Here is a 72,089-nt window from a genome sequence, read left to right as displayed (position 1 = left end):
CAGTGCTTACAAAACAAAGATCACAAACAATGGAAGAGGTAGAAAAACTGTTGTTGATTTGGGTAAATGAAAAACAGTTAGCTGGTGATAGCATTTCTGAGACCATCATTTGTGAGAAAGCAAAGCAGTTGCATGCTGACCTTCTGGAAAACACCCCTGGAACGAGTGCTGATACAAGTGATGCCTTTAAGGCTAGTAGGCGGTGGTTTGAAACATTTAGAAAGAGAAGTGACACACATAGTGTGGTGAGACATGGGGAGGGTGCCAGGCAGAAACAAACCTCATTAGACAAGTTTTTATGAGAAAAAGGTCCAGTGAGTCTCAAGCAGGTTGTAGCGGTGCAAAGAGACAGAAAAGAGAAAGAACCCCAGAAGGAGAGTTACCTGATGTATTTATGGAAGGTGACTCTCCTTCCAAACAATAATAACCCTCCTACTCTCCACGTTCCTCACCACCTTTCACTTTCACCATCAGCTCTCCTCAGCACAGGTAATGTGCAGTTAAATTTTCATTTATTGTTTTTTTTTTTATTGTTTATAATTTTTGTGGTTGTCTTTATGCATGTAAGTATTATTACACAGGTATAAATAAGCAATATTTTTACTTAAAATGCTTCATAATGCGTAATTTTTGGAAGCCTGTAACGGATTAATTTAATTTACAGTATTTCTTATGGGAAAAATTGATTCGGTTTTCGAACAGCCTTCTGGAACGGATTACGTTCGAGAACCGAGATACCACTGTATCTTAAATACCAGGTTTCTCTAAAGTTACATAAGAAAAGTCACATAGTCATTTTATTGACGTTTTCTTCTTTGGAGGAGAGGGGAATGTGTTTATGCACATAAAATACTGATGTTATTTTCTTCAACGAAGAAAACCTACAACAACAGTTGATACCAACATTTGTGTACTCCATGATTAAGATTGGTATACTCTTTTATTTTGTTTGTTTATTTTGGATTTCGCGCAAAGCTACACGAGGGTTACATGCGCTAGCCGTCCCTACTTTAGCAGTGTAAGACTGGATAGAAGGCAGCTAGTCATTACCACTCTGACCGCCAACTCTCTAGCTACTCTTTTACCAACAAGTAGTGGGATTGACCGTCATATTATAACGTCCCCACGGCTAAGTTTAGTGTGAAGAGGATTCGATCCCGCGACCCTCAGATTACGAGTCGAATGCCTTAACCATCTGACCATGGCGTGGTTGTTATTTTATATTCTTACCTAAATTTCCTATGCTATAAAATATTAAGGGGTTTACGACTGAAAATGTCAAGAATACCCAACCTATAAAACAATGCATCCTCATATTTTTAAGCAACAAAGTATGAGAAGTGTTTAATTATGTACGCTCAGAACAGGTTTATTTGTAGTGTCGCTCTAAGTTTGTAGCTTGTCCTGAGCAGAAGCTAATACTGATTTGTAATGACAACTTATCTTTCTTGTTTCAGTTACTAATGTATTTCTATAACTCTCTTATTATTGCCAAATACGTAACATATGTTGCACCTCAAGTAGTGTGCTCCAATATTATCATAGTAACCCCGGTGTTTGTACAATCACATGTCCACAGTAATAGCTAAAGCCTAAAATTCCGACATTGTTAAATTGTACTCCACTGATTTCAATGATTTTCTTTCATATTTTTAACGAGTAGCTTAAATTAGGCTTAGCAAGTTAAACTCTACTGTCTCTCATTACTACAGTGAGCTCATGATGTTTAACCAAAATGATAATATTTAAATATTACAAATGCTTACAACAGAAATGTTTATATACATATATTGAGCATGTGAGTCAAATTCATTTAAACACTACAGATAAAATCTTCCTGTTGTTCTGCAGCCATCTTGTCAAAACTGGTTACATGATCGTGAAGTCTACTGCATAAGTCAAGCTTGTAATAAAACAGATTAACCTTGAAAATAAACAGTTACCTGTAAATATAATCTCAATACGTCTAGTATGGGTATTAAAACTTTGATTAAAATGAAGTAGAGAACAACGTTTCGACCTTCTTAGGTAATCTTCAAGTTAACATAGATTTTGCAATTAACCGTTGCTGTGAGAATTCCTTATGGGTCAGAGTGTGAACAGGTTCGAGATTTTAGGAAGCGTTACAGTTAGATGTTATGTTATTAATTAAATAGGTTTAAAGATGTTCCGTATATGTTTACTGAACTGTGCTAACCGTCCTAGGCTAATTTTCAATGCATTTCTCTAACTCAGGGGTTCCCAACCGGTGGGTCGCGACCCCACAGGGGGTCGCAAAGCCTTGACAGGGGAGTTGCGTAGCCTTGTTAGAAGTAGCTTGGGAATAACATTAATTTTATTTCATCAATTACATTTTCAAGTCGTGAGTGCCAAAAGGTTGGGAACCCCTGCTCTAACTGAACTGTGGGATTTCAAAGCTTCTCTTTTATTAACTTACCTACGATTCCAAAGTACAGAAAGTGATTTTTTATTGTTGTTGTTTTTACGATAAAAGTACAAACCAGAGAATCTTATATTTACATTTTCGGCGCGCTAACCTCTTGGTCGCGTTTGGACAAAATAAATACGCTAATTACCACATTATAGGAATTTCAATTTACACCACAGGTATCGAAACCCAACTTGGACGTATACTTGAAAACACAATTGTTGGTTATGATTACACGCTAGAGATGTTTTTACCAAGGTTTTTCCTCCATTCGAATATGGGGTTCCTTGCAGACTTTTAAGCTTACGCTGTTAGCCTTTAAGACTAAAGCCAACATAGACTTGCCTACGTATCTCGTAACGAAGCCCTTTCAACAATTAATGTTAAATGATACTCTGTTATCAGGATCCAATTCCAGTGAAGAAAAGTTGTTGTTGTTGTTTTCGGGCTATCTGCTGAGCCCACCGAGGGGAATCGAACCCCTGATTTTAGCGTTGTAAATCCATAGACTTACCGCTGGACTAGCGGGGGGCTAGTGAAGTAAACAAAACACGAATTATAAAGATAATGCCCACTTTAACTAACTAAGCAAAACGATCTCTGTTTTGCAGATCGTGTCCGTGACTTTTTATTGCCTATCAAATATCCAGTCAATAAATAATAGAAGTAATTCATGATTGCTAATTACTTATCTGCGTAGGCAGGGGCGCAGTAGCCGCGATTTCACTCTATGAATTTCACCTATATATGTATAAATCATAGTTAGAATGGACATAAAAGAGCTTCATTTAACAAAAAAAATTATTATTCTCAGTACAAGTTTGTAAGAAACCCAGGCGTTGTGCCCCCACACTTGGATTTCCCCATATTCCCACAATCCACAAAAAATATAAACCTATTTATATATGTATGCCTAGCCTCTCAATGGTTACGTCACAGCAGATAGGCTACTCCTATTTCACACACAAAAAAACAACTTAATGTTTCCGTTTTAGTGATGAAATATTAAGAATAACGTATCGTAGAGCTGTCATGAGTAACAGAATTCATTTTGATTTATCCAGTACATGAGGTATTAACATTTTCTGAGAAGAAGGTCAGTGCTGTCTCTATGTAAAATAAAAATAAATGTTATGCAGAAGAAAAATAAACAAATGCGAAGGTTAAAGATTATTTAAAGTTTACCATTTATCTATAATTAACCTCTGCAATTCATTGGTTTCTAAATAATGAACTTTATTACCCTGTTGAAAGTGTGGTTTCTAAACCCCCCCCCTATCAATCACGCACGTTTCTAAAAAGAAAGGGGGGAATAAATTCAGGATAAAAGGAGAAACATTTTGTTCGTAAGTTAGGATCACATCTAGGGTTTAAACCGGCTGTCTCCATCGCGGACAGACATCAGTCGTTTTTTTATGTTGAGGTATTTGAGTGGTGGCAAGTGATTATACAAACATTGTAGAATGGGGAGCTTCTGGCTGTCTATCATAGCTCGAGTCCCTTCCCTACTGGGAACAATGAAAAAAATTACAGTACAATTCATTCTAATATTATACATCACTGTTAAACATATACTGTATTAAGGCAGATAGGACCTTCAACGGTAAGTTATTGTCTACCCCCTGTGTTGTAATGAAGCGCCCTCCTGCTGCTCGCTCTTTATCAAACAAATTTTCTAGAGAGAGTGAAAAACAACACTTAATGAGATTTTAATAACAGGAGTAGAGTGGAACCACTTCACTTAGCACTGAAGCCATTTCTGAGACTGACAGTCGCTTTCAAAGATAGCTTCAAAAGCGTATAAAAAGTTAAACAGCTAATAATTTAGTGTACATATGACTTGTGTTTATAACCTTTAAACATATAAGTTATAGGCTTTCAAAGTACAATATTTCAATTTCACCAACAAAGATTGGCTGAAAATACAGCAGACAGATGATATCTAGTAAATGTTGTTTGTTTTGATTTTATTATTGTTCTTTTATTACAGAAAGGAAAGTGAGGGTTTGAAAATAATCAGCCAGAACTATCTTAAATAGACAAATGAAACAATGGGTGTATCCTTTGGGTTCTGGACACGACTTGAATGTTAGCATGCTAAGACTTTAAAACATATTACTCCGTTTACAGTTCTATTGTTCGATCAAAGAATTGAACTGGTTTATGTTGTCTTGTTGTCTTTTTTTCTACTTTATCAATTTAAAAATTATGGACGACTATGCACAGATAACCTATGAGTAGATTCGCGTGTAAATTTAAATTTAAAATAAGGCAATCGAATCTCAAAGTTTTAACCCGTGCAATACGTCAACATTTATCATAGCTTTCTAACACTAATTTTCCAGCTCTAAGGTTAAGTCAAAACTGATAACTTGTTTGTTGAATACATTCAGCTGTCACAGGCGTCTATTGTCGCTTTCTTAGTTTGTTTAAAAAATGGCTGAAAAACAAGATATTAGAAGAAAAAGAAAAGAAGTCGAAAGCATGTCTCAACTTGTTACTATCAAACTAGTCATTTAATTAACTTGTATTGTTATTTCACTTAACTTGAGTTACTGCACACTTATTCAACCAATGGAGTCCATTTTCTTTACATTTTCTTTCCTCAATGTTTTTTTTAATTTTAGGTCCGATGAGTATTGTGTCTGCATGAGTGTGGGCATATTAAGAATGGATTATGAAAACAATGAAGTAGTTAGTAATGAAATACTTGTTTTTTTCTCAGAAATTATAGTAAGTCTTAATCGTGTGAGAAATATAACATTCACTTATCTACTTGCTGATAAGTAATTATTTTCAGTCTCATATATAAGGCACAGTTCAATAGTAAAACATTGACTTTTCCTAAACACTTTTCAACTATCGCAAACAATCGACGAAAAACAAGCAGACATAAGTTATTAGGAGATTTGTTACAAATGCCTCGTAAGGAAGAGAAACTTTCAATGTATCATAAAGTGCACAGGAAAATATAAGGTTGTATGTTAAAAGAAATTAATATAAATTTCCACCAAATTTTGTTCGCCCCGTTGTTTTCAATTAATACGATTAAATATAAATTATAGCCCCAAATTCATGTCACTTATTACAAGTGTCTGTGTTTTCAAAACTGAATTGTCATGAGATCATTTCGTTTGTGATATACCAGCAAAAATAAATAAATTTGATTTAATGCATTGAGCTACTCTATGGTATGTAGCGTCATCTATCGGCATCAGTATTAAATTATGTCCCAATCAATAGCACATTAGCCTAATTATATACAGTGGTACCTCGGTTCTCGAATTTAATCCGTTCCAGAAGGCTGTTCGAAAACCGAATCAATTTTTCCCATAAGAAATACTGTAAATTAAATTAATCCGTTACAGACCTCCAAAAATTACGCATTATGAAGCATTTTAAGTAAAAATATTGCTTATTTATACCTGTATAATAATACTTACATGCATAAAGACAACCACAAAAACTATAAACACAATAAAATAAACAATAAATGAAAATTTAACTGCACTTTACCTGTGCTGAGGAGAGCTGATGGTGTAAGTAAAAGGTGGTGAGGAACGTGGAAAGTAGAAGGGTTATTATTGTTTGGAAAAGGAGTCACCTTCCATTAAAACGTCATGTAACTCTCCTTCTGGGGTTCATTCTCTTTTCTGTCTCTTTACACCGCTACAACCTGCTTGAGACTCACTGGACCTATTTCTCACTAAATACTTGTCTAATAAGGTTTGTTTCTGCCTGCATTTTAAAATGGTTCTGAAGTAAGACATGGCATAGTCATTGAAAAGGTTTATGCTGCGGTTTGCCACAGCTTTGTCAGGGTGAAATTTTTCCACAAAACTTTGTAACTCTCCCAATTTTCCACACATTTCCTTGATTAGTGAACTAGAAACATCATCCCTTCCCTCCTTCTCATCTGAAGACACTTCCTCAGTTGCCTTCTGAAGGTATTTGAGTTCTTCCGTAGTGAGCTCAGTGTTGTGGTCTTCCACCAACTCCTCCATATCATCGCCACTTACATTCAAGCCCATACACACAGCCTAGTGAGACAATATCCTCGACAACAGGCTCAGCCTCAAAACCTTCAAAGTCTCTATCTGCTACTGAGTCTGTCCACAATTTCTTACAGACTGAGTTCATGGTCCTTAAAGACACTTCCCTCCAGGATTTGTCTATGATTCTCAAGCCATGGAGGATATTAAAGTGATTTTTCCAGAACTCTCTGAGGATTAACTCTGTGGTCACTTCAAAGCACCTTTGAAACAGTGCTTTGGTGTAGAGGTTTTTAAAGTTCGATATGACCTGCTGGTCCATGGGCTGAATGAGAGGAGTCGTGTTAGGGGGCAAGAGCTTCACTGTAATGAAACTGTACTCCTCCAACAATCCGTTCTCCAAGCCTGTTGGGTGAACAGGTGCATTGTCCATCACAAGAAGGGTCTTGAGTGGTAACTGTTTTCTCCGTGAGGTAATTCTTTACACTTGGGACAAACACTTCATGGACCCACTCCATAAAAAATTGCCTGGTTACCCATGCTTTACTATTAGCCCTCCACATGACATTTAGTTAACTTTTCAGGACATTATTTTTCTTAAAAATCCTCGGGTTTTCAGAATGGTACACAAGCAAAGGCTTAAGTTTTAAGTCATTACATACATTACTGCATAACAATAGAGTTAGCCTGTCCTTCATTGGCTTGTGTCCTAGCAGTAACTTCTCCTCCTTGGTCATGTAGGTCCTCTTTGTCATTTTCTTCCAAAAGAGGCCTGTCTCATCACAGTTGAACACTTGTTGGGGATTAAAACCCTCAGCTTCTACATAGTCCTTAAATTCTCTAACAAATTTATCAGCAGCGTCTTTGTTAGAACTGGCACCTCCCATGTCTCACCACACTATGTATGCCACTTCTCTTCCAAAATTTTTCAAACCACCCCTACTAGCCTTAAAGGCATCACTTGTATCAGCACTCGTTCCAGGGGTGTTTTCCAGGAGGTCAGCATGCAACTGCTTTGCTTTCTCACAAATGATGGTCTCAGGAATGCTATCACCAGCTAACTGTTTTTCGTTTACCCAAATTAACAACAGTTTTTCTACCTCTTCCATTGTTTGTGATCTTTGTTTTGTAAGCACTGTCACTCCTTTTGCAACATCAGCACCTTTGATGACCTACTTTTTTTTCAGTATGGTGCAGACTGTAGACTTCACCATACCAAACTGTGTAGCAAGATCAGACACACGAACACCACTCTCATACTTCACTATGAGATTTTTTTCACTTCTATTGTGGCTCTAACAACTTTTCTTTTTGGTTTGCTGTTTTCATTATCCTTCTTTGACCCCATGGTAGCTTATTTAATCAGAATATTTAGAAATAAAACAAAAAGAAAAACGAGAACGTTCACAGCAGATTTTAGCGGGGATGTGGACTGAGCGACAGGTGCGGGTAAAATGTTTTGGGCAAGTTTGGCGAGGGCCGAAAATGGTCGAAGGGTCGTTCGGGTCATCAGTCGGGGTTTGGGCCACCACAGCTTGGTTTGGGAACCGAGTTTATATTCGACAACTGAGACATTTTTTTCTCAAACAATATGTTCGAAAACCGAATTGTTCGAGAAGGGAGTCGTTCGAGAACGGAGGTACCACTGTATATGAATATATATATATATTCACAGATTCGTATTTAAAGTAGGCCTGAAAAGAATTTGATACTTATATTATTATCTGTAACAATAATTAAGAGTATAGAGAGCAACTAAGTTATCTATTACAGCTGATTTAGTTGCCATCTGAGCTCTTAATTATTATTACACTTAAAAATATAAGTATCAAATTATTTTTTCAGGCCTACTTTAAATATGAATCTGCGAATATATATATATATTTGTATATTTCAATATAAAACGTTAAGTTTTCAGTATCAAAAATATTGTGTTCATACTAAAAGGAATCGACAAAAAGTAAAACTAAAACACTTAAATAGTGCCATCCTTCCTCAAACTTTAAATAAATTATAACTTCAACAAATTACAAAAATATTATTTGAATGACCTCTTAAGCTAGTGATCTGTATTATTTGAACACATGTAGCTCTATTCAGCGTTAGTTGTCAAGCAACATAGAACTTTTAAGAAACGTAACTTTACCGACTTTGAAAAAGTACAGTTGTAAAACCTGATAATAGGTGCTTTAGTGACCCAAATTGTACAACTTTTACACCAAAGAAACAGTATTAAGTGTTATTTCAGCATGTCGGTTATCACTTAAGTTTAATTAAGTATATAAAACAGTAGGTGGAAGACCACGTGCTTTATGTCTAACGATTTTCTCAGGGAAAGGAACTTAATTCTTCTGCATATATTTCAGGAACTTACCAATATCCTTCTATAAATACATGAAGAGTTCTAACAACCATAGGGTGTTTCTAGTTTTTGTCGTGTATTTAAATGATAGATAGATAAGTGGGTGGATGAATGAATGGATGGATATTTTTCTTGGTCAGTTATTTTCTGGTCAATCATTTAATCAAATTTAATCCTAGTGTAACTTAACTGAGTTACACAGATGCGAGTGTGAAATGTCCCACCCATATGATTTTGACGCTACATGTAGTCATCACAAATGAGTAAACCAAATCTGGTAACTAACGCAATTGGCTATCTTCATGCAGCCCAGAATTAACAGAATAATCAATGAATATAGTCTTCATCATATAACTGGTGCGTCCATACAAACTACAAACGAATCTTTAATCATTTGGTCAGCATTGGCGGATTTAAGGTTGTGTGTGCCCTAGATCCAGGCTTACCATAATTTCCAAGCCTCAAACCGGAACAGTTGTCAATTTTTATTATAGGTACTGGCACTGGTACAATAAAGAAGTGCTTTCATAACCTAACTCCCCTTAAGCTTCAATGCTGCCACATAAAGAAAAAAGGAATACTGGTAGTTTATATCTCTAACATTTATTTAAATTCAGCAAGGTAAAGAACATCAAAATTTCATTAATTTTTCACTGAACACTTTTTGTGACCATTCATATTTTGCATTTGAATGAACTTCTCTCAGAAAATCTTTATTAGTTTTTATTTTTTCAAAAAACTCACTGTAACTCAAGTCAGTATTGAGTTTACAATGCAACAGTCCTTTTATTGTTGATTCATTCATTAGATCTCTTTCTTGAGACCAAATGCTATTCATCACTAAAAATACTCTTTCAACAGGGGCAGAAGTGGTTGGTAAACAAAAAATGTACTCCATAACTTGTATGAGATTAGGTACAGAAATATTTTGATCTTTGAAGTGGTTGAAAAGTTCTACACATTTTTCTTCACGACCTACTTTTTTTGCTTTCCACTCGTCACATTTTGATGATTTAACAAGAACAACTTCATCAATCAGATCATCAACATTGATGGCAACATTTCCAAGTGTTTCATTAATTTTTTCAGCAGCTGCTTCTATGTTACTATGTTTTTTATCCAAACAAAGTATTCCCCACCACCAAAACTGTTTTCCAACAGCTCAATATAAGACAGGCAGCAATCATAAAAACTGGTAAATTCCTTCCTAATCAAGTCTACCTGGCATCATCTCTCTTCCTCTAGCATACTGAGTTTTTTTTTTTTTTTTGCACCAAATGGAATAAAGTTATTATCTCATCTTTATTTCAGGTTTGTTTTCAACTTATTAAGTTCTGCAACAATATCACTTGCAGTTGCTTTTGTTTTCTCCATGGATAAAATCACTTTGTTGAACAAGCCTAGTTGTCCATGAACAAACCATAGATACATTTTTCCACATTTACTCTCATAAAAGCTTTTTATCAACAATGGGCACTGTTCTTGTGAATAAAATTATGACTTCAGTCCTTCAAGAATCTGGAGAATTCTCTCAACAACTGGTAACATAGACAGAAATTGTGTATTTCCATATTCTAGAACCTTCCTGTACTCAGTTTCTACAAACCCAGATAATTCTCTTAGATGTGTAACACGCACAGTGTAAATATAGAAATACTTGTAAATTTTGACCACCAAGCTTTCCACTTCAACAGGAAGGACATCAATTGCAGTTTGGAGACAGTTATGTACAGTATGAGCACAACAACCCACAAGTTCCTTCTTCAATCGACTACACACATTGTTTTTTCCCTTTCTCTTTACACCTCCAAAATTTGTATTTCAGTTGTCACCACAATAAGCAACATTGTTTTTATATAAATCATGTTTTTTTTTAAATGGATCTCAAGCAATTCGTCAAAACTTCTGATGTCACTCCAGAAACCGACTGAAAATCTAAAAGTTTTACTTTCACTCTTTCTTCTGGCAAAAAAATATCGCACCATGACAGGTATAATTTTGACATCTTTTCGGTTTGAAGCATCTGCTGTAAGTGAAACGAAATGGACCTCTATTAAGTCTCTATTCAATTCCTCTGCTACTAAAGTAACAATTTCATTCAAAATAATAGCCTCATTCTTCATTCTGGTAGAACTGAGCTTTGTTTCAAATAACTTTGCTACCAGTTTGGAAGAGCAATCAGCTGTTTTAAAGCTTTTGTTATGGACAGCACTGTGATAAGTAAAGGTTGCTTCTTTGGCAGCTATTAACAAGTCACTCTCTTCAGGCACAGTGTTTTTGAAGAGCACATCAACTCTTGAACTTTCAGCAGCTAGTCTTTCAGTAGCTGCTCAAAGTTCAAAAGTTGATTTTATTTTAAAACTTAATCCTAGTCATAATGTTCAAAGCTGGTAAAAGAAAGTACACATTCAACAATGAACTACAAAAAGAACGAAAATAATTCAACATGTACCGTATGATTAATATAATAAATACTGTAATATAATATACACTTAATAAATACTTGCTGCCGCCCGCCGCTTGTGCAGCTGCCTTTACGCGTTGTCCCAACATGGCCAGATGGGTTAAGGCGTTCGACTCGTAATCTGAGGGTGGCGGGTTCGAATCCCGGTCGCACCAAACATGCTCGCCATTTCAGCCGTGGGGACGTTATAATGTTACGGTCAATCCCACTATTCGTTGGTAAAAGAGTATTCCAAGATTTGAAGGTGGGTAGTGATGACTAGCTGCCTTCCCTCTAGTCTTACACTGCTAAATTAGGGACGGCTACACAGATAGCCCTCGAGTAGCTTTACGCGAAATTCAAAAAACAAAGCCTTTACGCGCGTACATGTACAGCATCAGCCGTCTGTGAATTTCGTCTGATGCAATACCTTTGAAAATTTGCATGCTACAGCACTATGGCTCCCTCTACCCATCAACTAATAAAATGAACACTTAAAAATTATTTTTTGTCTACACAAAGATAGGACTCTATGCATATTTTAACATTTTCTTTTTTTTTTCTGTTTGAAGTTTATGCCTTTTCATCAAAAACCGGGACATTCCGAGACAATTCAGTGTCAATTGGGAAATATTAATAAATCGGACAGGACACGGGGACGGACCCCTCAAACCGGAACGTATGATAAGCCTACCTAGATCACATTTAATTTCACATGGAATAAAATTACCAATGGGCCCTGGGGCTAAGCCCCCGCTAGCTCCTACTTAACACGTCTCTGTTGGTCAGAGTCACTCTGATTTGTTAGTAACCTTGACAAAGTCAGTATGGTTTCATAGTGACGTCTTTCTTTTATCCCTAACAAGTTTTTTTTATACATTTATTATCAAGACGATTCATAATGCAATATTTTTATACAGTGAAATTGTTTTTGTTAGCACAGATTTTATTGTTATTTTACGGCCAAAGATGTATGAATACGTAGTTTTCCTATTTCAGTTCTTTCAAAACTGTTTCTGACGCGTATGTGTTTTCTTGTAACAAATCCACATCAGGCTATCTGCTGAGTCCACCGAGGAGAAATTTCTAACGCTTTCACTACATTCAAATTTACACTTTTGAAATTGTTGAAGAAACAATTTAATAAATCCAATTTTCTATGTTAAGAGTGTTTAAAATTATACTTTTTATTGTTGTTATGAAGCGATTTTTCATAGTTAAGACAATATGTTCTTCGTAGTCAGTATTTTTCGCAGTCAAAACAATATACAATAAGATTGTTTTAGTTCAACGTTACGGTTTAAACACAAAAAGACGGCGTAGCGTCAAAACCCAATAGGCCTAAAAATTGTCGTAAAACTCATGCACATTGCTTTTAATTTTATTATTAGTTACTATTATGTAATGTTTTAGTTTATAATTAAGACTATGCGTATATATATATTATAACTATTTAAATTCCAGTTTTATTATTATTACACAATTTTTTTGTATTTTTTCAGTCAATATGTACTTCTCAACATATCAGTGTACTTAATATTGGATATTTATAAAAATATTTAAACTCTACCGAACCGTTTATTGTATACGAATTCGTGAGAATAAAGATAAACACATCTTTAATATTCACTGTTTTACTCCAACTATTATTTAATAAATTTTATAACGTATTACAATGGTAATTCATCAAAAATCATGTCTGGCCCTTACTGTATAGAAGGTGAAATTCTGCGTTAGAGTAGAAGTTATTCTATTTCTAGACACGCCTAACTTAGTGTGTGTGTGTTTTCTTACAGCAAAGCCACATCGGGCTATCTGCTGGGCCCACCGAGGGGAATCGAACCCCTGATTTTAGCGTTGTAAATCCGTAGGCTTACCGCTGTATTAGCGGGGAGACTTAACTCAGTTCATAACTAATTATCCTTTTTTGCTTTTAGCCTGAACATTTCAAAATAGATTTAAGAAATAATCAGACCTGTTATGGAAAGTTTGTTTGTTTTGGAATTTCGCACAAAGCTACTTGAGGACTATCTGTGCTAGCCGTCCCTAATTTAGCAGTGTAAGATTAGAGGGAAGGCAGCTAGTCATCACCACCCACTGCCAACTCTTGGGCAACTCTTTTACCAACGAATAGTGGGATTGACCGTAACATTATACACCCCCACGGCTGGGAGGGCGAGCATGTTTAGCGCGACGCGGGCGCGAACCCGCGACCCTCGGATTACGAGTCGCACGCCTTACGCGCTTGGCCATGCCAGGCCCTATTATGGAAAGTCAGTAAGTTAAAATAGAGCTGAATTATATTAGCAATTCCTTTTCCACAGTTTTTTCTTTCTCTCAGAAAGTTCACTGTCAGGTCATCATAGAGGAACAAGAATTTCAGGTTTCAGTGGTTAAGAACCTGGCGAAAAATAAGTATTATCTTTCCAAACATCGTTCAAACTCGCCCACGAACGAGTGCAAATAAACTTTTCGATAAAGTTCTTAAAAATATATAAAAAATCAGACGACCGATTAAAGAGGAAAAAATTCGTCGTTAAAAGTATTAAAATTTCTTATAAGGCCACAAAATGAAGACTAATATACACATGGGTTGGGTAGTGTAATAAAAAATACTGTTTCACAATTACTTCTAGCCCCAGAAGTGATGGTTCTCAAACTGTGGAGTGTCACACTCGGAATTTTCTTCCTTTCTAGATTCAAATACTTAAGCAATGCACACATTTTCTACATCCAAATTGCGACTTTGATGGCAAATAACAGTTAGAAAGTTTCACATTTGAAAGGAAAAAAAAAAAAAAGAAGTTTCATCTAAATATCAAAAATAGTTTTCTAAGAAAATTGAGTTAATCTTTAGTTTTAGTTTCTTAAATGACGCTAAGGCCTGCCATGGCCAAGTGGTTAACGAACTCGACTCGTAATCCGAGGGTCGTGGGTTCGAATCCCCATCCCACTAATCATGCTCGCCCTTCCACCCGTGGGGGCGTTATAACGGGAGGCCAATCCCACTATTCGTTAGGGAGAGAGTAGCCCAACAGTTGGTGGTGGTGGGTGGTGATGACTAGTTGCCTTCCTTCTAGTCTTACACAGCTAAATTAAGAACGGCTAGCGCAGATAGACATACTGTAGCTTTGCGCGAAATTCAAAAATTAAACTAGGTTTGACAGAGTGACCAAAAAATGCAGTTTTGAAAAATACATACTAACTATCGCACCCATGAGTCTATCAGCCCACACTTACGTGCAAATTTAATTCCTTTAACTAAAACATGAAAGGTAATTAGTTTTATTGTTTGTTTCATTGGAATTGTTAAGCAAAAAGTTACACAATAGGCTATCTGTGATCTGTCCACCACGGGTATCGAAACTGGTATTTAACGGTGTGAAACTGCAGACATACCGCTGTGCCACTGGGGATCGGTAATTAGTAGACCTATTTAACTGGATGCTCTAATGTAATTCAATGCTAAATTTGGGGCCCGCTTTCGGGAAATCTTTGTAAAAGCCTTTTCGCGAAAGGCTTGGGTTTCCTAAGTGTTTGGGTGCAATTTTTCACCTTTGTGCAAATCTTGGAACCGAGATGGTTCGTTTTGAATTGCGCGCAAAGCTACACGAGGGCTATTTAAACTACCCTTCCTGATTTGGAATCATAAGCCTAGAGGGAAGGCCGCTAGTCATCACCACCCACCGTCATATCTTGAGCTATTCTTCTACCAACGGACAGTAGGATTGCCTTCAAATTATAGCACCCCCACGGCTGAAAGCGCAAACATGTTTGGAGTGAGGGGGAGGGACATTTTGTTTGGCAACGGTTAGAAGTCGGTGTGACTAGCAGTTTTGGGACATATACACACAAACAGCATAACCAGAAAAAACTTGCAAAACAGAAACTAAACATCAACAAAGTACTTATATTGTTTTCAATACAGGTCAAGCTTCAGTTCCATAAGACGAAAAATATACCCTGTGAAAAAAAACAATTTCTATACCATTACAGAATATTTTGGTTGATTCGAGATGAAGAGAACTGTAGGATGGGTTGCCTATGCTCTTCCCACCACTGGTATCGAAACCCGGTTTCTAGCTTTGTTGGTCCGCAGACGAACATGTTTATTAGCTTAAGGTTTCATCTTTTCATAATTAGTTTAGAATATATCTTTATTTAAATATATTCTGATACTTTTTCTATATTTATATGTAATTCTGCATGTTATCATGATATTATTTTAAAGCTGGATGTCGAAAGATCGTAAATTATAATTAGCTCTTTTACACAGGTATAAGTTACTAACGAATGTTACGTATTATGATTTAAAACAGTCGAAAATTTGAATTTGTTTAGAACTTAATTAAATGTTGATATCTATTAAATTCATCATATTCGTCAACAAGATTCATACACAATTGTCTTTCTTAACACCAATCTATTTTGTAACGAATTTAATATTATCGTGATATCTATCTTTGTTTTAGTTTAATATATATTTAGAAATGCATGTAACTTATATTGTTAATTGTGTATTGCCCAGTTCCCGCCTGTTCTCTTGTTTTGTAGAAGATTCTCGAATCAACAACATATGTTTTACGAAAGCACCAGCGTATCTTCGAATATTGTTGGGCTAACTGAACTTTCTAGAACTTCACCTAAATATTATAAATCGACGCGCCAAAAGACACTTTTACAATATTGTTTGGTTGCTACTTTTAAAATATTGTTTGGTTGCTACAGTCAGTATAGTGCAAGCCTCGGAAGCTATAATTGTGACAAACACATATTAATCGGAAAAATACAGATATTTGACCACGAACGTTTATAGATTTCGAACATTGCGAACAGTTCAACTTCAGAAGTTAGTATTTCTACGAAGGCATTAGATATTTCAGTCGGGGTAGGAGAGAAACTCTTGTGTGAGGAATAGAACTAGCTACCATTCCCGTCAAGTGATGTGTATCAAGATAAAAATAATTTGCGCCTCGTAAACCATCGACAAAATATACATTCACAGACCAGATAGAAAACTCGGTATGGTTTGTAAAACTTCTGTATATAAATCATTATTTGTAATAACTGTTTGCAATAACCATTATTGGAAATTGTATTACTGTTTGTATACTAAAATACATTTGTGTTAAGATATAAAACTGTGTGTCATCAATCTTGTTGGCAAATATCATAAATTTGATACATATTAACATTCAATTAACATCTAAATTCAAATTTCCGGTTACTTGAAATCGTAACAGGTAACACAATAAACCGGAAATTCGTTCATGATAAATTATAATAAGTAACAATTTTAATATGCTCTTATGTTTTACATTTGGTTGTCGGCTTTTTTTATGTTGTACACTAATTATTGGCTTTCTCTTGTTTTAAACACGGTTATTGGCTTTTTCTAATTAAAAAGTTAACAGTCAGGTTCACTTACAAAAATTGTAATGGCTTTCGGAAAAAGAACAGTGGACTATTCTAAAACGTTCGAGTTTTGGGTCTCATTTAAAAACTATCATTGGCTTTCTCTTGTGCTTAATACTATATTATTTTTTAAACTTATAAATGATGACTTACACAAGGGAAGAACAAGACAACCTCAAAAGAAGCTCTCTTAAAGTAACATGTTCCTCGAAACACAGTAAAGTCATTGCTCAACGCCATCTACTGTCGATGACTGCTAAACATTTGAGTGCCTTCATAAATGGCCAAAATAATTTAATATTATACGTCGGGATTGAAATGGGTATAAATTTCATCATACCATAATTACTTTAGAACATGTGTTTAGTCAAATGTATTCTCATATTGTCCTTCATGCAGTTATACATATAGTCGTATAAGAAAAAAGTGAGATATTCTCACAGTTCCGAATATTGAATCTTACCTCTTGTCTTTGTCCTATAAAAATGTTTTAAAAAATCCTCTCCAGCTAGAAACGGCAGTTTGAGAACAAATAATTTTTTGTCAAAAAGCTATATAGTAGGTTATTTGTGCTTTTCCTAGTACGAGTATTAAAACTAGTTTGTTTAGCATTATAACCCAACAGACTTACCGTTATGCCATTCGAGTAAGAAATCGGTCAGTTATTGTTAATTTATGTTTTTCTTTGCCGTCTTTGCTTTATTTATTCCTTGCATAACATTTCCGAAAACTGCGTTTTGCGATTACGTAAAAATCATCCCTCAATTTTCAATGTGCCTAAATACCACGCCTTTAAATAAACTAGTTGTAATGTTGTTTTTTTCACAACTTAATTTTCTTTGCTTTCGACTTTGATAAATATCCTCCGACAGACAATTTTTAGTAAATAAGAACAACTGTCAGGCTTTCCTCGGAAAGCTTGTTTGTTTGTTTTTTGAATTTGGTGGAAAGCTACATGAGGGTTATCTGCGTTACCCGTCCCTAATTTAGCAATGTAAGACTAGAGGGAAGGCAGCTAGTTATCACAATCCACGGTCAACGTTTGGGCTATTTTTTTACCAACGAATAGTGAGTTTGATCGTCACATTATACCGCCCCCACGCCTGAAAGGGCGAGCATGTTTGGTGCGACGGGGATTCGAACCTGCGACCCTAAAATTAGGAGTCGAACGCCTTAACCCACCTGGCCCTGTTACGCCACTTGGAAAATAGTCGTTTTCTTTTACACTAGTGCCATGAGTAAAGACTTAATATTTTTTGTACCAATACTGGTGAATTAAAATGTAACAATGTCGTTGTGCTTCTAATGGCATTGCTTTGTAAAATTATCTTAAATTTGTAGTACAAATTTCTCATAGACGACCGGTCTTAACCCTGTGCGGTATACATCGTTGCGTTGTTTTCAGTCTGTTTAGAATTTGAAAGCTGGTTCGCCCCAGAACACTCTTACACGTACTGGCCTACATTAGCAGACGTTACTGTTACTGAATGCACTTTCGAAAATCCGTTCACATGTTCCTACTTCCCTGAAAAGAATTAAAAGGTCCACACGCGGAAACAAAGTAGTTCTAATATATATTTATGTGCTGCTGACTAGATACATAACTTCAAGATAGGCGTTTGTTGTTGTTTTAATTACCGAATACCGGGGTAGGCCATCACTTTGTATCTTGCTTACAGCCCTGCAGTGTACATTGCCAGCAGCACGATCTACATTCAGTTTATTACTAACTTTCAGAAGCTAACATGTGGTTGCAAAGTCGTTGTGAGAACAAACGAACGTATGACAACAAAAACATGGGACAGGTATCATGAAAAATTACTACTGAACTTTTAGTAAAGCGTACGTGATAGTCCAGCAGTATAGATAGATCTGTTGAAGTTTACACAAAGCTATTCAAGGGCTATCTGCAGGGCCGGTCCTAGAGTACAGGACACGCGGGTGCAAAATATAACGTACATGAAACTAAATATATTAATGGTCAGATCTTTTTTAGTTTATTAAACATACTTCACTAAAATATGATTTTATGTATTTGAATGACTTATAATGTTTACTGAAAGTGTGCCAAGTTTTAATTTATATGCAAAAACGGCTCGTTTGGGCTGAGAAAACACTTTTACATAGAAGAGCGAACAACGTTTCGACCTTCTTCGGTCATCGTTTTTTGCATATAAATTTTCTCAACAAGTGGGTTTCTCGTCATCACTGATTATGTGCCAAGTTTTGTGAAAATATGCATACTACATTGAAAGTTAGTGGAATCAAACCTACAAAGACTTCTAACAAAAGCAAAAAGGTTACATGGTCAGTCAAATTGACCGAATCCGTTTTGAGAGGCAAAAGGTAATAATAAAGTCAAGACTAAGCAAGATTAATCAAATTGAAAATTTAGTTTCAATCTTCTACTTAGCTCTGTGTTCTTTTCAATTTTTGTAAAATTAAAAAAGCATTGTATAACGTGTACATTTAATAGCCAGGTTATAAAAATAAAATTAATCCCAAGGTAAGCAAATATCATTACTGATTTTCCTTGAATAATACCAATAACATCTGGATAAGCTTTCAACATAACCATTATGTTATCAGCTGGATTTGGTTATGGATGCAATATTTATGAACTCAATATTAATTTAAGTTATTCTGACAGTAAACACACCTGTAACAATTTAAAACTCTGTCTAAAGCAGATAAAATTATGTTGCCAAATTTTTTATACCATTTTTGATTAGCCTTCAAGAGGTTAGACATCTCAGAAATGTTTTGCATTTGTAGTATCTTCATTATATCAGGCAAATGTTCACAGAATCATCCCAAATTGAACTCCTCTTAAAATTTAATTCATCATTGACACTAAAAAAAACAAACTATTGTTTGCTTTATCTTCAAGTTTTCATTGACACATTTGTTATACTTTCATCATGTGCTAGAACAGGTTGCAATATTAGCACCAGCTTTTCACCTTTTTATTATTAAAAAAATATAATTCAAACACTCTTAAAAGTACATTTGCAGCCATTCTTTATTGGCTATCTCTATATAGAATTGAAAAAACCTTTTAACAAAGAATACAGAAGAAATATAATCAGAAACCAGAATATCATGTGACTGTATGAAACAAGAGTTTGTTTTTATTACATACTATTTTAAGATAAAAAATATTTCATTTGGAAATGTATAAAACTTTGAATATGATCCATAAATTAACCCTTTAATTCATTGTAGCTACTTTTCAAATAAAAAGATTTAAACATTTTGTTAAAACTTGTTATAATCACAGGTTTACAAACATGTAATATTATTACACATGTTTAAGTTTTACTATTTAAAAACTAATTATAGATTGCATACTTATTATGAAAGATATAAGTCATCAGAAACTTTGGTTTGTTTGCAGTTTTCTAAAAATGAATAAATGTATTAAACTTTTTTCTCTAGATAATGAAGTGCATAATATTGATAAGTTAGGTAAAATGTTTCAAAGTTATATTTTCACAGTGAGAAATAAACTAATTTGTCATAAGCAATATTTTATGATAAAATGTTGAGTTCCAAGAACCTTATGGTGCAATAAGCAAGTCCTTCAGTCAAATGCAATAGTTTTGTAACATTCTGTGTTGTAGTTATAGTGAAAAACAAAGATTTTAATTAAACCAATCTCATATTTTCATTTTATTTTATGGAAAAATAGTAACAATGGTAGCACACTCGACAGGAAAATGTAGCTAGCCGAGAGCAATTTCATCAGTTCACACCATAACGTTCCATAAGTTGATTAGCCTTTGTGATGTAGGCTTCCTTTGCAGAGTCCTGAGATATTCCTACGAGTTCACGTGATATAATTTTTATATTACTTTCAACCTCTTAAGAGAAAGAAATGAAACATATAGACAAAAATAAAAGTTTAAATTTTCCTGTAGTTGCACTTTCAAAATTAGATTTTGGTTCACTAAAAACATCCTCTTAATATCCTACATTTCTTCAAGTTATGAAATGGAAGGAAAAACAATAACCAAACAGAAATTGAAAGAAAAACAGAATAAACTGACATGCACCAAAATTTCCACATATTTCACTAACATGCTCAACTATCAATATTCGAAACATTCTGTCCTGGTGGTAGAAATGAATATTCAAATTTAACAAAAACCATATAATGGCTTTTAGTATATCTCAGTGTCTGATTAACAACCATCCTCCAAATTAAATAAAAAAAAGTAAACATGTGATAAGTTAATTGTTAGACATTCTGGGAAAGCATTTCAATTTACAAGTATAAAGAACTTGTAACAAAGTTCAATACAAACTAACATTGAGTTTAAGATTAAAAACTGTTAAATAGACATTAAACCAAATTATATAAACCAAGTTCTTACACATAACTACACTTTAAAGCATCAAGAATGTTTACACATCATTAAACATACCTTTTTTGGAATTCCACGAGTCCCACTTTGCTTTTCCTTTGAGTTCTAATACACCAGGTCGTTCTGAAAGACAAAAATATATTTACTTCACCTCATCAGTAAATACTTGAAACTATTCTTTGTACACATCTTATCAAAAATTAATTAAAAAAATATATATATACAAACAATATAATAACATAAATTCACTAATACCTGTGCAAATAAAACTTAAGTTTTTCTTCACCTTATGCAATATCATAAAGACAATACACATCGTACAGGCTTACCTATGTTTCAAACACTTTAACCTGATGGTTAATGATGTTATTATCATTTAAATAAACATTGTATGGAAGTAAATTGTTAAATTTACTAAAGTTACACATAATTTTGACCACCACAGCTGTTGGCATGTTATAAAAGTGACAGTTAATTTCATTATTTGGTTCAAAGAGCTAGACAAGACCCTCATACCATTAGATACTGCAGGTCAATCTCCCTTTGCCAAGTAGTTCAAAATAAGGAATGGCTATACTCGAGTTATTGGGGGTATCTTGCCCATCTGTTTAACCCACATACACAATGTCATTAAAAGTTAAGAAGTTGAACTTCTAATATTCAGTCTGTCACATTGAATTATTACTGAATATAATAACAAGAGAATATCTTTAATGCTGTACAATAATACTACACAGAAATCATTTCTTACATAATACAATTAACATAAATGAGAACATAGTTGCCATCAAAATAAAACCATCATTACTGATGGCTTTTTTTTTTTTTTAAATCACTGTTTCAACAGCCCATAAGCTCTGAACATCTTTAGGGCAAGAAATATTACAGTTGTTTTAAAACACAATTGTAGCAACACTGTAGACTAAGTTGCAATATTTGGAGTTTGGCCAACCACATAGAAATAATATTCATGAATATTTCTTACATTATTGTAGTTAACCTTTCATAAATTTTATTTCATTGTCTAATTAGTTTTAGACTTTTGTAGTATTTCTATGCTGACTCTCAACTTTTATACAAGTAATTCAGAAGCAGTGCTTCTGTAATTAAAATTTATTTCTCAAATAAGTAACAGAACCTAAATCTTCATTTAATACAGTTTATGAAACATGTCAGTGATTCACATTTAATTTAGCTCCAAAGCTGTTTGCAATACCAGCAGTGTCTTTCTTTTCACATTTCTCGGTCAACTCCATTCAGTGACTGTGGCTACAAATGGCCATGAGGTTAAAGTTCAGACCTTGGTTAATTTTTGAAATTAAAAATGCCATTTACTATTTAGTCCACAACAATATTAAAAAGGCAAATAATGTACAATTATGATCCTACAAGCTGGTTGGTATTTGAATGTTGGGTAAATTTTCACACTTTAAATTAACGTTGTCTTATATTTAATATTTCATGCATGACTTTTCAAATGACATAAGAAATTTCTTTCTAACTATCACCTTATTACTTTGTACAGTTTGAAAATATTCTCTCTGCATTAAAGCAGCATAACTTATTAAGCTATATATTAAGTATTATATACAAAATAGACAAATTAGAAATGGATGAGAGGGTATCCTAAAAACGAATTAATATAAAATTCACATTTAGAATATTAAAAAAAAAAACTTACATTAACATAAGTAGTATAGCATTTGTATCATCACATATTATGAGAGAATGAAAATCACAGTTTCTTAGAAATAACTTTACCTGTGTTGCAGTCCCCAATGGTTGATTGCTTGTATAACGCATACAGTTCCAGTAATTCTTCGTCTGTAGGCCTACTCTTCAACTTATTCACGTCTTCAGCAGCTTTATTAAATTTCTGTAAAAGTCTCAAGTCAATCAATCTGGGATAAAAGTTCTTCATTGAAATAAAATAACATTATTAAATCAAACTGTGCAGGCAGACCGACAAAAAGACACCTATGAAATGATTCCTCCTTATATCCAAACATATTAAGAACCGAAACTTCACGCTTAAAGTGTAGAAAGTATTTTGGTTGCGTTTCTCAATATTGCATCTACAGATATAAACCCATTATTTAACATGCGATTTTTTTATGTATTTATACATAAATGAACGTATTTACGACTGTACAAATGATATACATTATAACGTTATATTTCAATGTTATTATATGTATTCAATTCTTTTTATTGCACAACTGTCGATAAAAACATGCAACATATGATCACTACTATACTGTATTATGATACCATTAAATCATTTTGAAATTTGCTAACAAAAATGATATGCAAATTGTTTCAAGTTATTTGTTAAGGTACACTTACACCTCACTCAACCGCTAAATTCATTTGTCAAGGTACACTTACACCTCACTCAACCGCTATATTCACTAAAATATTTACTTCTTTTCCTATCTGAAGTACAATAACCAATATAATAACCACAATTAAGCAATTTGTCGAAAATCAAGCAATTTGTCGAAAATATCACCTTTCCACGTTTTTAACTTACTAGTACTTCTATACATAGCACAATATTACGTATCCTGAAGAGTAATACCTCTCTTAACTCGCTCTATTTCGATTATCAATTTAATAATCCCATCATAAATTTACTCTATAAATACTTTCCAAACCCCAATACATAGCTTTATCGGTCACTTATATCTCAACCAAAATACTTAAATTTCGTTTTTCCCACCAGGTGTTTAATGCAGCAGTCATACAACTTGGTGATGCAGACATTTTTACTATCATTACTACATACAATGCGGCCAAAACACTCAGCAAAGTAACTACTGTAAAGCCTAAAATGACGATTTTAAGTAATATAAAGTATCTTAATGTATTTTGTATAACACTTACGTATTATTATTTTCATAATGTTAATCCTTTAAATTACGCCACCAATAAAGACAAATTCTTTTCTAAATTATAGGAAAAAATATTATTACTGACTAACAACTGAACTGCCACATGGGAACGTTTCGACTTTTAGAAATATTCAATAATGACTGTCAAATTTACTACTCACGTAAGCTCCTACTCCACAAACATGTAAGAATGAAACGACAAAGCTACTCTTACTTAATTATTATGGACGAGCTTTGGTGTTTTGTCGTGAAGGCACATAAACAATTACGACCGATAAAGGTAAATGCGTACTACTACTAGCACGCTATTTCTTACGGTAAACGGACCAAGTTCTTAATAACAGTAATACATGAAAATTTAAGTATAATTTTCCTGTTCAAGTAAAATATATACATTTCCGCAAACTGGTCTGTGAAACTTATACTCACAATAAAGAAAAATTTCCAACTCTTACCTCGTCAAGAGACATTTTCCTAAACGTACGTAAAACCACTTGTATATCCCAACTCACTCCTCAGCGAGATTCCTTTTATCGAGATACGTCCCTCAACATCGAATATATATTTGTGGCGTCATCTATAGACTTGTAATTCTAACAATTTGTAGAATTATTTCTTTTTTATACACGTTTTTGTTCGTTAAGTTTCGTACCACTACCAGTATCATATTTTGTATATATTTTGGGCCTAGCATTAATCACAGTTATCTATAAAAACAAAATATTTATTGCCATAAATACACTGGTATTACAGGTGTGTTCTTTTATTATCTTACCAGACCGTCTCAGGTTCCATTTTATGAATGAGTGAGGCCTGTACAATATTTCTTTACCATTCAGATAAGTACGGTCATTTTCATGAGAAGTCTTGAATTACTAATGTATTTTTGTTTATACCACTCTATGAGGGTGGATTAATAAATAAAAAAATTAACGTGCGTTACACTACAGAAAATAATACTTATATTGATTAATGTTTGTTTGTTTTTGGAATTTCGCACAAAGCTACTCGAGGGCTATCTGTGCTAGCCGTCCCTAATTTTGCAGTGTAAGACTAGAGGAAAGGTATCTAATCATCACCACCCACCGCCAACTCTTGGGCTACTCTTTTACCAACGAATAGTGGGATTGACCGTCACATTATACGCTTCCGCGGCTGGGAGGGTGAGCATGTTTAGCGCGACGCGGGCGCGAACCCTCGACCCTCGGATTACGAGTCGCACGCCTTACGCGCTTGGCCATGCCAGGCCATATTGATTAATTGGAACCAAAATCGATATAAAAGCAGAGATATTTAATTATCACAATGAAAGAAAGCTTAATATTCAAATAAAGTAAAACATAAAGTAATAATAATCAGTTGCCAATCTATCACTTGTTCAGAATATCACAATAATTTTGTTAAAGAAACCAGTAGAGAACTACATTTTAGGTTCATTTATTTCTTGTTAAGCACACAGCTGTACAATGGACTTGATTATTATTTATCAGGTCATCTCTTAAGTAATGTCCAATTTTAGGTTCAGAAAAAGGGAAAGGATTTCAAACGCTTTTAATGTTATTTAACCAATAATGTATGTTCCATTATTAATAATTACTTCCTGTCAACGATTCACAAGCTTCTGAATGCCACTTCTATAAAATGCTTGGGGTTTGGAGGAAAAGAATGTAGAGAGCGTAGTTTTGACATCTTCGTGTGTTCCAAGCTCTTTTCCATCAAGATAGTTCTTCAAACTTTGGAATAGATGACAATCAGATGGGGCAAGGTCTGGAGAATAAGGAGGATGTGGAAGTTTTTTTCCAGTCTAGCTCTTCAATCTTTGTAGATGTGATCCTTGCTGTAGGGACCGCACATTATCCTGGTGTAACACAACATCTTTACGATTGATCAAAGCAGGCCTCTTTTCTTTTAGTGCAACATTCAAACGTTCTAACTGCTGACAATAAAAGTTTAATATAATCATTACATTGAGTGGCAGCAACTCAAAGTATATCGCACCAACAATATCCCATCAAACGCTTAATAAGACTTTCCTAGGGTGGAGGTCCATTTTGGACAGTGCTTTAGCCAGTTTACCTACACTGTGCCATTGTCTGCGGCGCTTACCATTTTAATAATATATCTATCTTTCATCTCCAGTTACTAACCTGTCCAAAAAGGTGAGATACGTTCACGAGAATGCAAAGTGCAAATGTCCACTCTTACTTTAAGGTTGGCTTCTGTCAAATCATGGGGGACATATCTTCCAAGTTTTGACACTTTTCCAAGCTGTTGCAGATGACGGTGAACTGTTGAATGGGTTGAATTAAGCTTCTGTGCAGGTTCTTCAACTGTTACAGCACAATCTTCATCAAGTGTAGCCAGCAGCAAGTCATCATTAAACTCACCAGGACGACCTGAACGTGGCGTATCACTTAAGCTGTAACCATCTGATCTGAACTTCTGAAACCATCTTCGACATTTTCTTTCATTGAGAGACTCCTCACCATAAACACCTTGAATGTTTCGTATAGTTTTTGTTGCACTTTGCCTTTTTAAAACTCATAAAGCATTATATGCCTAATGTGCTCCTCAGACACATCCATTTTCATAAGGATTTATTTTATTAATGATCCGAAAAAAGCGAAGTTTGGTTAGTTTCTTTTATTTCTCTGAACATTTTTATACACGTCCTACTGCATATTTTAGTCATTAAAACCTTCTACAAAGACAGAAATGATGATGCACTTTCTGTATTGGGCCTGGCATGGCCTAGCGCGTAAGGCGTGCGACTCGTAATTCGAGGGTCGCGGGTTCGCGCCCGCGTCGCGCCAAACATGCTCGCCCTCCCAGCCGTGGGGGCGTTATAATGTGACGGTTAATCCCACTATTCGTTGGTAAAAGAGTAGCCCAAGAGTTGGCGGTGGGTGGTGATGACTAGCTGCCTTCCCTCTAGTCTTACACTGTTAACTTAGGGACGGCTAGCACAGATAGCCCTCGAGTAGCTTTGTGCGAAATTCCAAAAAACAAAAACAAACAAACAACAAACTTTCTGTATTACGTTTTCGGAATGACCTTATATATTATTAACAGTGTCCTTCAACTTATTTGAAAACACTCAAGAAAACTAATGAACACAATTTCTTGATAGATTTTAAAAATTTAATTATATTAACATTATATTAATTAACACACGTCTCATACGCCTCCAAGGTTTTTAATTAAAATTCAAATTACCAAATTAACGTAAGACGACGGCGATGAAAAATAAATGTCATTGATTTTATTTGAAATACTACTGCACAAATTTAAAACCTACTAGACTTTTCAGTTTACAAAAACGTGATTGTCTTCGCCGGTTCGTAGATTTTTATCAAAAACGATAGAGGATGTAAGGGTAAAATTGGAAAAATTCAACTCAAAAGTACTGCTCTCAACAAAGAATCCCCTCCCCTTTTTCTAAATATATTATTTACGAAATTATATCTTAAAATGTATCTACCCATGTCATAAACAGCTAAAATGAATCTACTTTACAAGTCAAATCACAAAAGGAGATAAACCTAATGACAACAAATTAAAATCAAATTGGGCCTACTATTGATGTAATAGGTAAGATATTTTCTTGGCCACTTCTGTTGTTTAATCAAATACATAATTCTTACTGTAGGTTCAGAATACGTCTCACGCGGATCTAAGGCTCAGACGCCATCTATAGAAATATAATAATACTGTCTGTTATATGTCCATATAAATATGATACTTCGCAGAATGTGAACCCATATGTATTTTTGCAGTTTTTGTTTTTTTACCACAACTTCGCCCCTGTTGATTGATCTTCACCAAATTTGCCATGAAGTTTTGTTGGGTCCAGGAGGAGATGCATCCAAACTTACAGTTTCGAATTTTGTGTTTTGCTGTTTTTATGGGCGTTTGGTTTTTGTTGTTGTTTTTTTTCAAACTTGTACATAAAGGAAACAAATTTTCATATCCCAAGATAACCCATGAATTTACGGGTACCCCATCTAGTGAAGAATAACTTCATTTGTGCAACAGTGTTTGTTTGTTTGTTTTTCTATCCTTCGCCATGATTTATCGAAAATCATCTACCTTTTCTGTAAATTAATATACTTATAAGAAGCGTATCTATGCGATGGACGGTGCGGAGTTTATGAAGATGTTTTCGGAAAAGTTCTAGTATCATTGTATAAGTTTGAAAGTAATTAAGAATAAAAGTATTCATATCAACTGGGTTTAATTATTTGAGTAACATTTCATTTCTTATTTTATTTTTAAGCTAGTAAGTAGTATGCGACCTAAAACACCTCACTGACATCTTGAAAGTGTGTATAAACAATGTACGAAAAGTAAATACCTTAAGTGATTTAATGGGATTTGAAAACAAAATATAGAATTAATGTTTTGCAAGTTACGGATATAAACAGTTTCTATTTTTGCTCTAAATACGCAAGTGATACTTGAAAGAACACAGACTGTGTGTACAACTCCGTGTAATGAAAAAGGAAAGGAAAAGAAGTCCCATCGGTACCCTTAGTGGCCGCCCTCACCGACTGTTCTGTTTTTAACCAGCACTGAAGGAGTGAAATCTATACATGTCGAAAGAAAACCAATTTTTCTCAACACATTTCGAATAATTCCTAGGTGTTTAAATTAATTTGTCAGCTCCAAATACAAAAGCTTGGGATGAGTTGAAAGGCAAATATCTTCAAAAGCATTTATTTGTACTGAAATAAAATACTTATACTGAAAGAAACAAAAATTGTGTAATGTGGGTCTATGTAGGTACGTTATCAGCATAATTATAATTAACAAAATTGAAAAATAATATTGTGCCTGCCAGGGATCGAACCTGGGACCTTCCGCGTGTTAGGCGGATGTGATAACCACTACACCACAAGCACCTTAATCTTTCATTTTTATATTATTAAATTTGTTCCATTTTTTATACTTTTAATTTTTTTTAATATTTAACTAAATTATTAGGTTGTTGTTGTTGTTGTTGTTGTTTTAAATTAAGCACAGAGCTACACTATGGGCTATCTGTGCTCTGTCCATCACGGGTATCGAAACCCGCTTTTTAGCGTTGTGAGTCTGCAGACATGCCGCTGAGCCATTGAGGGGGGTAGATTTTTAGGAGATATCATTGTTCATTTATTTTTGTTAAAGTTTCTTTTTATTGTATTGTATTTTTATGACGATTCCTTGGCCACAATTTAAGGTACCTGTATTTCATTTCTCTAGAGAAGTAACTTCATTCACTTCCTGTAAATATTTCGAAACTCACTTGACTCCAAAAAGTACTAAATTAAAATTATTTATTATGACTTAAATAAATATACATTAAATTACAACTAAAACGAATATGAGATAAGACAAATACTTTTTTTTTTTTGCTCTTGAATGTTACGTACAATTGATAGCATTAATTCATCACGATTCTGATCTCGTTAAATTGTGAGTGACGAGTTCACCGAGCGGAAAAATACTGATCTTGTCTAAGTTATTAAGCCTACGAACCTACAGGGTGGCCCGTAGGTCCCTACCCATCCATATGTTATTATGTTATATTCAACTACGCATGCATTATAAATTTGTTTCTTTTTTTCAGAGACATATGGCCGATGCAAGTCCATTTACACTTGAAGAGCGTATTGTGACAAGTACGTGGGTACATGAGCGGAAGAATACTGGTGACACCACACAGATACACTGGATACATAAGATATATGTATGGATAGGGACTTACGGGACACCCTGTACATCTCTTGCGGCCATTAAAATTAACTTCCTGATAAATCAAGCTACAAACAAGAGACAGACATTTTAACATTTATGTTTAAAAATTACTGAAAGTAAACTGTCCAGTTTATGATTCTACTTACAACACAAATATACTTTCAGCGTGATAGAGTGCATCTAAAAATTATATTTTTTTAATTTTGCTGTCCTATACTTCTTCAGACGTAGAATAATAATTTGATATATACATTTGGAATTACCATACATTGTATTCTTGAACACATTAATTCGACTTATTACTTTGTGCATACGAATGTTCAGCTACTTTATTCCACAGTTATGAAGCTAGATGGTACAACTTTGTGCACAGGTACTGCAGATTGGTGGTCCTAACAGCCACTTACTGGCTTCTGTTTTGTTTTGCTTTACCTCTTGGAGAAATACACTTCTTGGGTTAGCTACAGAAGTAACTGTAGATATCAGATGAACTTCCTTAACACATTTTTGAATAATAATGGGACATTTGAATCCTTAGCGAAACCGAAATATTTAAGCATTGTTGTTCAGTCGCGTTTTTTTTTGTTTTTTTTTTTGTTGTTGTTGTTGTTTTTAAACCATCACTGCCGTGACAACCAGGTTGGACTTGCATATATTGTAAACCGTGAAGTTTGCCCGAGTGTTCGTCCGGTTTCCGTTCGAAATGCTGTGCACGCAAATATAGTTCAGGCAGGAATAATGTTGATACCAAAATTTTATTTCGTAAGCAGAATATTCCTGACTAAGTTGTTAGGAAGTAACCATTCTATCACTCAAATTTCAAAATATAATATAACATAAAGAATATAGATGTAGATTTACCGTATATTATTGTTGAGCGGCTCTCAACATGATTGAAATGCCCTACAATTTCTTAACGTGACGATCGGTATAAATAACCCAGAGCTTTGGCTCTGAGCAAAACCAAGAGTGTAACACAGTTAACCTTTTTAAAGTTCTCGAAATAATTTAAATTGATAGATTAACTTAAAACTCTTCTCGTCACTGGGGACGGGTATTTTTTCTTGTATCTTTATGAAGTACGTTGAGGGAGATTTAGTAAGGTATCAGTTTGAAATCATTTATATATTTAGTTTTTTTATTATTTATGTGTACAATCAAAGTCAAATCGTGGTTATTCTTGTTAAAATAATCCAAGAAACCACAACCATGACGTTACAAATGTTACAGTAGCATTTAATAACAATAAGCGGGACTTGACATCCCTTATAATCAGTGATGTCCATCGAATAAAAAAGTATTGATACTTCTGCCACCTATTTTATACTTAGCAATGACTTTTGTCTGTAAAAATAAAAAATAAAAACGTTAAAATTATGTCAAACACATGATTACTAAATACAATTTGTGATCACGCTTTAGATAAAGCTACTAAATAAAGTTTAATTTATCAGCTAGGATTTTTGTGGCAGTGAAACTAACCCTTCTGGCATTTTCAGCCAGAAGGAAAACAATCAAGTTTGTGATCTTTATTAATAATGTACGACATTTCAACCTGGTTTGTTTTCCATGCTGATCCTTCCTGTTAACTTTCTTTTCACACAATATTTTAAATTTAAGTAGAACTTAATGATATCTGAATTTAAAACTAGTTTAGTTAAAACTGCTGTCAAATTACAGACAATTTTGCAAAGTCATATAATAACGATACCTTGTTATATAAAGTATACTAAAGCGTTAAAACAATACATCCTTTAATAACGCCTCGGTGTGGATTCCTATACCTGGTGAGGGGACCTCCCAGGGAAGGTTCTGTTCTTTCAGTTTACTTCCTCTGAGATCTAAACATCCACCCACGTGTTTGCCGTGCGTGGCAACCCGTGAAGGGGAGGAGAGGATCCTGGTGGTTGAGGGGGTCCAAACCGAACATACCACTTTGGCCTTGAATTCCTATATACGGACGGCCTTGGGGTAGCCCCCTTAGGTCAGTTGGCTGGTCCACTTGAGCTAGGATCAACCAAGTACCAGTATTGGATGTTCTCAACAGGTGTTGTGGACATTCTGTCTGATGCTAATGTTTGGGTATAGTGTTCATGAAACCTTGGCATTGCTGCATTGTCCTTGTTTGATATTGTAGTGCGTCCCCTCGTAGGGCTCCATGGTGGGTGGGGTCAGTAGGCACCAAAATATTCCTTTTTTATTATGGATCCTCCAAATAAAAACTTAAATAAAATAGTGAAAAAAACTATCCATATGTAAATGACCATGTCTTGAAGATTTTGAACAGCAAGCTTCAACATTTGTAACACCTCTTGTACCTCATTTTTTCATACTACATTCTCTTTCAGACAAACCTTTAGGGCAAATGTCTCTCTTTTTCATTCAGAAGGGACTAGAGGGACTTAATAGTTCTTCAAAGTCAGTAAAGAATCTTTGATCTAGTGACATATTGGTGGAAACATCCACATTTCAAACACAGTGAACTCCTCGTGCATTCAAAGGCAATCGTGGATATACCTATTGAGGTTACACCTCATGCTACTTTGAATTCATGACCAGGAGTTATTGTTGAGAGGGGTGTGAAAAACATCCACGAGTCAGAGATTCTCGCTGGTTTCTCCATTCAGAGTTTCTGCAGTGAGGCATATCTCCACTTCCAAAGATGGAATTACGATGCTGACCAACATCCTCATTCTGACATTTACATCATCACATACACCTGTCACCATCAAGGCAGGTTATCTTAATTGCAGGGTACAGCCATGCATTCCAAACCCTCTTCGATGTTTCCAGTGTACTCATTGTGGTGGCAAGGGCTATGATGCTTATGAGTGTGCAACAGACCTTCATTGCATCAATTGCAATGGCTCTCACCTGTCCTACTTTCGTTTTTGGCCTAAATGGTTGGAAGAAAAAGAGATGCAGCATTTGAAAACGATTCATAACATTACTTATCCTGAGGATTGAAAGGTGCTGTCCACCACTTCATCTCGGACATATGCTTCTGCACTTCGTTCCACTAGTACAATGGGATTGCAGATGGATCTCTCTGTACCTCCAAAAGAATCGTTCTCAAAACAAATGAAAAGTCTTTTCACTTCCATGGTTAAAAAAGTTGATGAATCAACTTCAACACCCATCTCTGTCCCTAACATACATTCCAAATAATCCCAAGATTCACATCCTTTAGTTCCAGGTACAGGCATTTCCTCAGATACATCTTTTCCCACCCCAAAATGCAAAAAAACCATTTGTTCACGTCCTCATTCACTGGAATCTTCTTCCAACAGTAAAGACCTGCCCCATTGAACTAGGACAGGATCCATGGAGGTCGATAGACCTCCCTCGAATAAAGACAATAAAGAAAAAAGACGTGGTCATAAACAGAAAGGTTCTCCACCCAATTCGCTTACACATAAATAAAAGTGGCCACCTTGTTACAATGGAACTGTCGAGTTTTACTTTCTAATCAGGATGACATCAAAACACCAATTGTTTCCTACCGTCCTGTATGTGTTTCCTTACAAGAAACATTTCTGAAACCTGCCAATACAGTCACCTTTTGGCAGTTTTTTTCTGTACAGAAATTACAGGCTGTGTGATGGATGAGTACATGGAGGAGTGGCACTGTTGGTTGATCAGCATGTGCCCACCCTTGGAGGCTGTAGCCATACGCGTTTCCTTGGGTCATACTATCACCATTTGTTCTCTCTACCTGTCACCTGGAGAGACATATGATCAATCAGACCTTGATGCTCTCATCGAACAGTTGCCGTCTCCCTTTTTAATCCTGGGGGACTTGAATGGACATCATCCTCTCTGGGAAAGTGCTGATACTAATAGAAGGGGTCGATCTGTAGGTCGTATGCTCTCTGATCACAAGCTTTTTCTTTTCAATACTGGTTCTTCTACTTATTTTCATGCACTTAGTCAGTCTTTACTGCTATTTATCTCTCAATTTGCTCCCCTTCACTATTCTTCCATTTTTCGTAGAGGGTTGACAATAATGCATGAGGCAGTGATAATTTTCCTATAATTTTGAAAGAGACTGGCCATGGTCGATGCCACACTGCCTGCATGTCCCAGTGGAAGCTGGATCAAGCAAACTGGCCCTCTTTCATTGCTCTCGCAGAACTTTATCCTGCCATCATCTGTAAGCCATAAAGGACTGTGTGAAAGCAGTAACGGACTGTATTATACAAGCAGGTGCTCAATGTATTCCTAAAACCTCGACACGTTTTCCACAATACCCTCGTTTGTGGTGGAATCCTGCCTGCCACATGGCATGGAAGGCTCTAAAAAGGCCTGGGATACTTTCTGTAGATATCCTACACTCTCAAACCACATCACTTTCCAGCAGGCCTGTGCACATGCTCGGTGGGTAAGACATCAAAGCCAGAAGGAATCTTGGAATAAGTTCACAACCAGCATATCTTCTACCACCAGTATCAAAGTCATATGGGACAAGATTCGAAAAGTCAGTGAGCAATATAATTTTGTCCCCTCTTGATCTTGCTCTTTGATGGCCAGGAAGTTTGTGATACCCAGAGCATCGCTGATACTCTAGGTGAAAGCTTTTGCCAGGTATCTAGCACTTCTACTTCTTCCTCCACCTTCTTAGCCATCAAGACACGGGCAGAGTGATCACCTCTTTCCTTTTGAGCTGACTGTATCTATGACTATAATCGTTCCTTTACACTGGTGGAACTCAAACTGGCCCTTCTTTGGTCTGGCAGTACATCAGTTGGACCTGATGATGTACACTATGAAATGCTGCACCATCTATCTCCTGCTTCTCTTGCTATTCTTCTGATTGTTTTTAACTGGATCTGGCAGGAGAATGTTTTTCCTGATGCCAGGTGCCAGGCTATTGTTGTACCTTTCTCTAAGCCTGGGAAGGATCCCAAGATTCCTTCAAACTATTGTCCAATTACTTTGACGAGCTGTCTCTGTAAGACCTTAGAGATGGTGGTTAATGCTTGTCTTGTTTAATTTGAGTGACTTCAATCAACTGTAAAGTTTAATTACTATGGTACAGAATATTAATTTGAGATATAAATCTAGCAAAAGTTTCATACTTTCCATAAAAGCAGTGGAAATGTGTGCACGATTTCTCACCTATATATCTTACAATTTCAGTACTTTTTACCACTGAAAACATTGACTTCCAGGCTGAAACAATACAGCTTCCAGACTGAAAGAGGTTCAGTAGTCTTTTCACTGGATACACCAAGATCTATGTTTTTGATAAAATGGAGTGATCATAATAAACATAACTTAACAACATTGCTAATGGAACATAAATGTTTAGTAACACAATCATTACATACAAGAGCTTGTAATACAAACTTAAGACATGTACTTAAACATAATGGACAACACATTACAAGCTAGTAAGTGGATAATTTCATGAAAATATACAATATCAGTTAATCTCATTGTCAACCAGTAGAGTTGATATACATGTATACACACACATAAAATAAATAGCTTCAAAACTATATTATTTACATTAATTGTCTATAGGGAATCCAAATCTGCACTATAAAACAATGATGACCTAAATATGAGAAAATTTCAAAACTTTTTTTTAAATTCATTACACTTTCCACATTACTTTTCAATAAATTATTTTTATATGGTAATTTACACCTCACAAAATGTACATTTTATCTACTACTTTTCAATAATTAACTTTTTATGCGATAACCTACAGTTCACAAGCTAACCTTAAAGAACAAACAAGTTCAATGTGTAATGTATTTGTACACTTATGCACAAGAAACATATAACCATTGCACAAATAAAAACAGCACATACATATCATGAGCAGACCACTGTCATCATATAACAATTAGTTATTACTAAACATAAATGCTAGAAATATAAGTTATTACGTATGCTACAAAGACCTTTTTTTGCAACACAGTCACTTTACCAAACATGCTACAGCTAGGACACTAATGTGAAAGAAATGTCTACAATTGAAGTCAACCTATATTAACCTCAGTTTCATATAGTTACCTTAATGTTACTTACCAAAATAAAAGAAAATGAATTAGGAAATATTCTAGGTGGCATTTAAATACAATTTTACAGATATAATAATGATGTACATATTAATATATACATACTATATATATATATAAGCTGTAACTCTATATATGATTTTGTATCATCGAAAAAAACACTGAACAAATTTGAATTAAAAAGCAGATTCAAAAACCTGATAATTTAGCCAATACCTGACTAGAACAGTTAAGTTTTTTTACATTTACTTAATATGATATTTGTATAAGGATAGCACTTTAAAAATATTTAAACAACAACAAGAAATTAAAAAAATGGTTTTAAAGTGACATTTTTGGCTAAATATGGCAAAATTATCTTGGTTTAATTTGAGGTATCCAAGTCAGTGAAACCTATAAATGATCCCATCTCAAACTGCATATATATGGCATAACCTCTTGTTGGTATTGAAATGTACGAGTAATATCCTTTTTTCTAATAGCTCTTCAACATAACCAATATTCTTCACTAACCAATGAAAACAGTAGAACTTCATAATCTTAGTATCACAGTCTTCACCACAATTTACTGTCCAAAAAAGTTATTAAGATTTAAATGGTTCAAGTTGGTTTATATCACAAAAATGATCAACACAAACATGTGTATATAATAATAATGATTAAATGTTGTTCATTCCTATCTATTTGCCTAAGGCTGAAATAACATGGTTGTTATAACTTCACAAAGAAAAATATATTATTACCTTTTCATGACCTATTCTCTCTCTCATGTTTTTTAGTTTAATTTGTAAATCATAGTAATTTGTTTCTAATATATACATACACTTTTATTGTACCAGTCACAAAATTCACACTAACTCAATACATGCATGAGAAAAATCTATAATCAACAACTCTGTAACATTCTAAACTACACGTTGTTATAATCTTATCTATAAAAACAATTAATATGGATTGCACTATTCTTTTTTTGTCAGGAATTTCTAATCGCATAAAACAGTGGCATATTTTAGCAGCACAATGGCATATACCTGCCAAAGAGAATTTCCATGATATTAGCTTTTAAATAGTTAAAACTATTTTACAATTTACCTTGTTAAAACATTTTACCCTTTACTTTGTTAAAACATGAATAAAGTTTAAGATTTATAAAGTAAAAATGACTAGCAGAATTCAGATAAAAATAAAAATTAAATGATGAGATAAATTTTAAATTCAAATAACAAAGTAAAAACTGTTTTCAGATGTAAAATTAAAAATACTGCTTTAAATGCAAAATGTAAAGACAGTGTATGGTGCTGAACTTACAGGCTTACACTACATTATAGAAGATTATAATTAGACTAAAATTAACATTTTTAGGGAAGATGATAGAAATCCTTTAAATTTAGGAGCAAACACAAAACACAACAGAAACTTATCAGGAATTAACATCAGAATTTTCAGAGATCATCTCATAATCACTGTCATCATAACCACTTGTTTGGTCTGAAAATCTGGCATGTAGGTTTTGTTCCGACTTCTTGAATTCCAATCTTGTGACTGTGGTTGTTTGAACAGTCCCAGATTAGAAAGTATTTCTTTTTGTACAGTTCTTCGTAACTGGTCTATAACGTTGAGGCCAGAGTTCACAAGGAGAGATTGTTGAGTAGCTGCCAGGGGTTTCTGGGAAGATCCCAACGTCTCAACTTCAGAAAATGCAAGTCCTTTTGCAAAGATGTTTTCTTCTTCACTTTCAGAGGAAGAACTGAACTCTCTTTCACCAGCATGATGATGCTGTGTTTCTTGTATTGTGTCCTTCTGAAGAGACGTTGGGAGATGAACTTCAATGTCATCTTCACTTTCATCATGTACATCTGGAAAATTTCCCAGGCCCTGAATCAAGGATGAATCATCATCTAGTAGAAAGACAAAGTTAACTTATTTCAACTTATAAGAAAAGTATGGATAAACTATGATAAGAGAAATTCTGATACATCAAATTCCTTGAGATAAGTGTTTTTTGACACTGGAATGTCAGTTTCCTGATTAAAGTGATAAATTTGATCTCCTTTATTCACAAAAATCTTTATCTGTACATACAAAAAAGATAAGTTAATAGAGTAATTCTCAACATCTCTACATTTTTGTAGTGATAAACAGCAAACATGACTTCTGTATACATTTCTGTTAACTAATAAGAGCTACCTACCTTCATTAACTAAAGCTTCTATTCCAAGCTCCTGAGCCATACTCTCAAATTCTTCAGTATCATGCTGTGTTAGTGAAGATGTTGATCTCGAGTTGGAGGGGTATTTATTATTACCTCTATCTTCACTAAGGCTGAGGTCCATTGCAATGGAATCTGTTAATGGTGGCGGCAAAAACTCGTCCAATTCACTTTCGTTATCTGTGCTTTCACCATTCAAGTTTTCTCCTTGAACAAAAGTGAAATTTTTTGAATAAACATACAAGACTTAAATATTCCTAAAACGCATTCTCACATTAAGACAACACTCATATGCATCTCTTTTCTAAAAATTTATCCTAAAATATTTGGAATGCAATAATTTCAAGCTAAAAATAAATAAGTATTCCTGCTTCTCAAACACATTTTTTTTTTTCTGATTTAACAAGGTAATTAAAAAGATAGTTGTAATTCTATTTTGATACCATACTGAGCATTTTTTTAAATTTCTCCAAACTTCCAATTTATATAAAATAGAAAAACAAAACACTTTAACCTGATCCATAACATATTAAAACAAAACAATCAAAGGATAAAAATTTACAGTATTAAGAGCTTTATTAACAAAATTAAAATGTGCATTCATACTTTAAAATAGAAAAAAAATTGCTTCCAGTCATGTGCATATGTTTTAATTATCAAAGCAAACCTTAAAAATTACAATAACAATGCCACACATTTTAGATCACCAAGGGACAGGCTATACTGAGGGATACAAGATGTGACTGGATTTTGGAAGTGACTCCAGAAAATAAAATTTTAAAAATGGGTGGAGATAAACTGTCTATCAGTCTTAACTTCCACTGGGACTTTTTTTCATTAAAAAAAGTAATTAAACATTTTTAGCATCTAATTTACTTTTCTAGTAACACAATTAAACTTTAAATTAATTGCTGGTTAAGTTTTTAAGTATGACACCTTTTGTTACAAATTTAAATAGCATCACTTAAGAACTGTTTGTGGTTATGCTTGAGTTATAAAAAATAGTACAAGATATTTTTTATTATATCATTAAATAAATGCAATATAAATAAATCATACATTCTGTTTTCAGTGAACCAAGACATTCAACATCTTTTTTCTCAAATGAATATGTTTTTGTGGCAAACAAGGTTTCTGAATTTAAATCAACATTCAATATATTTCAACTTGTTTCATATGCATGTTACTGTGAAATGACAGATTATGTATTTATAGGTGAATAGAAAAACCAAAATAAAAATTTATATGAATTTGAAAATGTCTGAAAGATCTGGATAAGATTAGAAATGCCTTTGGAAATAACGATCAAAGCACAGAGCTGAGCATATCTGTAGATTGTGGAATTGTTTGATTTTATTAAAAAGGTTCTTTTGATTTTTATTCTGTTAATCTCTGATTCACGTTTATGTACAACAAGATTCTCTTTGGGAAATCTGTGGTTGTTTTTGTTCATATATGTTCATGGATTTGCAAAACAAATTTCTGGTGATCATTTAACATAATGTTCAAGTTGGATCCTGTTTCATCCAGGTAAAAAGTTAGGAAACTGATACACTGCATTTCGTAAATGTTTCTTGACAGAGTGAGCTCATTTTATAATTTCATTAACATGTTTCACTTTCATTCCAGTTGTTGTAATTAAACTAGTTGTTATATTAAGGTTATATTTACTTGCTAGTCTTTTCCAAATTGCAAACAGAGATATACTAATGTTTTCTACATATGGGATAATACTAGCTAATTGTATGGTTACAATGGATTGAGTTTTACAGTTTTTTTGGATGATATTTCATGACACACACTAAATAAGTTATATTACTCCATTATCAGAGCTTACATAATAATTTGTGCACCTCCAACACACAGTTAATACCTATTGTCCAGCAATTACAGAAAAATGAAAACAAAGTTTAGTTCCAGTCAACAGAAGGTGTTTACTGTTGGTGAATGACAATTATCATCTGAACATAAAGAAAGATACTTCTACCAATTATGCCCACATTCAAATTCTCCCGATATTCCAAGCATTCCACTACTGGATGCAGCCACAATGGTAATTTTCGAGTCACGCGTCAAAGTCTGACTTACCTAAAGTAGCACTCCTCTCTCGACTAAAAGTAACCCCAAATAGTTCTTTTGCAGTTCCAAACCATGATGTAGATACAACAAAAAGTAAAAGACCTGGTCCCAGGGATACAACCATCACTAAAAATAAATATAAATCTATAATAACTGCAGCAGTTACTAGATGGTTCACATAATACACTTAACTTTAGGCTCAACGTGCATGTTAATTTTAATTCAATATTGACACACAGAATAATTTAAGTTACATTTATGAAACTTAGTTGAGTGTATACATTCTTCTTTTGATATTATAATTCATGACAGTAATATTTTATATTTTTAAAACTTCTTTTTTTAAAAGCAAAAAACTAATACCTTAACACTAAAGTTAGCTGAACAGAATGTTATTAACAGCAAAAAATCTTTAATACCTTAACACTACAGTAAGCTGTACACAGTGTTATTAATATTTAATATTCTGATATGGAAACATGCCATTTTTTTTAAACTAAGATTATATAAGCAGCTTTTGTATGGATATGTGAATGTTTGGTGCACTGAGTAACAAGAATTCAGGTAAACTCACAAGATGACACTACTGTCAGCATAGACCAACGGTATCCAAACTTTATGTAGTGCCACCCCCCCCCTCCCCAACACAGCATTAGATTTCTTAGGACCTCCCTCCTTCACAGTGAATAATGTCACAAATGACAGCAACAATAAACACAATAGTTTCTCTGTAATCAGTTCTTCTTAAGTATCAGCAGGAAAAGTTAAAGTCACTGCATTGCCCATTTACATGGCGGGGTGCCCCATAGTTTGAAAACCATAAATTAGTCTGGAAGTACTTATTAAGACATCTGGGATTAAAAGATATCAGCTGTTAAGCTAGAAATAACAACAGTATAATATGATAGCTCTGAATGTGTAAAAACATTTGAACTAGAACATAACTTCTCATTTTTTAATTCATAACAAAGATACAATAAAATCTGGCAAAAATGCTTTGAATTTATTACATATTTATAGGCTTGAGATGCTTAAATGCCCACTTTTATTGTAATACACTTAGTAAAGAAAATATCGCTCTTAAACTTGTGTAACTAACATATAATTATATACTGTCAAACTGTAAAATAAGTATATTTGTAGCAATATAACACTTTTATAGAAGGTAAAAACTCACCTAGAGTACTCACAATTATGATATCAGGCACAAAATGGCCAACAGCTGCCAAGACCATCAAAGCAAAACAAGTGAAGGCACAGAACTAAAAGGAAGAAGCATGTGTTTTATAGCTGAATGAAAGCCTTTTAAAAGTTCTTAAAGTCCAATCAAATACTGTAGAAGTTCATTAGAAAATTTGGAATTTTTAATCTTGAAAATTTCAAAGCTTATAATCTAAGCAAAAACTACAATACTGAATCAATATTTTCTATACAAAATATTACAATATAACTTTGCACACATTTGTAATGGGCTCCTAAGAGTAGGAACATTGAACGTTTTTGTTATATTTTTAACACTGTTCTCCAATGTTATAAAGAATGTATCAAAGGCATGGAAGCAAAACAAATTATTTGTTCAATGAACTCTTGAAATTATTGTACATAAACACAAATATTTAATCTGAGTGAATTTACTTTATACTATCATATTAGGACCAAAACATTCCATGCCCTATTTTCCACAATTACATTGCATTACACTGGGACAGAAGAACATTTGAAACACACCTACCAACTATGCCATGTATGAAATCTGAATATTAAAACTGTCTCTCTTAACTTGACAAGCAGAAAATTCTAAAACATTTCATTACCAGAGTGTGAACCTTAAATGTATTATAGTAAAACCAAATCTGTAAAGTATATCTCTCAATCATGACACAATACATTTAGATGCAGAATTATCAATATATATAAAGCAACTCCAGGATATTATGAGGCAGACTTATACTATTTTTCTCTTAACTAAATCACGTGTAGACAACTGGTGCTTTGTGATCAATTATATAAATATCTCATAACATATTTATCATAATTACTTGTTAATATACTATTATCAAAGGCTTAGAAGCAATGTAAAACATTTTTCTAACCTAGCTTGCTACACACCTTGCAAACAATTGGATGCCACAACTTACCAATCCATGATTTATTTGTCGCAGATGCCAGTAATCATGTACCCAATGTTTAAAAGTTAATTGCCACTCAGAGAAACAAATACTATATCCAGAAACATCTTTCTCATAAGACCTGAAAGTTATAGAATATTGTAGTTGGAACATCAATATAGTATTCCACATTTATCAAATCAATGGTAGCTCTTATATACCTTGAAAAATAAAATTCAGGTATTGCATAACTTTAGAAAATGTTTCTAGCATTTTAGTTTCACATTATTATACAAAAAAGTTGACTGGAACAGAAAATAGTTTTTCTTTAATAAAGGAAATAAACAAAGAAGTAAATACAAAGTTTTAACTGGGTGACTTCATATAATGTGTTTATTGTTTTTTTTGGTTTTTTTTTAGAATTGAGGAATGACTTATTAATACACACAGACTTAAGCATCAAAACATACTGGTTTAATGATGAAAATAAGATAGTTCAAAACTCTATAAACATAATAATTCTACATCCCACAATGTCTACAGGTTCTAGTACCTCATAAGTGGAGGTAATTTTTTCCAGCAAAGTCAGTCTAAATTACATAAACTATCACTTGGGCCTTAATGTACATTAAAGTAACAATAAATGAATGCTAAAACTCAAATCTGTTCTCATACACACACTGTACTTCAAGAGTGAAAATGCTAAAGCACGTTATACATTGTCATTTAAATTTGTCTTTGTAACACACTTTTCTTGAAAACATAAGCTCGAGCTTACTTCTTATTTAGCTGAACACAAAATGTATTGGTATTGCACAGTTTCATGCTCAAACAGTATTTTTACCAGAAACATAAGAACACGCCCACTTCAAGAGAGCAACCAAAACCAAGGAAAACAATAAAGTTTGTACCACTATATCACCAACAAGTTAAACATCCTTGGAAAGTCAGATCTTAACCTCACATTTGGATTTTTTTTACCACCATAAAGAAAGGATATTCTCCTTTAAACTTTCTCAAAATAACCAGTTTCAAATAAGTAATGAATATAAAAACACACATCTTAAAAATAAATCTGGCACTGAAGATGTTATTGTTTCATACATGTGTCAATGAAATAATTACAACTCTACATTTTAGCTTTACATAAAATTTAAGGTAATTTAGTAAATAGTCTTTCTTGTTCATACAAATACAGACAAGTGACTTACAACACGTTTGAATAAAGAATGTATGAATGTAAAAACAAATAATGAAGGTGCTTTACTGCACACGTTAACATGTCAGTACATGTGGACACTGCTCACTACTGCACACGTTAGCATGTCAGTACATGTGGGCACTGCTCACTACCGCATACGTTAACATGTCAGTACATGTGGGCACTGCTCACTACCGCACACGTTAACATGTCAGTACATGTGGGCACTGCTCACTACTGCACACGTTAACATGTCAGTACATGTGGGCACTGCTCATTAGTGAAAAAGTGGAACAAGCAGCAAATCAAATTACATTGTATTATCTATTTACCCTTTGAGAAACAAGTTATCTTACATGACTAATTTAATTTTCCATTTGTCACATACATGTTAAAAAAATTTTACCTTTGGTTATTTGTTTAAATTAATCCAAAATTATCAACAGACACATACAAGGATGACACATCTGACTAACAATGACATTTTTGGATGCTATTATATTTTTACTATACATTACCAAGTGGAAAATTATAAAGAGAAATGGTTAATATGACAGACCTATGCCATTAAAGTTTTTTATTTAATGCTGTTTGTGTCATATGAACAAGAAATAGCCAGAAAACTGAAACTCAGTCACAGATTAGAAGAAGGGAAAGTACGAATACTATGTTTTGTAAATGTCACTTTTTGTTTTCCATGAACAAGTTTCTTACTATGTTATAAAAATGTAAATGCTCCAAGAAAATTTTAAAACTTATGTAAAACTTACACTTCTTTGTCATGGTTTTCGGCTGGTTCATTATCCACTGTAATAAAAAGGTACATAACTTCAAAGAGCACAAATAAAAATATTTTGATTGACAATAAAATTATATAAGCGTCATAAAAACATTTACTCTGTAACAAAAATACAAGTACACCACTATCTTACACATTTCCCTGCTTTAAGTAGGATTAAGGCCCCGATGTGGTGTGAGAAGAAAAAGTAACAATCGTATAGAAGTCTCTTGATGAACATTTCTCAACTGATAATATACAAAATAATCAAAAACTTGTTGGCATAAGTAGCTCTGGGACATTCAACTACTTAGAGGTAATCAGTAACAAAAAAATACAAATTAAAACTTTAAGTTACAATTAATGCAAATAACTCTAGGAAAGCTGACAGCTTAAGGAATAACATTTTGTTCTCATTTAGTCAATAGACAGTAATGATTTAGAACATAAGAAAGGAATATTTAGCTGACACATGCTGAAGGTCTAATGTCTCAAAAAATAGCAAAATAAAACAATGGTGACGGACCTGATCACTGTTAATTACAACACATACCTTCATTGTTTTATAATTCCTTTATTATATTATACAAAAAAACACAAGGTATCTGAACCACCTAGTTAAACCACCTTTATAGTTTTTGATCTGAATGACCATACTTAAATATATTAATCATTATTGTTAGTGTTCTACTGAATTTGTTTTAGATTTTCTAAATAATGTTTCATCACAATAGTCAAGTTGAATAAATTGGCCTAGTTTACAAATTATTTACTACGTTGTTGGTGTTATGCTGGACTTGTATTTGTTTGCACCACTAATATGGTGTCGAGTAGCGAAGAGCAACCCTAATCTTCACTTCTTTATACAAAAAGTGCAATGCCATCTTATGTACATTGGGAATTTAAAAATATATAATTAAAAAAGGCATAATAATAATAAATAATTAAATATAGTAAAATAAAATAACAAATAATTAAATATGTACAAAACAGAAAAAGGCTACTATAGATCTATGCCTCCCTGTGGTTCATGGTTTGATATGGATGAAGCTATAATATTCATAACAACAAATTTGCTGCAACAGGTCTCTGTGCTTTGGCTGGTACTAAAAACTCTTTCAGCATGTAACTATAATGAGTTAAAGAAAATGAGCCATCTACTCCTTCAGAAATAGTTTCTAAAAAAATAATTCTTTGTAGTATTAAAAATGGGAAGGTTTAAGAATACTATAGCTTAGATCAAAGACATTGATTGGTTGGTTTGGTGTTTTATGGTGCACAGCAACTAGGCTATCTATACCTCAATGGCACTGAAACTGTTGCTCTCTATTTGATCCCTTTTTAATCTATTCAGTTAAACAGAAAATATTGTTTTATGGCAGTTGTGATGGAAAGGCAATAAGTTACATGATTTTATGTGTAGCTTTCAAAAAATTTTCAGGGGAAGAATCTCTCATCCCCAAAAATCTTCAATCATTTCAGAGTACCTCTGGCAATCAAAGTCTTTGGTCTCATCATTTTGAAAAACATGGAAAACATCTTGGAAATAACATATACATTTAGTAATCTATGAAAAAAAAAAGTAAAGGTATTGGCTCACCTCTGAACTGAGACCTCACAAGATAAACCCACGACTTGTAGAGAAGTACAAAAATGCCAACAATGGCAACAAAAGTGTAAAACTGTTTGCAGCAAGTCACCATTACACTGAAAAATAGTAAAAAGTAAAATCATCAAGTTTTGACTTCATTTTGAAAGTTCCACTACACTTAAATATAATATTACATCAAATGATTAAAACAGTTGCAAAATTAGTTTTTCTTTATAAATAAAAACATAAACACATTTTTTTTAAATATCAATTTTTAAAAATATTTAGCAAGACTATAAAATAAGAATACAAAAGATTTTTGTTATTGTTTCCTTTTGGTCAAGAGAACGTTAATCATACTCCACTACAGAAACACTAAACATACAAATGAAAGAATCACAAAATGAAATCATCAGGTAGTTAAGTCTGAACAAACAGTAGCCAATATTCTAACAATTATACACCATAACTGGTTAAGTCACCTACTAGCAAACACACGTTCAATAGGATGCATCTAATGCCAGTTGAAGAACTACACTTGCAGAGATACTGCAGTCAGTTGAGAGAAATATGTCTAAGCAGGTATGATTATCTACGTGAAATTTACTCCTATAACACTTGTGTCATTTTAAATACATGTATATCATATTATACCTTGATAGATAACGGCTGTGATTTTTACATTTACACACACACAGAGTACTGATGATGCAGACCTTATTTCTAAAGTGAAAAAAACAAAAAGCCATTAAGCATAACTTGATAATCAACTTCAAGTTAACATATCTCACATCAAGGTACATTTCCCATTTTATCACTGTGTGTTAAATCTTAAGCTATAGCCAATGGTAACGACAAAGAAACTATCACGTTCTGATATTAAACCAAAACGTCTTGTAATTATATTACTATTAGTTGCAAGAAACGATGCAAGTAAACTCGACCAAACTACTACATACTTGAGTGTTTAACTGCTGATTCATGATTCAGTATACTTGTATTACAAATGTATTAGTTCTAGTTTTATAACATTTACAAATTGCAATATCAACCTACCATTGATTTACATGCATCATACCAGACACCAGTTAGTACGCATAGGTCTAACAATTTCTATGCCACTAAATTACACCTTTTAACTTTTAATTTTAAAACTTACCAAAATAGGCAATTGAACGTAACCAAAGTAACGGCGCTAAGATAAGGTCTGTCCCATATTAACAGTTTTCGTACAGAAAAGAAGTTTATTTGAAGTAAGATAAGGCCTTTGTAAAGATAAGGAAGTAAACCTTTAATAACATAATCCATTCTGTTTTAAATTTATGCAAAACATTACTTTCTAGTTTCTACTCAATTCGCTATCTTTTCGATAAATACATGCACCAAAACCTAGGATAGCTTTTGGCAATATTTACCAGCAAAACCACGTGATCAGAGCAGAATATATGTCACTTTTTCAAGTTGAATTAATAATTGTGTATTAAAAATTTTCATACATATTTTATTATTTCTAATGAATTATTTCATAAATTTCAATATCCTTACGATAGCGTATTTGCTTTCTCATTTGAAATATAAAGTGAAATCAGATGGAAGTGCACCTATGTATTTTTATTTTTACCTATTTTATCCTTCAAACTAACATGCAACAGTTTTGTTGTTTTTTTTAAATAATTTTGATACTACTTAAGGGCCCGACATGGCCAAGCGTGTTAAGGCGTGCGACTCGTAACCTGTGGGTCGCGGGTTCGCATCCCGGTCGCGCCAAATATGCTCGCCCTTTCAGCCGTGGTGGAACGTTATAATGTTCGGTCAATCCCACTATTTGTTGGTAAAAGAGTAGCCTAAGAGTTAGCGGTGGGTGGTGATGACTATCTGCCTTCCCTCTAGTCTTACACTGCTAAATTAGAAACGGCTAGCACACATAGCCCTCGAGTAGCTTTGTGCGAAATTCAAAAACAAACGATACTACTTAAATTATATTTTGATTCCATCTCTGTTCTGGTTTGTTTTATTTACTATTTTGTTTGTGCTTTTTTGTTTTTCGTGATATTTAGAATTAATTTCATGTTTTGAGCATTAATATGAAATTATTTTCATAACTTAATATCAAACTTTTAATAGTTAGTCGGGATAGTAGAATATTTATTACTGCGCTCAAGTTCCTTTGTTTACTGCGGGTTGATATAAACATTGTATTACCGTCAATACCCCTGAATTTATGTAACGCAAGACACTGAAGTACGTTACACTGTTTAAAAATAAACGCGGTAAGTGTAACTAACATTTTCACTTAGAGTATATGTTATATACATGTGGTGTTTTAAAATATAATATTGTAAAAGATATTTCACAAAATAAATTAATTATTAAATGTTTGTGTAAAGGGAGAACAATGTCTGAGGATGATTTCACCAAATGGTAAAAGTAAGAGTCCAGCTCAGCGATCATTTTACCACATGCAGTTAATTTCTACACTGTTGATGACGAGAAACTGGCTTGAAATAAAAGTGTATCTCAGAACGGCTGGTATGAGTATTACCACTGTTATTGGTAAGGAGAGAACAATGTTCCAACCTTCCAGATAAAGATGGCCTAGGAAGGTCGAAACGTTATTCTCTCCTTATCAATAACAGTGTTAATACCCATACCAGCCGTTCCGAGATACATTTACGTTCTACACTCTTCAGTGTCCAGTTCTTTGAAATACCCCATCTTGATTAGGTCTGATATACTCCCCTTCTATGACTATGTTCCAGTAAATTCACCCGTTGATAGAACAATTTACACTTCTTGGGATTCAACTTCAGGTTCTCTTTTCTTAATCGATTAAATACTTTTCTTAGCTCATCACAAATATAAATGAGTGTTCCCATATCTGTGATTATGCAATATAAAACTATCAGGACGACATCGCAGATTAGACCAGAAGAAACACGTTCCGTTAGTCGTTAAAATGCAACTGGTGAGTTACATAACCAAAGTGGTAATACAAGAAATTACCATAACTTTTCTCCTTCCCTAAAAATAGTCTTTTCTTACTTTACATTACCGACTTGCACTTGCCAGTAAGCACTCTTTAGACACGATAATGAGAAACATTGTGACCCAGATAACTCATCAAAATTAGAATAAGTCCTTGAAATTGAGTGAGCATTCTTCACTAGACTTAATTCACCTTTCAGAATCCACATGAAATCTTGTGGGCCTAACCCTTTTCTTTATAAGTGCAACAGGTGAGACTTAAGGTTTATAGTTCAGTTGTATTAGTCTTTGTTCTTTCTTGGCTTTTATTTCTTCGAGAGCTTCAACCTGTTTCGCAACATGGATTCGTCTGGCCAGCTGATACTTTTATGTTGCATCTCTAATATAATTGTTATGAGACATTTTGTTTGTATGGCCAAGGTATGAGATCCACTGAAGAAGAAAACTCGGTATTCCATGAGCAAGTTGTGTACTCTTTGTTGTTTATCAGTTGTAATATTTTAATAGCTCTGGTTATATAGCTTCTGTAAATGAGGTGATAAGTTCTCTTGTGTGAAAAAAAAAAGGAAATAAGCTTTTACCTTGTTTCTGGGGTGACAACTTCAAGTGTTCTTTGATATTGATCTACTGTTATAGCTCTACTTCAAGCAACTTTTCGTGACTAATATTTTTTTTAAATATTCGAGCCTTAATGAGCACATCTTTATTTGTCAGATCTACAAGAATCATTTCAGCCACTAATCCCCGAGGACAAGCTAAGATGTTTGGTCCAACTATTTCTCAATCACTAAATCTAAAGTCGTCAATAATAAAACCCTGTGTGAATAGTTTTCACCTTGGTAGTATTATAATTGCCGTTTTGTTGTTGCTGGGAGAATAAACCTCAGCTACTGTAAGTTGCATGTGATGTGAATAGATTTCATACTCAGACTGTTAATACGTTCGAGGTAAGTCTAATTTCGCGTCCATGTTTCTACATGATGTGATGGAGTTATTGTTATACATTTATTATTTTAATATATGCGTTTGTTTTAGTTCAATGCAATGTGGCATATATTGTTTAATGTGTATAGCGCAAATTCTGCCGGTTCTCTAGATTTGTAGAAGATTCTGGAGCGTAAGAATCAACAATGTGATTGCTAGTATTGTTGTCAATTGAACCTTCCAGAATTGTTTATAAATCGACGCGTCAAGAGACAGTAAATAATGTTATCGGTCAGTTACAGTCAGTATACTACACGCCTTGGAAGCTATAACTGTGATTAAATCTTACTGATCGGAAAACTACAGACTCTAGCCAGGCTCTTTCATAGATGTCGAGCATTTCGAACTGTTCAACTTCAGATAACTTCGGACGTTAATATTTTTACGAGGGCATTAGCTACCTATCTTCTTCTGTTAAATCGCATTAGGCTAAACAAGTATAGAGCTAGCTTGCATTCCCATAAAGGGTGTGGGCGTTTTTTCTCATAGAACAATTACATTGGGCTATCTGTTGAGCGCACCGAGAGAAATCGAACCTCTAATTTTAGTGTTGTAAATCCATAGACTTCTGTACTAGCGGACGGGCATTCTCATAAAGTAAAATATATCTGTGTATCAACATAAAAATAATTTGCGCCTTGTAGACTTGGACCGTCGATAAAACATCAACTTCCAGATCAAATAAGACTGATTATTGTTTACAAGTTTGTAAAATGTTTATATATAAATAATTATTTGCTTTAACTACTTATAATAACTTTCATTATAAATCGTATTTTTTGTATATTAACCTTATGTGTATCAATCGCTTTAGAAAGTATGTTAAATTTAATACATATCGCCATTTAATTAACTTCTAAATTCAAATTCTGGTTGTTAGAAATCGTAAAACGTAACATAATAAATCGGAGACTCGTTTTTTGTTTTGTTTTTGGCAAAATACAATCTTTCTCAATGTTAATTACCAAAGATCCTGTTGTGGTAACAAGCTTCTCACAGTGAAGCGGGTTTCCATCTTTCTTTTTTGTGGAACGTTATTATTTCTTTCAGTTCACAACAATCTGTCCTCTTACTTTTCTGATTCACCGTCGCACCAAACATGCTTCCCTGTCAGCCGTGGGGGCGTTATAATGTTACAGTCAATCTCACTATTCGTTGGTAAGACAGTAGCCCAAGAGTTGGCGGTGGGTGGTAACGACAAGGTGCCTTCTCTCTAGTCTCACACTGCAAAATTAGGGACGGCTAGCATAGATAGCCCTCTTGTAGCTTTGCGCGAATTCGAAACAGACTAAACCAAACTTTTTTTGATACAATCTCTCTTCTTTCATTAGAACCATTACTACATCAGGTCGAACAGTAGCAGAATAATAACCAATGTCAGTCAATACCTTTCAAACCTTCCTGTCAATGAATATGTTGACTAGTGTACAGGTTTCTTTAATAATGTACTACTCCTTGTTTTAACTGGGAACATTTTCAGTTGAATTTCGTTTCTTATGTCTTTTGTTCCCGTTTTCTACAATCTAGTTATCCCTTTGTTGTTTTTAGGGTCTGTTTCAGCTCTGGATTACATTCTAAGAGCATTATATCCTGATTTTATTAACACCCGTTGATTCGTCACAGCCTCAGACATAGCGCCTATGTTTATAACAGTTCTCCTTTTCTATCATCCTTTGGAAGTAATTTTTCTCTCTTACAAGTTTTGGTCTGTTAGTTATAATTGTAATACTTCGTATTATATGACATACATCTTCCATTATAAATAACCAGATGTCTAATTAATGTTTTCAGTTCTTCAAGACTTACATCAACCATCGGTAAACGTTGTTACAACACAGGAAAGAAGACTGAATGGGAGAATAACAAAAGCGTACATAACAAATTAAACTGGAAACTCAAGAAAATTAAAGAAGTCCTTAGAATTAAAGTGAAAAGACCAAGCCTTGACTGTGATGATGAAGTAAACAGTAACCAAATTTGGAATCATCTAGTAAAGAATTATATGAACTCACCGCTAATTCATCCTAACACAAACTAGCAAATAAAGTAATCCTATAGCAGCACCGAAGTTCACAACTCGTATGAGAAAACAACTCTTCAGACATGAAAAACTCAGTATGAAAACCAAAACGTTGTCACCAACAAACACAAAGAGGGAGTAATTTATAACAAAAATATTCTTTAAATGTTGGCTACATCGTATTAAGCTATCTTGAGATAAAGATAAAAATATTTATACGTGTGTGTCTGTGTATATTTGTTTGTTTGTAATTAAGCACAATGTTACACAACTGGTTATCTGTGCTCTGCTCACCACGTTGTAAGTCCGCACACTGTGTCAGTGGGGCGTGTATGTGTATAAACCTGGTTACAATTAACAAATACACACCCACTTGGCTTGAGGGATCAGACGTTTTCTGTAAATTTATAGCTACAATGAGAAAATGACACAAAAGACCCATAAGATAATCTAATTTATATATGTAGCTGTAAAACTTGACATAAATCAAAACTGTAGTAAGCACCAAATGATAAACTATGAATGAATAAAATATTCATAGTTTCAGTTTTTCAAAATTCTGTTTGAAAGGTTATTCACAATACTTTGGAGATGATATAAAAAAAAAAAAACACCCTATATTTCTTTAACAGCTTACTTTAGGTCAAGCCCCTATGCTAGGCCTGAACACTGACCTGGGGAGCATGGCAAACAGTTTGCACTGAAGGGTTTTGTGTCTGGCCCAGCCCTCTCAATACTAGGTGAAGCTTGACAGTAACCTGTGAATGTACAAGAGCAAGAGGTTGACTTCTTGGATGACAAAGGATATTGACAGATCTTGTAACATACTATGTCCCCCAAGTAGGACCTCAACTCATACCAGTGGATATAGACTTTACTTTGCTAAATGGCAACAGACTAGATGTAAATTGAAGGTATGCTGTACCATTGCTATAAACCAATGAGTCACAGTTCTCTGACTTTAATAAAATTAGATATCTAAAGCAAGATATTCTCCAATCTCTACAAAACTATGACTGGAGGCATTTTATATATTTTGCCAAGACAACAATCCCAAAGTGACAAGAGTCTTTTATTATATGGAGTGGTCCAAAATTATCATCCTATTGTAAAAATTATGAATTAACTAACTAAGGAAATACAGCCACATAGTTTTCAACACCTTGTAGCCCAACTCAAAGAGTTTTACTGACATATCAAGTGGCTTATTACATGTACACCATTAGTGACTCTTGGCATGTTTAACCAATATTCAATTACAATTCACATTCACTGCAACTTCTCCACAATTACAGTAGTGTTGATATCCATTATCATGATGTTTCCCTATAGGTGTGTGATACATGATATCCTTAAGATACCCCTATATTTTTTCCTGTAAGTGGTCTCTGTAACCATGCTGCACTACAATCACCTCCTAGTTCTTTGCAAACCAAACAATGCAGTGAATTAGTTCATGCATGACTGATATTTTATGGTGTAACATTACTCATTAAAGTGAAAAAAAGCAAATATGACAGTAAGAACGGCTCAAATTGGGGCACAACAAGTTCAAAACTTCATGGCTGTATTTCCTCACAATTTGTTTCTGAGACATTAATCCCAATGATATATCAACATTTCACACATTTAGAAGTTAATTATCACCTCTGCATTCACACTAAAAAGTACATTACTTCTGTTCTACTAAATTTAAAAATATGTAAAAAGGGGAAATCTTTTAATATATTTTCAGATCTATCTGTGACTAGATTGAGTTATTTAATGCAAAAATTTCAAAACTTAATAAAAATATATAACAATGCAACAAAAATATTACTTACACAACGTGTAAACCCACAATTCCAGTCATAATAATCTTGCAGAGGATCACTGATTAGCACTGTGTGATCAGGAAGACACTCTGAGCTACACATCTTTCTTATGAAAATTTTCACTGACTAAACAATTTTAAAATCACTGTATGTGTTGAAATAATGATTTGTAAGAGCTTACTGAATGAACATCAACATTAGAATTGTAAACAAACTAAATATTCACAGATTTTTTACAAATCACAATTAACAAAGAAAGAAAGTTAACTATTATGAGTCTAATGCACTAAAGGTATTAAAAGCATGCTAGGGGTGGCTGACAGCATGCTGCTGCCCCTTAAGAAATTTAAACCTCTCTGATGGACACTCTCCACTTTTTTTTTTTTTTTTCTTCATACATTTGACAGATATCATGCTCTTAAATTTTACTTTTAACCAAATTTGGTTAGTCATTTGACAGATGTGAATTTTAATATTTCTGTGCATGAAATTCTTATAGCAACCCCATGGGACTAGTTTATAAGTTTATTATTGCACTTTGTGCAAAATGCCCTTTTTGGTAAATCAACTCTTAATCAATTCTTCCAGGTTCAATTACATCACTCACATACTTTCTGTTTCCAACCAATCCCATTTGAACTTGTTTTAACTAAACCATCAACTTCTCTAGTCCTCACTACACTGTGCACTGTTTGATAATTTTAACTACTTTTTAAATCCATTCCAATTTTAAACTTTAGCTGTATATTTTCAATGAATTTTGCTCAGAAAAATCCAAGTTGTGAACATACCATCTTTCTTAATACTGGGAAAATATTTTAACTAGATCCAAATTAGTTAAACACTACAGAAATTGTACACAAATGTATCAAAATGTGGATAGCATGTCTTTGTTGAGTAAGAGTGAAGTATTGTGGCATGCATTTTATAAAAGGTCAACTCTGAGGATGTTTTATTTTTTAGCATGTTATTGGAACAGAAAATAGACAATAAAATATTAGCCCCCAGTCCCCAAAAACCCCTCTTCACTGACCAACATTGAAAAGTTTGCAAACAATCCTCCAAAAATTGTAAAGTTATCATTCCTAATTATTCTCTAGTCACATTTATTAAACTTAGGTATTAAAATATGCACTATTCTTCCAGAAATGAGCTATAAATTCTTATTTCACTATCCACAGCATTTCTGAAAATGTTCTTCACTTTCATACTATTTTCTGGACTAATACCAGTAAGAAGCTGTTCCACTGTTGAAACATAGTCTTCTTCCAATTTACCAATAGCATTTTTTATTTCTCTTCCTTTTGTGTCTCCTTCATCATTCATATACAAGTAAACTGTCTTGTGAATTCTGAAGAGAGCATGGGAACGATCAACAGACATCTGAAAACGAGGCTCTATCTACAAGGAAAAAACATATCAGTGGTCACATTTTGTTTTATAAAACTTGTCTCCTGACTTTCCAGTCAAAATTATAGTTTTTTAGACATTCAGTCATTTGTGAACGACATATTTATACACAACTTTTCCTCGTAATTCTAGCTTATTACCACCATTGTACCTTTAATCTAGTGATAAAGGATAATAAAAACTTCAAAACATACCTCAAACTAGAGTATAAAGGAAAAAAATATTTAAATTAAGATACTGCAATTTAGATAATAAGGTAACAATGAGACTGATAGTGTTCTAACAGAATCTTTATTCTGTCAATGTTTCAACTACAAGTTGTCTTCAGGAGATCGTGACACTGTAGTGCCTCACAAGGATATATATACATATTTTTTCAGATTATGTTCCTGGTTGCTGCACCATGCCACTCCCTGATTGGTTCACTATTGTCATCTATTGACCACCACCTGACCAATCAGCATCCTGCTCTTGTTTCACTAGACTAGTTCCTGTTTCTGCCCACTTGTAGTCTCTCATTATGGTGTTTATATTTTTTCTAATAATGTGAGCAGTTGTATAGCTTTCCTTTGTAGTTTTTCCATCTCCTTGGTGACAGTTTTAGTTTCCTTCCACTTACAAATGGTGAGAGATCAAGATTCTCCACATTTAGAAAAAGTGACAAACAGATATGGTTTCATATATTTATATGCAAAAACGGTTGTTTGGGTTGAGAAAATATTTTACATAGAAGAGCAAACAACGTTTCGACCTTCTATGTAAAATATTTTCTCAACCCAAACGAGCCGTTTTTGCATATAAATTTCTCAACAAGTGGGTTTCTCGACATCACTGATTATGGTTTCATATACTTCTGCTCAGCACATAACAACAAAGTGAAAAAGGTATAGCACTGGGCATTTTCATGAGTGTGTTACACATGCACAGTACCAAATTCTTAAATCAAGAAACCAAACACATAATAGAAGCTACAGTACCCTACAGGTATTCTTATAAGGCTAAAAGAGAAGGAGACGAACATCATGGAAAGAAATAACAGCAGCAGACAGGATGAGAGAAACAAGAAGTTCATAGTGGTCCCCAGTGCCCAGGATACAAGTTCCATCAACAGAAACAATCACAGATATAGTAACAAAAACAGGAATGGGAAGAGAAGTAAAGGCCAACAGACAGCAACGTAGTTTATGTGGTGGATTCAGTAAGTTTATACAGATGAAATTAATAGAGGCCTGGCAACCAGAGTAACAAAGCAGATGTCAGAAAACACAGTACAAAAAGGTTCTAGTAATACAAGTAGAAAAAACAAAGATGAAAGAAAACTTGAATTGTCAGTAAAGAAATGGAAACAACAAAGGAAACCTAGAAAAGCTGTTTACATCTTTTTAGAAGAGAATATAAACACTACAGTGAGAGACTACAGGTAAGCAGAAACAGCAGCTAGTCTAGTGAGATGAAAGCAGAATGCTGATTGGTCAAAAGACAATGATAATGAACCAATCAGGGAGCAACATGGTGCAGCTACCAGGAACCTAATCTGTGAAAATTTATGTAACATATCCTTGTAAAACAGTACAGTACATACTCCTGAAGACAACTATAGCTCAAACAGTGAGAGAATAAAGATCCTGTTATAATATTCTTAGTTTCTTTTACTATTATAGTTTGCCCATTGAAGAAGTCTATTTTGTTTTTTTCACATTTATTATACTGGTAGATAAAACACTGGTTAGATTTCTAAGAGGCCATGCAAGTTCCACTAAATCTCAAGCTAAAATCATGTATATAAATACATTTTAATTCACAAAATCTCAGCCATATGTAGAGTAACGAACATTTTTAAATTAATACCCACACATAATTGCACTGCTTCCGATAACAGTAGGAGTCCATTAAAGTTTCAGTACCAACCAAACTTTAGGAAGAATATATATATAAACATTATATAGACTATATAAAGTTTAAGAGTGTTTTATAAACACGTTTATATTAAATATAATTTTAAGCCATAGCAGTAAGAACATAAAAATCTTTTTTTTTTATCAGTTCATATATGGAATATTCAAAATGCTACAAACAATAAAACACACATTTAATCATTCAGTGTTTCAATCACACATTTCTTGGCTCCTACAATATAATGTTTACAAATTAAAATGATTTATGATAACACTCACTGTCCAATCTTTAACTTTGTAATATAGTCCTGCTAGAATCAATACCACTGGATAAGAGCTCATTTATGCTAAAAATAAAAGTAAAGGTGATGCATGAGCCCAATGGAAGTTTCCCATTTGTTTATCTAGCTGTAAGGCTTCATTTTATATTGTAACATTACATGTCATTCCTCTGCCTCTACCTTAAAGACTTTAACAGCAATTAGTAACTGGTAAGTGCAGATTAAAAGGGAGAAAAAAATTTAGTTTTAAACAAGAAGAATTCCATTTAAAAATGAAAGTGTTTTAAAGAAGATATAAGTAGGAAACAAACAAGACACTTATGCAATTTTAGTAAATATAAGATAAATACACATTAGAAGATTGAAATAATAAAATTAACTTGAAAATAAAAAAATTAAAATTTGTAGCTTATTTGTAGAAAATGTGATTGTATCTTGTGAATTACACAGAACTTTACCCGACAGCATAATACAAATGAAGAATGGTGCCCAAGACAAACATATCACAAGCTGTCTTAAAATGTTTACTTCAAGTATAGAAGCTAAATTCTCATTTAAAAATAAAATTCGATTTTTTTCATCATTTTGAGCACCACAACCTCCTGTATCAATTCGAACGATGAAATATGTATAGATATAGTACTAACTCAAATTTGTACTATGTTTTCTGCATATTTTGGGTTTAATAAATAGCTTTCAACTGGTAATATGAATGTAAGTTAACAAACCTAGTACATCAGCACTTATGTTTCTATACATTTAAAATGTTCATAAATGAAGTGATAATGTTGTGAACGACAAGCAAATATTTATTTTCCAGACAAATATTTTACTTTCAAAATGAATAAATCTGTAAAAATATCTCTAAATTAGATACATTAATTCAAAAACAAAATTGTGAAACATGGCTAGAAATCCTACATACTAGTATTGTTTAACACAAAGCAACTCTGTCCACCACAGGGAACTGAATCCAGGAATTTATTTAGTGATGCAAGTCCCAATGTTTATTGTCAATTGTGAATCGGTTCAATGGTCGTATCACACTTAGCCTTATCTTATTATAGTTCTCTTGTAGAAAAGATAAGGATAGTTCCTAAAGTATGAGGCAGAAACAGTACGAACACTTTGATAGATTGTTTAGGCAGAGTATTCATGATGAAACTTTGTAGAATGGATGGCAACTGTCTGTTGTGGAGACACAAGGGTAGAAGACGACATTTCGAGAGTCTTCTGCCTTTTATCTTCAAGTCAGTGTGTGTGCAGGTGCTGATTATCAGAAACAGTGATAATCCAACTAATCACAACATGCTCTCCACAATCCACCAGGACACTATAAAAGACCTGCAGCACCTACACACACACTGACTTGAAGACAAAAGGCAGAAGGCTTTCGAAACATCATTCTCTACACTTGTGTCTCCACAACAGGCAGTTGCCATCCATTCTACGAAGTTTTATCAGTACATAAGCTAATGAAAAAATACATTTCATGAATTAAAACTACATAAGAAATCACTGATAATGCAATAACATTGTATGTTTAGTTTCAGTTCTCCCCATATACTTGTACATTAAGTTTCTGTTATCAGATGAATTCAGTATAAAAAACTAATCAGATGTCATTTTGAAGTTTCTTTATCCATAAAAATTGAGTTCATGTTATTTTTATTACGAAGAAAAGTTTCAAAAGCCAATCTAATCAGAGTTAACAAGAAATAAATATCCAGTAAAACAAAATACTGGATGGTTTTGTATTAAATAACAATTAAAAAGAATAAAAAAATTTAATTGGTGTTATTCATGGCTTCTTTTATTACTATAACAATTAAAAAAACTAGTTTAATATAGTTTATAATTCATATGGTAAAAATCAATCTGCATACATAAATATCTATACACATATACATCTCAAATTATGAAAAATATTCTAAATAAATAAAAATCCACTATTCATGAATTTGGAGATTAAAGTGCAATGTATGTGTCAAAAGCGACACATGAAATATGTTTTGCTTTATCATCGATTAAAAAGTGGGAAATTGGATCATGTCTTGGAAAGTGTCAACCAGCAAGTCCAGTTATATATATATGATTTATTTATTGGATTTTCAATCTTAGTTACTGAATATGGTGCTTAGATCAATTCTTATATCATACAACATTTTAACCTTAAACTCACAGCAGGTTATAACAGCCACAAATGAGTTTCAGATAAAGTAACTGCAAGAATAAAATATAAAAATGTGTCCCAGTTTATATATTCAGTCGAAGTGCTGAGTTGTGCAAAAAAAGCATGTTAGGGACATAAACCATTCTCAAAATTGTGTCAAAAGTTTCAAAGTTCAAATTACTAATATCACTTTAAATCATGAACCATGCAGCTTTGTCACAATGTTGACCGATTAAATATTTCTACAAACATGTAACATTAATACTTTAATTGGGTTATTTGTATATTTCATTCAGGTAAGGCAAAATAAATAATACGCCGTTCAAATTATATTTATTTATTATTGCACAACGAAGATATTTTGTTACATTTTAACCACATGTAGCAAAATATATTTGTTTTACAATAGTAAACAAATATGGTTTAAAAAAAATGTATTACCTGTATTAGTTAATACTTTTGTTTTATAAAATTTAACTTCCATGTAGAAATTTTATCTATAATGTTGTTAGAAACAACAAAAAATTACCTTTGCAGGGTCTTTACTTAAAGGAAAAGTGGGGGGAAACAGTATCTTCTGAAATAACAGGATCTGGACAAAATATAAAGGGCTTAAACATAGAATTCATAGGATCAGGTGTTGCTGTGAACCAATGACAACAAGGTAAATGTGAATCAGGTGGTGTCAGTACAGAAACCTAAAAGACAAATATAAGTCTGAAATCAATATTAGAAGTAAGTGTTATGTCAGATATATCATTAAACCCATATTGTGTGAAATGAAAGAAATATTACTAATCTGAGCTAAGGGAATATTTAAAAAAGAGACTTAAATTTAGCTAAGATATCAATGGATATGAGTATTTTAATAACGTAAGTCAATACTGACATAAGTGAAATATAACTATAAATAGTTAACTTGATTTTAAATCTTAAAAATAAAAATGAAAGGTTTTTTGGAGCATGGATCTCAGTATAAAATTATAATGGTGCACAAACCATTAATGTTTATGAAACAGATATATATTAAACACATTCCTATCCAACAAAAAAGGAGCTACATTTTAAAACATTTGCCCTGAATTATCATTTTTCTATAAAATTCACAAGAAAAATACACTTATTTAAATTACAAATCAATGACCTATATAAAATTCAAGGTACTGCTTCATTTTTATCTGAACTCTGAGTGACATATAATTACACACGTGGCTTTAGGAAATTTTAGTGAAAAAAAAACTTTCATTTTCCAAATATATATATATTTAAATTAATGTTAAAGAAAAACCAACATACAAGAGACTGGCACACTTAACCATTCAATATTTTTTTTATTCTTGTATACAGGAAATACCAAGAACTCCTGGTCAAAAGAGGCATTTCTGTGTGCTGTAGCAAGTTTGTTTACCCACAACAAGAAACTATCAAATGATTCACATTAAAAAATAATCAAATGTTAAAAATATGACAGAAACATGGACATAAAAATAAAATGTACAAGAACCAAATTCTGGCATCACAGTTACAGTTTAATGATGCATGAACTACCTCGTTCTAATTTTACACCATTTTTCAAAGCTTCCCATGACCCTCCAGACTTAAACACAGAAATATGGGATCCACCCTTTCAAGGGGAAATGGAAAGTCAGTAAGAGATTTATAAATATATCCAAAAAAATGAATTAAATACTAAATCTATTTTAAAAAACTACCATGAACATTTTTTATTACCATTAAGTAACATAACAACAACAACTAACTGTGGAAAATGACACGTACATAATATACAATAATAGGTTATATCTATTACAGGAGGATACGAGAACTGCATGTTTAGAAAAGAGGTAGTATATTAGAGAAGTGTGTGCACTATTATCCTACACTATTTGATAAGTGAGAGCTTAGATGCTTGTTGACACCTATATAATGAAATAAACTGTAAAATGTCCACGATTTCAGATTACTCAACATACTTTTATGACTATTTTTACACATTTTCTCTTTAAAATAGCAACATAAATATCTTACTTCTGCATTTTAAGCATTTCTTATTAATTTCAGCAAATGTTTAAATAGTATGCAATATGCTTAAATAAAATTATCTATTTAAATTTCAATAAAAAATTATACAACATGATCTCTTCATGTTTTGATATACAACATTTAATGTGTGTATATACATTGTGTTTTATGCACTACAATGGCTGATATAATTTTTTACACACTGCACTCTATGAACAATTAATGTACCAGTACAAACATAGAATTGTTTCCATTTGTGTCAATGTCTCTGTGATATCTTAAGTTAGTAACTGAGACACAGCAAACTGAACTATTTGTACTCAACCAATAAGTAGTGGTTTTTTAGAAACAGTAAACTTAACAGTAGCCAAGAAACTTGAGAGGACATTACAAACTTTATAAACATTTTTATTTTTGTACAAGAAAGACAGATTAGTTTCCCTCTGCAAGCCCTGACCTCACCATTAGATCTAGTGATTAAATTATTTTCATCCACACAATTATCATTAGTTCTCCATAATAAATAAATTGTGTCTCTAGAGACATGTGTAGAGTAATTAGTGAAACAAAACAGTTTCATGAAACTTACTACTGTGTTAAGGCCTTGCATTGATCACTCCACAAAGTGAAAAAATAGTTCCAGAAGATTTAGAAAACATTTATTGTTAAAACATTTTTGAAAAATTATAAACAGAATTCATCACTGCTTCTACTAAAGATAACCTTAATTTGTTTTCAAATATCAAGCAATTTCTCATGAAATAGTAAATTGAATTATTTTGAACCTCTATAGTTCTTGAGGTTAAAAAATAAAATATCTAGTACTTAGGTAAATGGCAAAAACAACATAACTTACATTGTTACCAGCTTTAAATAAGATATAAAACATAAAATACCTGACTGCCAGTGGAAACAAAAAATCCAGAAGACATACAGATGCCGCTGTCCACATCACGTAATATTGTAAACATGTCCTTTTCTCTAAATCCTCCTTAAACATACACACAAAATCTGATTTACCACATGTTTCAGCAAATTCCTTTTATACTGAGTAATATTTTTGCTGTGTATTGTATGCACTGCATTATCAAGGTCTTTTAAACCTAAACCTACATTTAAGTACAACAAGTTCTCACAATTTTATTGTTTTTTTACTATTTTCATGCACTATACCCTTAAGAAACATGAAAAATAAAAACCTTTTCTATTGGATATACAAATTTGGTTTGTTTTGAATTTCGTACAAAGCTACAAAAAAACTATCTCATGCCAGCCGTCCCTAATTTAGCAGTGTGAAAGACTAGAGGGAAGGCAGCTAGTCATCACCACCCACCTCCAACTCTTGGGCTACTCTTTTACCAACGAATAATTGGATTAACCATCACATTATAATGCCCTCACAGCTGAAAGGGTGAGCATGTTTGGTGTGACATGGATTCAAACCTGTGACCCTCGGATTACAAGTTGAATGTCTGAGCCACCTGGCTATGCTGGGCCATATATGCAAGACAAGGAAATGAAGATGTGGTACAGATGAAATATTTAGATTAAAAACAGTTTAAATTAAGTGAAGCCTGTGTATAATTAAGGTATTCAATAGATTTAATCTTGGTTCATTTCATCTGTGCCACATTTTCTTTGGATTAGTAATTTCAGTTTTTGTCTGTTTTTTTCACAGAATTTTAAAACTACCACAATCATGATGTTAGGAAAACATGTAGGTTCAGAAAGTCTTGACAGGAATGAAATAAAAATCCTATAACCTAAGAGCTTTTGAACAGTGGACCTTTCTTCTATGGGGGCATACTGAAGGTGTAAGTTTCATTCATGCTCATAAAACAAGTGGATGTTTTTAAAACACTTTCTAATTTGCTGTATCACATAAATTTGATGACAAATATTTTAACACTGAGACATACTCTTAATTTACTTTATGTAAATATTACACCTAACTTACACATATAGAAATTCATATTTTTATAACACTGACATTCAGTACCTCAGACATCACAGTATAGTACTAATTTCGTTAAACAATCAACAAATTAATATCTTCTTTATAAAACATTTGCATATAATTCTGGTTTAGATTGAAATGAAAAACAATCAGTATGTTATAGGGCATTTAAACCATATCTGCTGAGACCTAAACAAGGCTGTTGCTGAGCTTATAACTTTTCTATTCTATAACTCATAATTTATAAATCAAAATAAAATAAAATTTTCACTCTAAAACTCACCATTTACAGACAGTTCTGTCAGAAGTTTATATCCACATTTATATCGTCTATCTGTAGCACCTTCCCCAAATGCTCGAGTAAAGTCAAAACTACCCTTACTGGGATCCCACACTCCTTTATGGAAGGCATTTTCTTCCAGTTTCTTACTCATGAGATCTATTTTCTTACCAATAGAAAGGTGGTTGGAAATATTTCTCACTCCACCTAGTTACAAGAGTGAAGATTAGCGAGTTAATGATAATTAGTTATGTCTTGTTTGGTAACAGATACATAAGGAAGACATAAGACAAGCAGATAGATAAAAAAAACAACAAAAATACAAAACAGAATTACCAAAAATAATAAACTTAATAAACTGAATCAACATCACTTTTCTCAGAAGAAAACGTCACAACTAGTACAATTCTTTGTAGCAAATGAAACATCACAAATAAAACACAAAATGTAAGTATGGAACAATCCCTGGTGGTTTTAATAAATTTCAACTTAAAAAGGCTTACTTGTAATGTGTTCTGCAGCCCAGAATCTGTCAACAGTTTCTAATACCCAAGCCTCTTGTCGATCGGTGATGATAAAACTGTTATGGTAGGTCATGGAGGGTATGATGTCAGAACACGGACCTCCTTGTCCATGTCTTTCTAGTAGTTCTGTAATAATGTCTAAAGCTTCACGTGCTGATGTAGCCCTCTCCAAACCAAGCCTAAAGAATAAGTGTTGAATACTTATCATCCATAAATATTTATTTAAAAACAACAATAATAATACTTTATCCTCTTAACAATACTATGTTACAAAATACAGGCTTTATTACTTTAATTTGGTGACGTTTTTATTCTAATACACGCAACTAATACTTGTATGATTTTAGAAAATGTTTGATCCTTAAAGCAAATATATAATTCATATTTTTAACACCCAGTAAGAACTGGAAAAAAATTTACTGTTTCACACATGAATTCTATAATTTTTAACCATTTGACTGCAGCTGTTCTAAATACACATTGAAGTTTTGCAAGCTATACAACATACAAGGCACACTCACATCCAACTGGCACAGGCAGATCATATACTATGCAGCAAATTGGCAGTCAACAAGATAAAAAAGTATGTTTTGAAATCTTACAAGCAAATACATGAGCTTCTTCTTGTCTACAGAAGAGAAAACTGGGAATGTAAAAACTGATCTTCATTATATCATTAAAATGGATCCTTCACATTCTTGTTAATACAAAATCTTTCACACTATAAACCTAGAGGTCTTTAGAAATGGATAGTTATATCAATATTTTACTGAACACAAAGCAGTTTCTGCATCTAAAGAGCATTCATGATTTAGTCATTAAAACCACACTTCAAGTTTGATATAACTCACAACTATAGCAGAAGAAAAATTTAAAGTATTAGAAACTAAATAAATTTTACATTGCAGAAACTAAAGCTTGTAAAATCTTCACCAGATTTTTATACCCTTCTTACAAATCAGAATTAGACTAAATAAATCATAAGTTTCAATTAGCTTTTGAAAGACTTCTAAATATTTCTTGAAACTTACTGTGCCACTGGGATTATTCTGGCTGAAAACACTTTTATGATCGTTCTGTAATCATCTTTTGCAATAAAACAAAATTTAAGTCAAGGATGAGCCATTAAGAATTTTATCTTCAAAGTAAATAACTTCTAAATGTTAATTATTGATATCTTTTAATATTGAATATCTATTCTCAGAAGTTTGTATTTCCTTAAATATGATTTCATGTTTTTAATGTCTTCCTAACCAAACTTTCAATCTTATGCAACAAAAAAAGTTGTTGCACAATACTAAGTATACGTTTTTTTATCAGGTTATATTAATTGTTTTTATCAACAATATTTGGAGACTGATACACTAGTGAAATTACAAAACTAACTATCATACCTTAATAGGTCCATTCCCAGAAGTTTTTCTTCATGGTCTTGTGGTCCATTTAATTTTGTCCATACTGCTTCATTACCAATACAGACTCCATGTTCATTACTACCCATTTCAGCACCCCACATCCATGCAGGCTTACTCAGGATGACAGCATGAGTGTGTTCAGCTTGGTCTATCTCAATATAAGTGCACTATGAAAAAGAAAATCTTACACTTATACCTCCACCACCAACTACTGTATTTTATACCTTGTAAAATGTACTTTTTTCTTTAAAATACCTTGCAAAACCCTTGTGTCTTTGAAGACAATAGTGATGTGAGGAAAGAGGTTAGCTTAGGGTCAACTCAAAACGGTCTCTCACACAGATTGTAATCTCATTATTTACAAATTACAAGTATTTTCAATAGCATAAGACATTCAATTTAACTAATATTATCAACATACTGTAAAGAATATGATTTGACTGTATTTATTCAGTAGGTAGAAAAAAGTCAGGTTGTTGGTTATCGAGTCAAAATAATTTTTTTTTTTGCTCACTTTCATAACACCCAAGCTGCATTAACCCTACGACACCAAACTCTTGGTTTAGTTATAACTACCAGCTTTGAAGTAGCAATAAATTTTATATTCCACATGTGCGTTATTCATATAAAACCTTGTTCAGTCACAGTGTACGCTATCCCAAGATTATCAATAAATTTATGGCAGGTCAACAAACCTGAACTTTAGATCCAGCAGGATGGTCAGTAGCCTTAACATAAACAACCTCTTGGACTTCTTCTGATGGTCTGTCAGAATTTTTTCCAAATACAATAAATCCGTTGATTGTTGCTGGTGGCAAAGCAACAAAGGTGTCACAAGAATGTGCAAACAATGCCATTACAGACGAGTCACACCTGTAATAATAATTATAATATTATATAAAGTCTAGGTTTCCAATGTTCACTAACATGTTAATATACTACCTTTATTAATAATAAAGTGCTAATGTTATTACTTCACAAGCTAAGTGATAAATAAAAACACAAAATTATTTTAGTTTAAAAGAATATATATCTTGGTAAAAGTGGAAAACAATTTGAAATTAGAAGTAATTAAAAACCTACAAGCACATAGTAAATACTTAAATTTCCTAACCATGCAACCAGGTGTAAAATTCTCCTCAGATAACACATTTCTCTTAAGAATGTATTTTTAAATACATATACACATATAATGCTAAATCAAAATGTTATTTTCTTGTAAATCAGTCTTACAGTTGTACATGTAAAACCAATGGAGCAAACCTGCAGCTAATTCAACAACTTCTGTTCTCTGCTACTTGATGTTTACCTATTGTAACAGACACTAGCCTCCATTATTTCAAACAGTATCCCATCATGCCTCAAAAGAACAATACCTTTCTTAGCCTTGCACTCATGTCTTAAAAATAGGATTTTACAGATAATTAAAATCAAATCTCAGAATTATTTACATCCTGATTACTTTATTCCACCTCTTATATACTTTATTTGTTATTAACAAATAGATGATTGGATAAACTGTGGGTGTATATACATCACAACAGAAAACATTATTATCAAAGGGTGAGTTCCAAAATCTGAAGTGCTACCTGTATATGTTAGAACTGTTAAGTCAGTTGCACGTTTACAGCACAAGCTACAAAATAGGTGGTTCAAATCTTACAGTCACATGCCAACTGATACTAAAAATAAAGCTCAATAGATCTTGATATAAATAGAGATCACAGGAAGGCCAACTAATACAAGGAGAACCTATACAAGACTGCGACTATGAAACTATTTCTGTTACACTGTGGGTCAAAGAGATGCGACACATATCAGCATATATTTCATTCTCACACTTAGCACATTACTGCTACTTTATATTCAGATTAGTTCAAAAATTTGAATGTGTAATTTTACCAACTAAATAGTATTATTTGTTTCTTAAGCACAAAACTACACGATGTGCTACCTATGCTCTGCCTATTGGGGTTGTCAAAAAACCAGATGTTTTATAATCCCTCATATTTACAAAGGAGCCACTTGAGAGACAAGTAAAGGTGAAAATATAATTTAAATCATACAACTAACTAGATTTTTCTATATATTTCTGTTTGATATTATTCTACTCATTATAACTACATGCTAAACCTGTAAACTGATGCAAAATTCTGATAATAATGTACATAAATAAAAATCAATATCTTATACCCAAAAGAATTTCACACACAAAAAACTCATATTTCTAAAATAAAAATGAAGTATAATTTTGCTTTTCAAAATGTATTTTCTTCATTAACATAAAATTTAAGGACAACAAGGGACCTTTTGGTCCAATCAAACCATCTCATCTACTAAACTTTAAAAACACAATAAAAATAAGGCCCTCAAAACAAACCTCTATTTTTCAAATAGTTATCTTGACTTCCCCCTAAATTATATTAAATTAATTGTATTCATCACATCTCTTAGAAAAATAAAACTACCTTAGATGAAGATCTATACAAAACTTTCAAGTGAAAACTAAAGTTTTCAGAACTAGATTTTAATCTCCTCAGATATTAACCAAATAACTATTAATGGGCCCTTCATATTTCAGAACTATCCTTTAATTTAAACCCATTACATTTCAACATGGATCCATTCGTTGTTTTAGACTCATCACTTCATTGGTTTTGGGACTCCTAGTAATTTACAAACGAGTCCACAAAAATGAAAATTTATATACCACCAATACTGCATTAAATCCATTAATTACTGCTGGGTCACTCTGTATTTTGTTTAAAAAATACCTGATTTTACCCAATGTGTTTGGTCAGTTATTTTCTCTTTGTGTTCTATAGAAAACACATATTACTCAACATGATCATGATGTTAGAAAAACAATAGGTTCAAGAAGTCTTAATAGAAACGAATAAAAACACTATAACCCGAGCTCTTTCAAATGGTGGACCTTTTTGCTTCAGGGGCAAATTGAGAATGCAACAGTTTTTTTTTTTTTTTAAATAATTTTGATACTACTTAAGGGCCCGACATGGCCAAGCGTGTTAAGGCGTGCGACTCGTAACCTGTAGGTCGCGGGTTCGCATCCCGGTCGCGCCAAATATGCTCGCCCTTTCAGCCGTGGTGGAACGTTATAATGTCGGTCAATCCCACTATTTGTTGGTAAAAGAGTAGCCTAAGAGTTAGCGGTGGGTGGTGATGACTATCTGCCTTCCCTCTAGTCTTACACTGCTAAATTAGGAACGGCTAGCACACATAGCCCTCGAGTAGCTTTGTGCGAAATTCAAAAACAAACGATACTACTTAAATTATATTTTGATTCCATCTCTGTTCTGGTTTGTTTTATTTACTATTTTGTTTGTGCTTTTTTGTTTTTCGCGATATTTAGAATTAATTTCATGTTTTGAGCATTAATATGAAATTATTTTCATAACTTAATATCAAACTTTTAATAGTTAGTCGGGATAGTAGAATATTTATTACTGCGCTCAAGTTCCTTTGTTTACTGCGGGTTGATATAAACATTGTATTACCGTCAATACCCCTGAATTTATATAACGCAAGACACTGAAGTACGTTACACTGTTTAAAAAAAAACGCGGTAAGTGTAACTAACATTTTCACTTAGAGTATATGTTATATACATGTGGTGTTTTAAAATATAATATTGTAAAAGATATTTCACAAAATAAATTAATTATTAAATGTTTGTGTAAAGGGAGAACAATGTCTGAGGATGATTTCACCAAATGGTAAAAGTAAGAGTCCAGCTCAGCGATCATTTTACCACCTGCAGTTAATTTCTACACTGTTGATGACGAGAAACTGGCTTGAAATAAAAAGTGTATCTCAGAACGGCTGGTATAAGTATTACCACTGTTATTGGTAAGGAGAGAACAATGTTTCAACCTTCCAGATGAAGGTGGCCTAGGAAGGTCAAAACGTTATTCTCTCCTTATCAATAACAGTGTTAATACCCATACCAGCCGTTCCGAGATACATTTACGTTCTACACTCTTCAGTGACCAGTTCTTTGAAATACCCCATCTTGATTAGGTCTGATATACTCCCCTTCTATGACTATGTTCCAGTAAATTCACCCGTTGATAGAACAATTTACACTTCTTGGGATTCAACTTCAGGTTCTCTTTTCTTAATCGATTAAATACTTTTCTTAGCTCATCACAAATATAAATGAGTGTTCCCATATCTGTGATTATGCAATATAAAACGATCAGGACGACATCGCAGATTAGACCAGAAGAAACACGTTCCGTTAGTCGTTAAAATGCAACTGGTGAGTTACATAACCAAAGTGGTAATACAAGAAGTTACCATAACTTTTCTCCTTCCCTAAAAAATAGTCTTTTCTTACTTTACATTACCGACTTGCACTTGCCAGTAAGCACTCTTTAGACACGATAATGAGAAACATTGTGACCCAGATAACTCATCAAAATTAGAATAAGTCCTTGAAATTGAGTGAGCATTCTTCACTAGACTTAATTCACCTTTCAGAATCCACATGAAATCTTGTGGGCCTAACCCTTTTCTTTATAAGTGCAACAGGTGAGACTTAAGGTTTATAGTTCAGTTGTATTAGTCTTTGTTCTTTCTTGGCTTTTATTTCTTCGAGAGCTTCAACCTGTTTCGCAACATGGATTCGTCTGGCCAGCTGATACTTTTATGTTGCATCTCTAATATAATTGTTATGAGACATTTTGTTTGTATGGCCAAGGTATGAGATCCACTGAAGAAGAAAACTCGGTATTCCATGAGCAAGTTGTGTACTCTTTGTTGTTTATCAGTTGTAATATTTTAATAGCTCTGGTTATATAGTTTCTGTAAATGAGGTGACAAGTTCTCTTGTGTGAAAAAAAAAAAAAAGGAAATAAGCTTTTACCTTGTTTCTGAGGTGACAACTTCAAGTGTTCTTTGATATTGATCTACTGTTATAGCTCTACTTCAAGCAACTTTTCGTGACTAATTGACTAGAGTTTAGTTATTTTTTTTTAAATATTCGAGCCTTAATAAGCACATCTTTATTTGTCAGATCTACAAGAATCATTTCAGCCACTAATCCCCGAGGACAAGCTAAGATGTTTGGTCCAACTATTTCTCAATCACTAAATCTAAAGTCGTCAATAATAAAACCCTGTGTGAATAGTTTTCACCTTGGTAGTATTATAATTGCCGTTTTGTTGTTGCTGGGAGAATAAACCTCAGCTGTTGTAAGTTGCATGTGATGTGAATAGATTTCATACTCAGACTGTTAATACGTTCGAGGTAAGTCTAATTTCGCGTCCATGTTTCTACATGATGTGATGGAGTTACTGTTATACATTTATTATTTTAATATCTGCGTTTGTTTTAGTTCAATGCAATGTGGCACATATTATTTAATGTGTATAGCGCAAATTCTGCCGGTTCTCTAGATTTGTAGAAGATTCTGGAGCGTAAGAATCAACAATGTGATTGCTAGTATTGTTGTCAATTGAACCTTCCAGAATTGTTTATAAATCGACGCGTCAAGAGACAGTAAATAATGTTATCGGTCAGTTACAGTCAGTATACTACACGCCTTGGAAGCTATAACTGTGATTAAATCTTACTGATCGGAAAACTACAGAAACTAGCCTGGCTCTTTCATAGATGTCGAGCATTTCGAACTGTTCAACTTCAGATAACTTCGGACGTTAATATTTTTTACGAGGGCATTAGCTACCTATCTTCTTCTGTTAAATCGCATTAGGCTAAACAAGTATAGAGCTAGCTTGCATTCCCATAAAGGGTGTGGGCGTTTTTCTCATAGAACAATTACATTGGGCTATCTGCTGAGCGCACCGAGAGGAATCGAACCTCTAATTTTAGTGTTGTAAATCCATAGACTTCTGTACTAGCGGACGGGCATTCCCATAAAGTAAAATATATCTGTGTATCAACATAAAAATAATTTGCGCCTTGTAGACTTGGACCGTCGATAAAACATCAACTTCCAGATCAAATAAGACTGATTATTGTTTACAAGTTTGTAAAATGTTTATATATAAATAATTATTTGCTTTAACTACTTATAATAACTTTGTATTAACGTAACAATGAAGCCTACTGCTAAAATACAATCTTCCTCAATGTTAATTACCAAAGATCCTGTTGTGGTAAGAAGCTTCTCACAGTGAAGCGGGTTTCCATCTTTCTTTTTTGTGGAACGTTATTTCTTTCAGTTCACAACAATCTGTCCTCTTACTTTTCTGATTCACCGTCACACCAAACATGCTTCCCTGTCAGCCGTGGGGGGCGTTATAATGTTACAGTCAATCTCACTATTCGTTGGTAAGACAGTAGCCCAAGAGTTGGCGGTGGGTGGTAACGACAAGGTGCCTTCTCTCTAGTCTCACACTGCAAAATTAGGGACGGCTAGCACAGATAGCCCTCTTGTAGCTTTGCGCGAATTCGAAACAGACTAAACCAAACTTTTTTTGATACAATCTCTCTTCTTTCATTAGAACCATTACTACATCAGGTCGAACAGTAGTAGAATAATAACCAATGTCAGTCAATACCTTTCAAACCTTCCTGTCAATGAATATGTTGACTAGTGTACAGGTTTATTTAATAATGTACTACTCCTTGTTTTAACTGGGAACATTTTCAGTTGAATTTCGTTTCTTATGTCTTTTGTTCCCGTTTTCTACAATCTAGTTATCCCTTT

The 72,089-nt window shown here is 33.3% G+C and overlaps 3 protein-coding genes and 1 non-coding gene across 5 annotated transcripts; all 4 read right to left on the bottom strand.

Moving 5' to 3' along the window:
• Positions 1–20,282: 20,282 nt before the first annotated feature.
• Positions 20,283–24,511, bottom strand: LOC143233611 (acyl-CoA-binding protein homolog). Its single transcript, XM_076470004.1, has 4 exons — positions 24,357–24,511; positions 22,769–22,883; positions 21,068–21,130; positions 20,283–20,461 (listed from the first exon to the last, which is right to left on the bottom strand). The coding sequence occupies exons 1-4, from the start codon at positions 24,369–24,371 to the stop codon at positions 20,385–20,387; spliced, it is 270 nt and encodes an 89-aa protein (XP_076326119.1). The 5' UTR covers positions 24,372–24,511; the 3' UTR covers positions 20,283–20,384.
• Positions 24,512–28,729: 4,218 nt separating this feature from the next.
• Positions 28,730–28,802, bottom strand: TRNAV-AAC (transfer RNA valine (anticodon AAC)). Its single transcript has one exon. It is a non-coding gene; the product is annotated as a tRNA-Val (tRNA).
• Positions 28,803–34,927: 6,125 nt separating this feature from the next.
• LOC143233610 (uncharacterized) lies at positions 34,928–47,059 on the bottom strand. Of its 2 annotated transcripts, none has more exons than XM_076470002.1 (8): positions 46,792–47,059; positions 45,642–45,748; positions 44,034–44,070; positions 42,093–42,204; positions 41,132–41,216; positions 39,964–40,080; positions 37,858–38,082; positions 34,928–37,564 (listed from the first exon to the last, which is right to left on the bottom strand). In XM_076470002.1, the coding sequence occupies exons 1-8, from the start codon at positions 46,938–46,940 to the stop codon at positions 37,116–37,118; spliced, it is 1,281 nt and encodes a 426-aa protein (XP_076326117.1). In that variant the 5' UTR covers positions 46,941–47,059; the 3' UTR covers positions 34,928–37,115. The 2 variants fall into 2 exon arrangements, with proteins under 2 accessions (XP_076326117.1, XP_076326118.1); XM_076470003.1 differs by having other exon boundaries at positions 46,689–46,826.
• A 7,299-nt stretch (positions 47,060–54,358) lies between these two features.
• On the bottom strand, positions 54,359–71,584 carry LOC143233608 (secernin-3-like). Its single transcript, XM_076470001.1, is given in 9 exon segments — positions 54,359–54,836; positions 59,724–59,756; positions 59,758–59,892; positions 62,113–62,207; positions 63,457–63,660; positions 63,957–64,156; positions 65,372–65,559; positions 66,088–66,265; positions 71,520–71,584. Coding segments are annotated over 9 exon segments (1,350 nt in total). The 5' UTR covers positions 71,570–71,584; the 3' UTR covers positions 54,359–54,569.
• Positions 71,585–72,089: the final 505 nt, after the last annotated feature.

This window comes from Tachypleus tridentatus, chromosome 12 (genome assembly GCF_004210375.1).
Source record: "Tachypleus tridentatus isolate NWPU-2018 chromosome 12, ASM421037v1, whole genome shotgun sequence".
NCBI classification, from domain to species: Eukaryota; Metazoa; Arthropoda; class Merostomata; order Xiphosura; family Limulidae; genus Tachypleus; species Tachypleus tridentatus.
The sequence above is the reverse complement of the archived record's forward strand: the minus strand, read 5'-3'. Positions and strand labels throughout refer to the sequence as shown.

What these genes read in the sequence shown, in the direction of transcription:
- LOC143233610 (XM_076470002.1), bottom strand. Translation starts at nt 46,940, where the DNA reads ATGGATTATGTTATTAAAGGTTTACTTCCTTATCTTTACAAAGGCCTT. An exon ending in ACGTTCAATTGCCTATTTTG is followed by an intron (nt 45,749 to 46,791) that starts GTAAGTTTTAAA and finishes ACTATTTTTCAG; the next exon opens with TGTAATGGTGACTTGCTGCA. An exon ending in AGAGAGGAGTGCTACTTTAG is followed by an intron (nt 38,083 to 39,963) that starts GTAAGTCAGACT and finishes CTTTTGTTCAAG; the next exon opens with GAGAAAACTTGAATGGTGAA.
- LOC143233611 (XM_076470004.1), bottom strand. An exon ending in CATTGGGGACTGCAACACAG is followed by an intron (nt 21,131 to 22,768) that starts GTAAAGTTATTT and finishes TTTGTCTTTCAG; the next exon opens with AACGACCTGGTGTATTAGAA. An exon ending in CTCGTGGAATTCCAAAAAAG is followed by an intron (nt 20,462 to 21,067) that starts GTATGTTTAATG and finishes GTGAACTCGTAG; the next exon opens with GAATATCTCAGGACTCTGCA.